At 29.9% G+C, this 72089-nt stretch overlaps 1 protein-coding gene across 1 annotated transcript; it reads left to right on the forward strand.

The window, feature by feature from the left end:
* Positions 1-12666: 12666 nt before the first annotated feature.
* Positions 12667-59288, forward strand: LOC121120963 (FMRFamide receptor). The gene is made up of 6 exons (XM_040715835.2): positions 12667-12785; positions 30485-30696; positions 39908-40409; positions 50453-50549; positions 50678-50861; positions 58769-59288. The coding sequence occupies exons 2-6, from the start codon at positions 30485-30487 to the stop codon at positions 59010-59012; spliced, it is 1239 nt and encodes a 412-aa protein (XP_040571769.2). The 5' UTR covers positions 12667-12785; the 3' UTR covers positions 59013-59288.
* The last annotated feature ends 12801 nt before the right edge of the window (positions 59289-72089 follow it).

A 72089-nucleotide genomic window follows, 5' to 3' on the forward strand; every position in this document is an offset into this window, starting at 1 on the left:
TTAAATTAAGCCACTTTTTGCAAATTTTGAAATCTACCTAACCAAAAGTTTGGAGTAATTGAAATATGCTTTCTTAATAATTTCCGGTGTGGTTGCAGTTTTAGCAGTCCTTCACTTGGGGCTCATGACATAGAAAAAGAAGAGTGGATTTTTTTAACATGGCAGTCAACTGTTCCATTAATGTAAAAGTCTATGTATGTTACAAAAAATTTCAAATCCCAATATTTTACTTATAAAACTGTTTTATATAGTGGTAAAAAGACATTTTGATAACAAAATTATGTATCTAGATTCAATATTAAAGAAGTTATAATCAATTTATTATCGGAAGTTCGTTCTGTTTTTCCTAGTGTTTATATATTATCACGTACACCAAAATCTGTGAGCTAATATGATACTTTAATAAAACATCACAACTTTCTTTACCTCCGTCAGTGAAAATCCTTTTTTTGACTTTGTGTTAAATATATGTTGTGTCTGTTTTTGTTTTTAAGATACATCTTACCGAGTGGGGTTTACCTAGGTAGAAGTATCTCGTATTTATTCTGTGATTATTCTAAAATGTACCATGATAGGATCGGATAACATATGGTGCAGTCGATAGTTCAAGAAGAAAAGATCTGACACCGTGATACCATAGTTACTGAAAACTACTGGGCTTACAAATTGATCCAGCCACTGACTCTGAGATAAGCAAAGGGATACCAGATGAAGAGAAGACCACCAAGTTAGCCACTGTGAGGAGATATACAGGTGCCCAGAGAAGAACCTTTAACACACTATCTGAAATTACTGCAAGAAGATAACTAATGTCCGTTTAAAGTCAGTCGGACACTTGAAGCTGTGAAGAAAGCAATTAAAATTTATAATGAAAAACCAAATCGAAGATGCCTCAAATATTCAGAGTTCTTAAAATTGATTAAAACAAAGGGGTAATAATGTCAAGTTAACCTATTTGAAAGAAAAAACAAGAGAAAAGCATTTCTTTTTTGTTTGACCTTTTGCTCAGCACATTGTTGAAGTTCCATTGGACACTTTTAAATACGTAGAGGATGTTATTGAAGACATTAGTAAATATTTGAAAGCTAAGAAACAGATTGCATCAGTATGATACAAATTGATGCAATGTTAAAAAACAAATTTTGAAACATTTGATGAATTTTATTGCAATTTAAAAATCTTAGCAGAAAAGGCCAAATTCTATGAGATGAAATCAGGGATTGATTGGCCACTCTGATCATTAGAAGAGTCAAAGATGAAGATGTTCCTCACATGCTTTTAGAAAAAAAAACACCAAATCAATCTGAAGGACACCATTGATTTGTGTAGGACTGATGAAACAGCCAAGAGCAATTGAAACAGTTTAAATGATCTAGTTTCGAAGGGTATAAATCGAATTTCGAGAACTGATGATAATAGTAGAGGTCGTGGTAGAAGGAGGAATCAAAGTCGTGGGAGATTATGAACGAGGGGTGAAGAAAACCTTAGAAGAAAGTGTGATTTTAAGGACTACATAATTTGGAGGTCCATACCCTGCAAAGGATACCAAATGCCGGAACTATAAGAAAAAAAAAACATTATTCTAAATTTTGTAGAGCTAAAAATATAGGTTTAGTCGTAATAATCCATTCTGTTAGTGATTGTGAGCTGAACAAACTCCCAATTGGTATATTTGACGACAGCGGAGAGTTCGTCGGAAACAAAATTGCAGTATGTGATAGTGGTGCAATGGCTTTTATTGCAAGGCTACGAAAATATAAAGGCTGAGAAAGCAAAAATCATCAGCTACTCCCAAAACTTTTGCTGTAAACAGCTTCGAGATTGGAAATAGTAAGAGGTGTTGAATTGATATTTTGACTCGGAAATCGTCAAGACAAGGAGATCGTGTATTTAGTCATAGATGATGACCAAAATGAAATGCTTATCTCTCAACATACATGCATGGCCTTGGGAATTTGCTCCCAGATTTTCCCCCACATATGAAACAGGAGTGGATTGATCAACCATTTGGCATCAAAAGTGTAGGAACAATAATACAAAGTAAAACTAAAGATGTGGAAAATAAGTTAATGGAGGAATTTTTAAGTGTGTTCTAATGCGAACATAAATTAAAAGAAATGAATTTCCCACTTATGAAAGTAGAATTATTGGAAAATACGAAGCTGTCAAAATGACCCATCGCATAGTTTAACTAACAATAAAAACAAATAAAATAGCGTTTTTTCGGTCTGATTTTTTTTTTACTTTTCCTAACTTGTCCCGAATATTTAAAAAATTAAAAAACAGTTTGCAGAAACATTTCTGTATAAGCAGTACAAAAAAATGCCAAAGATTGTCTTCCGGGTCAAAAGGATCCATGATAAAATTTTAACAGAATTGAAACTTACAAAAGTAGTTACCTAATAAAAAATGTTGCTTTGTTTGATCAGTCTCTCTAATATGCAATTTCTTATGCGTAATAGCATAATGACAATGGAATATTTGTTCTTTGTCTGTGCATTTCAAGGGGGCATAAAGGTGGTTGGTTTCTTAGAATTCACTGCATTTACATTTTTTCAATATGAGTTAGAGTGATATTTCTGAAAAAGCTTTCGATCTCATGCTTGAGGAAAACTCTGATTCCTAACTGAAAGGAGAGGACGTGTCGGAAGAAGAAGATGAGAAGGAATACAACCCAGACTCCAACGAATCTTCATTAGACGAAGAAACCTGAAATGTGGAAAGAGAGACTTTTATCCCAAAAAATAGTTCTCTAACGTGGTCCTCAAAATCCTATGACCACCATGGAAGGCATGCCGAATAGAATGTGATAAAAATGGCTCCAGGACCAACGAGATATGCCGTTTCTCGTGCCAATGATATTGTTTCGACCTTCAACCTCTTTCTGACACCCAAAATAGAAAAAAATACCCTGGAGATGACTAATAGAGAAGGTTTTCTAAAGTATAGAGACGACTGGGAAAAAATGGACTCGACAGACCTGCGGGCTTATCTAGGACTGCTAATCTTTGCAGGAGTCTATAGATCTCAAGTTTAGGCAGCTACTAGTCTTTGGGATGGAGATAGTGCCAGACCAATTTTTAGAGCTACAATGACCCTAAAAGTATTTCGCCTCTATTCGAGACTACTTCGATTTGACGACCGATTTATTCTTCAGGTCCCCCGAAAAATCAGAATCTTTTTTCGAGTTGTGTCCACCACTTCCTTCTTTCCTTAAGAGGTATTTCCATCATTTTTTATATACGGAACACTTTACAATGTCAATAATCTCTGCCACCTAAATTTTGGAATCAAGAAGGTCTGAAATCCTTTGCCTTTTTCTTCTTGCTCACTCATGATGAAAGATTTGAAAAATGTTTATTATTGTTTACATATGCAGAAAGGACAGGGAATTACGAATATGCAGAAAAACATCACAAAACTACTCTATTTTAATTACACAATTAGCATTTATAAACAGTCTACGTTTTGATTCCAAACCCTGTAAAATTCGTGGAATGGGGGCTGCAAGAAAAATGAAGAGTAGAAAATCATTATGTATGATTATTTATGATCATGAACAAAGACTTAGCTGTTAAGGACGACAGTCTTGCTAAACCACATTGGTCATTGACATGATTATTGAGAACTGTGAAACTTATGACAGAAAATCACCTTTCCAATGGCAAGAGAATTTAAAGCCTGACGACATACCGCAACTAATATTTGAATCCATATCTACAGATTTGTTTATGTTGAACGGAAAATCTTACCTTTGCATTATTGCAATATCAGGATACACTGTCATTGAAGAATATAAAAAAATATCGAAAAACGGAGAAAATTATTAAGACATTTTCAACAAAGGTTTACTATCTTTGGATATCAGAAGAATCTGAGATCTCATCAAGGTACAGTCATCTCATCCTATATATTACAAGAATTTCTTTAAGAAAATTGGTATCGTTTGGTCTCCATCACTTACAATCCACAAAGTAACCGAATAGCCGTGGCAGCTGTAAAAAATATGAAGAACCTCCTTCATAAATATGGAACAAAAAAAATCGATTCGGAAGAGTTTAGAACCGGGCTATTAGAGTACAGTAATCCACCCAACAGTGCGCATACTCTCCCAATCTTGTAGATCATGGACAAAACCTAAGATCAAAAATTCAAGCACACAGTAATACACTGAAGAGATCAGTTAATGACAATTCAAATATATTACAAAAGATCCGTCATTAATCCAGATGTAATTACGACACCAGTACTAGGGATTTATGTATATTAGATATTGGAAGTCGAGTTCGGAGACATATTCCAGTAAAAAAAATATGGGATAAAGTTGGAAGGATTATTCAAAGACAAATTCGAACTCCCCAAATACGTCTAGAAAATGGTAGTATTTATGTAAGGAACAGGAATTTCCTAAAAATCACAATAAAGATGAAATATCGCCAAATCATATCGAATCCTACAAAAAAGAAAGACTCCAAGAGAACCCGAAAGAGAAAGGCATGCTCCAACTTAGTTAATTTACTATGAGTATGTTGTTTGTTTGTATAATGAATTAAAAGTAAGTGCGTGAAACAGGGGGAAGAAGAAAAAAAACCGAATGATATAGGATTGTACATACTAACGTGTTAATATTTGTTTGTGATTTGAAGAGAAGAGGGATTGTTATATACATATGTATGTGTATATATATGATATTGTTAGACACTTTTTACTGAGTTTAGATATGTGTGATACGCGTGTACCTACGTAGAAGTGTCTCGTATTTATTCCGTCATAACTTTGAAAATATATCAGCGATAGGATCGTATAACACACTTACTTATGCAACTTGGGTTAAACGTCAAATATTAAGTGAATTTTTTTCTTGATACATAAATGATACACAATTTATGTACTTGCCATGAAAAGATTGGTGAAAAACGTTAGAAAATACCATCAAAATAAATGTTGATAGTCCATTTGTTTTTTAATTTGATCAGTTACGCTCTATTTTTGATCTTTAAACGCAATTTCAAATGTCTTACCTTCTAGCTAATAGTGCAGCTAAACGAGTTCTTTCATTGTTTGTGTAGACTTATTGGAAGACAGGGAGTTTATCTACATTTAATATAAATGACATCAAATTGATTTCTCCCATTTAAGTATTGACAATCCAGCACTTTTATGGGGATTCCACAAAAACTTATCCCACACTTCCACAGGCGCCTCTTGGAAGTTTTTTCGAACCGTAAATTGTCATTTTTTAACATATCTACAATATCACTGATAAGTGATAAAAGTGTGAATATTTGGGTGGTTGGGTTGTTTCTGTAACATAAGATCCTCTTAGAAATTTATTTCGTTCTAAAGACAAAACTTAAATGCCTTTGATTATGTCCACTGACAAAATTTCAGAACACTTCAAGAGTACAACTCACATTCAAAATACAAAACACGAATTTTATAACAGTAAATGATGGCAAGACAATTATATACAGACAGGATTGCTAAATTTAGAGGACTAGCCAAGAACTGCGTTTTTGAGTCCAGTAATGTTTTATGTAAGTGGTTTAGATGTTCATTACGTTATGTTAAAGTTGAAAATTCATTATGATGATCGACTTCAATGTTTCCTTTCTACTAATCCATATCTCAGGGGCGTACAAAAGACAAGATATACCTATACTGGCTCTGAAAAGATAATACGTGGAAATTCGAAGCAAATATCCTCTGCTCTGGTAAATGAAGATGACTGAAAATGTTAAACAAAGTAGGAATGAAACAGTTTGAACATTTTTTCATGCAAGAGAAATATAAATATTGTCGAAGGAGAATGTCAAACACGATCACCAAATAACTCTCCTTGCCATTATTTTGTTATTAAGACTTAGAAAAAAAAGCTTATAACTTCTGATTGCGATTTCCGCAAGATATCAAATAGAAAATAATATATAAGTAGTGTAAATCATCTCAATTTATAGAATCATTTAATATAAATTATAGGCGGGTTACCAAATCGATCGTGTGTGTACACTTATATATATACCTTTAAGTACATGATATTTTTGTAAGTGCAATTTTTCTCTTAATATCATATATATATACACTTAGACGTGTGCACGCACGATAGATGTACTAACTTGTCTGGGAACGTTAATCAATAACCTGTCAAACCACTTTACCGGTTGCGTACTAAAAGGATTGCCAGATTTCTATGACAGCTCCAAACATCAATGCAAGCAGATTACCATGTCTTCAAAACAATAACGTCATAGTTAAGGCGGGTTACCACATCTGTCGTGCTTATGTAAGTCAAAGTGTCTATATATAAATGATATCGGGAGAAGAGTTGCTCTCACAAAAAACTTCCTTTAATCATTTTTATGTTTGTGTTGATGATAATGATAATGCAAAAGAAATAAATGGAAAGGAGAAAATTTTATTTTTTATTTTTTTACCTTTTATTGTTCTATAAGAAAGAAAAGAATATTCTTATAAGTTTAAAGTTTACCACTCAAATTTAAAAAAAAAAAAATCACAAAACAGGACATTTTATTATTGCTTAGAATATGTAGTTTAATTTAAATGTATATTTAATAAGGATTAATAGATTTGTGAAGCCGGTATAACCTCTCAAATATGACAAAGGATGAAGTTGTATGTTCATGTTGGTATGATTAGGTTCTTAACCAGCTTTTCTTAAATGAAATTCTTACCTTATAATACTATTCAAATCTTTGACACCATCATTCTATTGATTAGTTATATTAATATTATCATGAGTTCCCCGATTCGTTCTTCACCTATTTGTGATTTATCAGATATTCGACCTTCATAACATGGAAACGTCTTATTTAGCGATGTGGATATGGATGACAAACAAGTAATTAAATGGTTTGTTCTTGTTTGCTAGGACCTTTGGATACTTTTGGGAAATTAAAGTTCTTTGTTTAATTAGTTAAACACGAAGACATTTCTTGTTGGCGAGAAATAAATATAAATAATACATTTCTTCTATATCTCCATTGAATCATGAAGTTTATATGTTTGGACATTGTGCTGCCCAGTATTAGGAAGATCAAATCCCAAATTAGTGGACGGAGAGTTGGTTGGACAACTTTTTCTTTCTTCCTTGCTATGGGAAGATCTACAATTCATAGACTATTTACTCTCTAATTAAAGAATGGGTTGAAACATAAACCTAATAAATTGAAGAGAAATCCATCTAATAACCCGTACAATTGAAATATAAATGAAAGGAGATGAGGTATTAAAAATTTTCTGGGGAACCCAATGATGGATCATAGTATTTTTTTACCAGGAAGAGTTGCATCTTGTTCGGATCTCAAAGTCATACGTTTCCCGAGTCATTTCAAAAGTGGAACATTTATATTTAGATCAAAGATATGTTAAATATTGTAGTAGACAAACTTTCAATCTATGAATTTGAAATCTATGTATTTTGTGAGTTGAATATAATGTTTATCATATTTATTATGATCATTCTCAAGAATTGTCCTTGTTGTTTGTAGAATATCTACAAACTAAGACTTTGGTTGATTGGACATTGCATATCAATGAGAATATTATGGAGCACTTGCACCATATCCAAAATGAACGAAGAGATTACAATTCGAGGCCTGGATACGTCAAAAATAATCGAGAATCTATTTCACTATTAACTATGGACTTTATTAACACTAAATTAATTATTTAAGCGTCAACACATTTGGGAAGGACTCATTTTATTTCTCTGTATAAGGTTAGCCTTTTTACTATTGAGAATGAAGTATTAGAAATGTCCAATATATATATATATATATATATACTAGGACTACATTAAAAAAGGACAAAGCAATTTTCTTTTATTTCGCGTGAGGCATACATGAGCCAGCATGAACGTAGTAACTATGGAAGTTTAATTTCCCTTCTCTTTTCTCTCCTCTTATTTTTCACTACAGTTTAAAGAGTTATATTTGCGAATCATCTTCCTCTCTGCGTTACTCGGACAATGCCTGATTACTGTACTGTCCTTTGTTGCACTTGAAGTAACCTCAATTATGAAAAAACAAAGTGTCTAACTTTTCACAGTTAACTAATTACTAAAAATTATCATGTATTTTAATTATCAACGCCCTCATTACATATTTCCACATGATTCATATATGAGAAAAAGTTGGATTACAGCAATCGAAAAAGTGAGAAAAAGTTAGAAACATCCTTTGAATTTAAAAAAGTCACCGTCATTTTTCTACTTTTATTTTATTTCAAATTGTTTCATAGCCGAGAGTTTGGATTTGTTGACTCGGAGGAAGAAGAAAAGGGACTCTCAAGTTCTTTAACGGCGCAGATTGAAAAAGAAGGTAAATTCATAATGTATTCCCAAATGCAGTTTTCTACCTCAGCTAACCTCTTCTTGCCATTGCGAGAATAAATAGTATCTCGCAAAATGGAAATAAAACTCTTCAAGTTAGGCAAGAGGTTTAGGTGGAGAGATATTTTAATGCTGCCAAATATGACTCGATTTTTTACCAAAAAAGATTTATTGTGAGATCCATTTTAATGAAAAAAGTGTAAGTATGCCATTTTTTATGTTCATTACAGATGAGAGAGAACTCGTCAATGGATTTAACGTTTTGATGACAATATGCTTAGAAGATTATTTTCCTCAAAAGAAAAGACCAAAATATATCGAAACTCACCCAAACCGATCTGATGACAAAACTTTGTTGGAGAAGGCTGATATTTAAAACTTGGAAATTATTGAGAAGAAAAAATGTGAGCAAATCCTTTACGCTTTATCTTAAAAAAAAACCAGTATGCAATAGGACACTATCAATTGCAACTTGCTTAAAAAGTACAAATTTGCAGCATATATATTTCTTCGAAAGGAAATTTTTTGACGTTACCCCATCCTAACTACATCAGTAAAATGACAAAAACAATAAATGTGTCTCCAGGATTTAGGAAGTTACATGAACTTACCCATCCAAAAGAATTGACTCTCTATCTAGTAGAGAAAATATTTTTATGCTCATAACGGATGAAGTTTATACTACAATGCAAGTACAACTTCACCGTGGGAAGCTGAGTGGTCTTGAAAATAGTATAGTAACTTATACTTGTAGTATGCTCATGCTTTCTAGTTTTGATGGATCATATGCAGAGTAATTCAGATACTACCAAAGATTTAAACTTTTTAACTAAAAAAGTCACCAAATTTTGATTCGAAGTAATAGGTTTTGGAGCAGACAATCGTACTTTGAATAGACGGGTTAAATTATTTTCTTATTTTTGTCTTGATATATTTTTATTTGCTCAAAAAGTAACACCACTGCCTTTGTCGTTTTATGTATCGAACTATTATTGTTTATTTATAATACACAATTCTTTATATTCTCCTCTACTTATTTAAGTACGTTCCTTTTTATTATGACGGCTCTTGTACGCCACCTCTTTTCACGCGTAGTCCTTTTATTCATGAAGTCCTATTATATATTTATGTTTGATTTTTTGAAACTGAAACGGTACACTTTGATTTCTAACGTTCTCATTCTTTATAATAAAATATAAATAGGAAATTTGTAAGAAAGGGTCAAATTGTTTGATATCTCTCTTAGATCACAAACTACAGTGTATAATTTCAATTCTGCATATTGACATTCAATGTGATAATCATGAAAAAATAGCTTTTATAGGTTTTTAAGTTTTTTCTATTTTCCACATTTAATTTTAGTTTACAGAGGTCAGAATAAAAATTTCATATTAATGGTGTTTGTGGCGTACATGGTTATTTGTTTTGCATTTAATTAAATTTATATACACTTTCTTCCTGAAAATCATTCAAAGTTTTGCCGGACCACTGACTCATCCAACTGTTGCAAGCAAACTGGTTAACAGATCGCTCTCAAATTTGGCATCATAATGCAAAACAGGGCTGCCAACATAAACAACAAAAAAATATTATAAAATCCCTTCAGCGTAGGCAATTTAAATTATCGATTCCTAGTACTTTTTTGACAGAATGTAGTTCATTTGTAAATAAGAGTTGGACATCATTTTTTAAAATTATTTGTTCATTCTTTTTTTAAACCTGGAACTGTTGTCTTGTCGGTGCTTACACAAATAACATAGGTATTTGGATCTTAACAAATATAGCCTACAGGAAACCCTGCTGGACTAATTTTGAAATATGAAAAGGTTTGACATTCAGTACCACGACATTTATTTTGGGAGGTCTTAAATATGTTTTTTTTTTCAAATTTTCCAACTAACATTATTTCATTTTCGCATTTCCGATATGAAGTAAGCTTTTTATAAACAAAAGTAGTCATTTTCGTAAAAAATAAAATGCCTTCTTGATAAAAAAATTAGGTTATTTTAAATTTTCGGAGAAATGGTTTTCTTTAATTGTTTTTGATCAAAGCCTTTATGTCATTCAATTTATTTTATAACTTTTTTTGCATGAACTAAATTATTTAAAAAGAAAAAATTCATATAACTTGTTTCTTAAGTTATTATCTTCCATTAAAAAGGACATATGAATGTATAAAAAAGTCCTACTATTCATAGCCCACATGATCTAAATATATGCTTTCCTTTAATTAAACATCAGTGTTGCCAAATATTTATGATAAAAAGATTTACTAGTATTAGATGGGCTTTCATTAAGGTTGGTATTAGTATATTAAAACCTGTTATAACTACAAAAAGATGAGAAAATTATCTTAAGAGGTAAATGGATTACTTATCATGATAGTAATGAAGAATAGTGAAGAAAGTGGTATGATCAATGACGTATATACATTTATTCAGTCAAAATTGAAAGAAAAAATACCATATGGTTAACTCTTAAACATTATTAGTTAAATTGGTTTTAGGCAGTTTAATCTCAATTTGTATGGGTATCATAACTTAAAAGTCACATTTTTTAAAGGTTTTTGTAAAAGAAGGAAAAAATCCATAAAACATTATATAAATCCATCATGATCAATGATTTCAAAGTTATTTATCTTATAAAGAATTATTGATTTTATAAGAAGATAATTTGTTATGAAAAGCTTAACATTAGTATTTGTTAAAAATAATTTGCAACTGAAAAAAAATATTATCAAATATACATTTTTTTGATAGGGCATTGTTGGGTAGTTAATTAATAAAGAAGATAATTTTTTTTTTTTGAAAAAAATAGCCAATTTTCGAAAATTCAAGGACGACCTCTTAAACTAATACCAAAATATAAATTATTATTCGATGAGAACTCAATATTTCTATATTAAAAAATGAGAGTTAAAAATGGACCAGTCTATTACGTAAAGCAAGAAATAATTAATTATTTTGTATTTTTCTCCAAATATCTATATTTGTCGAATTTGATAAAATAAGAAATTACATGATTTTTTAAAGCAGGGCATGCGGGATTTAAAAAAAATCCAACCCTAGCATCAATGCTATAGTAGTTACAAAAAAATGAAGAGATAGGTTGACTTAAGGCCATAGTGCTTATTCAAAAACCTAGTAATCAATATTTTTCCTCAGAAGGACAATTTTTTTTGTCTGCTAAGGGAGTCAATAATTTTTGACTATGGTGCCTCCATGAATTAACCCTCTTAACTGAATTAACAAGGTTAATTCTGGGAAGCAGTAAGTGATGGAGGACAATAATAGAATATGATAAAGTGATGTAATATGTTGTATAATAAAAAGCCACATCTTACGTGAGAAAAAATATATATAAAATATAAATGTGAAAATCTCCTCATTTCTAGATATTGAAGGATATAATAACTTGTACAAGCGTATCCTAGAAAGCTTAAAAAACGTGTGTTTTTTTTACATTTCTACAAATAAGACAATAAATCTACTTACGCAAGCAAGTGAGTTTTAGCAACTATGTTTTGTAGTTTTGGGATGACTTTATAATAGGTATAATAAACAGGAATTCGTTTTTTTTCAATAGGCGGCTTTAATAATGTGTATCTCAGGATGTATCAAGGCTGTCAGTGTACGCTCGATGGTGTTATAAAGACAATGGGTCTTACTAAAAATAATTTAAACTATTTTAATGCTTGACTTAGTCTTGTTTATGCATGCGTCAAAGATGGATACTAGTAAAAACAAAATACTCCATATTTTACAATTTTGCTTCGATAAAGGCAAATAACACCATCCAGCCAGCTACACTACAATTCATTTTTTACAGTTATATTCCATTTTAAAATTAGACAGTTAGGATAATAACTCTATCAGTAACATTTAAAAGGAGGATAGTGCAGTTTTATTTTTAATAACTCCGACAAAAGGACATTGCTGTCCATTGTTGTTTTGGTAACTTGTGACTATTACCAGTAACGAATAAACAATTATATAGCAAAAATATGATTTTTGAATCAATAAATTATTAACAACCATATATTAATTTTATATAAAAATGTCGACATATCCCTAATATCTTCTACATCCTTCTTCAAAGTACAAATACCAATATTATTTAAAAATTTCATACGAGGTTATTGTAACAAATGCCTAATTTACTTAATATATAATATATTTACGCTGATTTTTTCGTGCAGTTTGAATGTAACAACATATATAAGCCCAATAGAAACTACAAACACGGTGAAAAAAAGGTATGGGGGGGGGGAGGTTATCGAGAAAAGAGAAAATGCTTTTTTCTCCTTTTTCCTCTTAGAACCATTATCTTTCATATTTGAGCTACATGTATTCAGTTATGTCTCGTTACTTGATGTGATTTGTCTTTTATTTGTATGTGACTTTGGACTACTTAGCATACGTATTATCATTTTAAGGTAATTTATTTGAAATTTATTTAAAATTAATTAAATTCTGAATTGTTTTATCAAAATATATATGTTGAATGTTAGGACAAAATCAATAATCTTTAATATTTAAAAAAAAAAAATTCATATTGGTAAATATTTTATCGATATATTTTGGTCAATTAAAAAAAAAGTTAAAAATGTGAACTTTATCTTAATTTATTTAATAAGGTACTTATTTATATTGCTCATAATGCACGTACAGAATTAAAACCATATAAAATTTTGTGAAGAATTGCGTTATAAAAACATATAAATAAGCATTATAGCTTAAAATTAGACTACCTAACCAATATCTAACAACAGTTCAAGTATTGACTAACTAATTAACAATAAGAAAGATAAAATAACGTTAAACTGATGAAAGAGTCCTCGTTTTAAAATGTTGATCTCTTATTAAAATGTACATACACTCGGTCTTCAACGTCAAATAGTATCCGAGGGAATCAGGAATACGATACTGAATCACTTCAAGGGAGTAGACCCAGGAACTACAATCAAAGTTTGGGAATTTGATATAAAAAAACAGAATATTTCGCGGAGGCACATATTATTATTAACCTTAAATCTAACCTGCAAATATTTTAACGTTAGTTAGCTTGGACACGATAAGAGCCTTGGCAATTAACAAAGCAAAATTTATAGCTTACTTTTGTGTGACAATTTTCTGGATGAAAGACCGAAGAAAATTAACACTTTAATTTCCGCTATGCTGTGGGCTGTCATTTCCATGTTCAATGATAAGAACTCTTTAACCCTCTAAGGGTGAACTTTTTTGCTTTGTCCAAAAAAAATTTTGTTTTATTTTTCTCCATTTATAACATGAAAGTAACAATTTACTCTTTAGCCATTATTTTGTAAATGTTATGGCTATTGGTTTTTTTTAAACGTAAAGAATTCTGTACACTTGTCGTAACAGGGAAAAAACAATTATTCTTATTTATTTTCTATCAGCACATAAATTATAATTTTCAAATAATTGAAAGAGTAAAAATATATTTTCTCATGAAAAAATCAGAAACAATTTCTCTTTTTTTAGTAAGACATAGAATAATTTTGCATTTTTCACAAAAAATTATTGTAATACCTTTACAGGACGGGCTTTTACATTGTCCACTTTTTTCTAAAACTTCAAATCTTATTTCGTTTGGAGAGATTTTTTTGTGTTTTTTCTAATTTGTGGATTGTGAACGATGGTCGACCCCGTGGTCGAGGTATGGATGGTCCTTGCTCGATAAGTGCATTTGCAATTGCCATTTTAAATGTCTGTAAATTCATTACTTTTTTGGAACCAATTCCATTTTCACTACAGTCTTTTCTGTACATTATCCATGAATACAGATACATCAATAAAATGGAATAACAAAAGGTGACAAATTTTTTTGAATATCGTTCCAATTAAATATAGAGCAGTTAAGGAATCCATTCAATCGAAACCGCCCATAAATTTGTTATAGGTTGGAACAATATTTGGACAAGGAATTTGAATCATTTTTTATTATTCTTTTTGTCAAAACGACGTCAAAGTTGTGTGGGTTGAGCGAAAGTAAATGTTGAAACAAAGACCACACATTTATTTCACACTCATTTTACTAATCTAATTTCCATTTCATCATCAATCAATTGAGCTTTTTTAAAATAATCAGTGTTGTTCGTTGTCTTTATATTATTTATTCATATCTTTATTTAGAAAATGAATGTTTATAAGTTGTGAAGTCGATAAAAAAATATCCCAAATGAACGAACATAAAGAATTCTTTACAATTGAAACTCTATTTTAAAAATGCTAGTAAAGGAGGAATAGATGAAATTATCAATAATATTATTTAAAGATTAGGTAATAACAAACAACTCAATATTTAAAAAAAATAAAAAAATTAGCAAATAATTACAATCATAAAAGTCACTGAGTAAGGAAGCACACTTGTATACAAAATAACTTATTTATGGTCAATAAATTTCAATTAGAAAAAGAAAATAAAGGATAAAAAAAGATTCAAAGTACTCCTAGATGTTAGATTAACAATATTATAGCCATATTGAAATTTGTGAGATTCCTTTTTGGAGAAAAGAATGGACAATTTCAAGCGTAAAGAATTCTTTACATTCGTTCTTATAGGGTTAAGTATTCCCATAAAGGGGCAATCAATAAAATAATACCGAATAGTATTAAAGAGCTTCCTGCAGTCCTTACAAGGACTATTGAAAAAGAGACAATTTGTGGATATCTAGAATTGTGAAGTAAATTTATTTATTTCCACTACTACACGCAGGGATGTCTGGTAATTTTAACGTTATTACAAATTTTTTGCCCACTCCGGAAGCTCCTTACTATTCATGTTCAGGTACCAGGGACTAGGATGTTGAATTTTTCTTCCAGATCTCATCAGGGAAAAAAATAACTTTGCTTGGTTTAAAATTGATTCTGAGTTTTCATGGAGGTCATGGACCCTAAGAATATTACACTGCATTGCTTCTATCTCTAAACTTTAGAAATTTTCAAGATTTTTGAAAGAAGCTCTGTTCCATGAATTCTGCCTAATTATATCAACCATTGTTTCGAATCATACACAGATTTAGCATACCATACAATCCTTTGAACAACAACCCATGAGGGAGAGAGTGAGCTCAAGTACTGAGCATTAACCACGAATAGACGCAACGATTTAGATATTACAGATCTCCGTTCGAGCTCGGGTCTAGTCGACAGGTCAATAACACCCTTGATATCAATCTTAAGCAAAACACTACTCAAGAATTTTGAACCTCTACCTACATCTTTCCTCGACCTTTTTAAATTGATTTATGAAACCATATTTGGCTCCAATATTTCCTTTCAAATAATATCATCACTGCCTGTCAATATATTTTTTACTTCTTCATCTGCAATTTGTGATATCCGGAACAAGTTTATACCTCAATATATTATCGATCCTGATATATATATTTCTATGAAAGTGTATTTATTTTTTTTTTTTTTTTATTTTTTATTAAGGTCTTAATTTTACAATATATAATATTAAAAAAATAAAAACAATATACATCATAATAAATTGGGAAATTACATTTAGTAAAAATATAAATAAACATTGTAGTTTAAAATTAGTTCCCAAAAACAAAGACCACTTTAGTTACACTAAAAATCTATACAATAAATGAGATTAACAAAAAATCCCAACAACAAATAAAAACACAATATAACCAAAAAAAGTCATAAATCTAAAACTAAGTATCTAGGATTTGCCTATTTTTATGTTTATTAAATATCTTGATAATGTGATTTAAAATTTTTATGTATTTAATTGAGTTCTCCGGAAAATACCGAATAATATCCAGCGCTAAATCGAACGTCAATGTATCGTCCTTGGGTATTTTCAATTCAAAAGCCAAGTATCGTGACGCAGCCGCAATTAGTATGCCTCTTAACTCCCTTCCATCTGTTGGTTCCTTCAATGTCAACTTTTTTGCAATCTAAGCCTTAGAGTTAAGTAAGCCAAACCCGATTGCTTTAGCCTTCTTCGAAGGAATTAACTTATTTTTTGGAAGCCCAAAAAGAATTATGGCCGAGATATGGTTTGGTGCGGTGTTTATATGACCTTCCAAGTTCCATTGAATGGAACTTATTATATTCAACTGACAACACTGGTTAAGAAAATACGAAGTCATGGAATATCAATGGCATACAGAAATGTGTGCTTCTGTGCCAAACACATGTCCAAAGAGATAATTGAGTTTAAAAAACTTCCCATATCAACCATTTACTATGTTGCCAAGGCTTATAAGATGTTTTTTGGGTTGAGAAGACCTTCAAGGAAGACTCATGATCGTTTTGGGATAATTACAAATAATGAATTAATGGAATATATGATTAAAATAAATGGAGATGCTCACCGTATCGGAACTTTTTGGACCTTGGAAAAAAGTCCGATATACGTCCACATATCACTGTTGACTCTTGACAGCTTCAATTCTCGAGGACGTGGACAACATGGACAGGAGTTTTTCATGAAGGAATGTGTAAGATTCTCCAGATTCAAGGCTTTAATTGAAGCTGGAGGTGATTTTTTTGAGTGGTTGACTTTACTATGGAGCCTTACATGTTTTAGAAAAAGATTTGTGACTTGCTGAACTAATTTTGAGAAAATAATAGCTTTTATGTATCATCTGTAAATTTCCCTGATTTAAAATTCCCAACCAGTATATGTTATCCAGACACCATTTTGATGTGATATTTTGCTTTTGTGTTGATTGGCCATATATATATCAAAACTTATTGAATGTATATGATATGTGTACATTGCGAGAAAAAGATCACAAAAAAATATTTTCATGATTTTTTAACGTATTTTTTAAAAATAGAATAAATTTAAAAACTGGTTTTTTTACATGAATGTAGGTGCATATAATTAAGATACAAATCCTTCCATAAAACTGAAATATATTTAAAAAAAGGAGTTTATTACATTTCAATTCCCCAACAGTACATTGGTGTTTTATCCACCCAAGAGAATTAAATATCCGTCGAAATATTTAGTCTGTATCAGTGATGTAACACCATAAGGTGGCCAACATAACCCTTTGTAATAGTCATAGATAAAATATAATAAAAGTCGTCCTCCCTTCTTGAATAAATATGTAAATAGAATATAGTTGTGTCATCTGTTGTAGATATATCCCAAGTAAATGAAATAATACTAAAGTCAACATTGTAAAATATTTTCGCTCTATCTACTATGTAAATTTTTACTTTATTATAGACTTCCTGTATTTGATATTTTGGGATGATTGTTCAATAATAGGCTGAGAAAATGCTGAAAATATTTATGGAAGTTTCAAGGATTGCTTTCAAAGTATTCTTTTTATTTATTCATTCCTTTGATTAATATAAAAAAGTGAGATATAATCAGAGTAAGAGACGTCTTATTCTTGTTAGAACGTGCCTTGTTTGGTAATAACATATTATAATATATTATTTTATAAAAATATAGTAAAAAATCCATTATTTGCATGCCTTTGGGGTGTTATATCGTTGAGAAAAATTGGGGATGCTAAGGAATAACTAAAGTTTTGTATAAATCAGCACCTATTTAAAAAAATTAATGGCCATCAAAATTTCTGAAAGATCATCAACTAATATTATAATGGAAAAATAAAAATACAATTCCTCGAATAGCCTATTATTATTTTTAAATCATTACACCATGCAACAAAACTAAATTCTTGGAACACTTGCTTGCTGAGATCCAAATTTATAATTGTTATTTATGGCGTTTAACACAAAAATGCCCTTTTAAATTTTTAGAACCTCTGGAGTTTGTATTTTTTTTTTTTTTTGCATAACTTTTTAAATGGATAATTTCTAATCCAACCCATTTTTCGTAGTTAAAAAATATGAAGATAGATACATATGGACATTAAGGATCTATTATTTTATCTTAATTTAATTTCTTAAAAAATGTGTCTAATTATACAAAAATCAAATATTAAAAGTTAAATCTTTTTGTTTATTTTTTTCAATCGCTTTATATTATTGCTAAGGCTAAAGAATAAACTTTAACTTACAACTTAAAAAAGTTCGATTTTGTTTGATTTATTCTGTTTAACTTTAAATTTTCTTATAGAATATTTAATACAAAAGAAATGCAGGGTAGATCATAAAAGTTTTAAAATTATATATAAATTATTCCCTCGGTGCAATTTCTCAGGATTGGGTTTCTGCATTTAGACTCATTTAAAAAAGAAAATCTGCACGTTTGGGATGCTCATTATTACATATAATCCCCCAATAAATTTTGGGATATGTTTTTGTTTTTTTAAATAACCTCAGAGATCCAGAATATCTGAAGGAATATGCAATCAATTATGGATTTCTTACCATTCCTGATATTGATAATTGTGTACGATTTAGAGACAGAAGAAAAAGAAAGATGATGACTACATGCTTACAAAATATTACTTCTGATAGATTGTTATTTATTATTAATTATATGTACCACAACTCTAATATCTATGTTTGTAAGTATTAATCACCTTAGGTAATATAGGTTAAAATATGGAACTGTTACCCTAAAAGTGTTCATGATATTTTATTTAAAATCTTATAGCACAGTTATTGTTATTCCATCTCTCAAACATTACTTAAAGAAAGAAAGCAATAAAACAAAGTCTTGAAATAATTTGTAGTTAGTTGATTTTATATGAGGATGGGCGGTGTAAGTAATTTCGTATTTCCTTCTTTCTTAAAAACTAAGAATAAAGTATTGTACTTGACCAGTTCAGTCGTTACTTATTGTGTTCCGAGTATGGAAGTACCAAAAGAATAAATTTCTCCATATTTTATACTTTTACACTTTTTTATACTTGAAAGACTAAAACGGGTCGAAACCGATCAAGAAAAATTGCGATGTGTATAAGGCCCGAACAAAACCATACCTTTGGGTCACAGCAGTATTGGCATTTTCGAATCTTTTATTATTTTTCTTTACCAAACATTTTCAAATAGCCAGAGTGGACAATCAACAAAGGCATAAATACTGTCATTAAAATATTAACCTCAATTCTGGCAATGCATTAAAAACTTAATTATGCTAGAGGGGCTTTGAAATTGAGCAGTAAACTGTTTACCATCCTTTTTCCTCTCAGAGAATTAAATAATATCCTTATTCTCCGATATCTTGCATATGATAGATATGATCCTCACAAATCCCCCTTCCCCCTCCCATATCCAATGAGTTAGAAGTTTCCATTTTAAGAACATGGTATGATGTGGGAGTTAGCTACTCTTGTGAGGTGAAGCTTAAACCTTCTATCCCCAATTGGTACAAAATTATCATTATTAGGAAAGGTAAGAATTCCATTATTGGTTGAAGTACCGTGCCTCAAGGGAGTTAAAACTGCTCTGCTACTCCATTTTAAGCACCTAAAATCCCTTCAAATATGCTAAAATACACACCTGACCTAGGGTGTTGGCTGCTTGTCCCTGAGGTAGGGCAATTTCTTCCTCCACCGCTTCTCTGAGCATATAAAAACCTGTCTCATATCCAAAATATCTCTCAGGTTTTACAGAATAAGTGATAAAAATACTATTTAAAGGATGCCATAGCCCCGATGACTAAACAAAGTGTTACCTGAACCATTTTTGGAGCCATAAAGTCCTACATGAAAAATTTCAGTCAAATCTATCAATTGGGTTGGCCGTGATTGAAGGACATACACACACAGACATTTTTAATTAATTAAATATAGATATTATAGATTAATTTAAAAAACAGATAAATACTTTTTTTAATAAACCATTAATTTAAATATATGTGAACTGTTTAATTATGTATGTTGTATTTTATAAAATAGTAATCATCCTAGCTTATATTGTACTTAATTTAATGAATATTATCGTTCAAAAAATCAAGAGATATCTTCAGAATGTATTTATATAATTAAGTATACTTACTGAAGACTTCTTAAAATTTTTTTAAGTTGTACCCTATCTATGTAAATTTTTTTTTTAAACAAAACGAAACAAAACATTTAAAAATGTACCAATAAAATCTAATTTATGTATATTCTAAGAACTAATTAATGAAGAGGAATCTTTTTATGAATAGACTAATAAATCTATTTATCGGTCCATCATGTTTCTAAGAACTTTTTATTGTAAGATAAGTTCCTCTAAAGAAAATTAAGTATCTAGTAAAAAAGTATATTAACAAGAGATGTTTAAAACTTACCGGGTTTATATTTAAGCATCAAGGAATCGTTTAGAAAATATATTTCAACTGTTCATTATCATGAAAAAAACAAAGTACATTTAAGTCTTTTTATTATTATATTAGAAATTATCAAATAGAAATGTGATATTGACGTAATATACCTGTAAAAATCATAATATCATCAGTTTGAATATTTTTTTAAAGATTTAGTATTTTTTTCAGATATAATTTACAGGATTTCTAAGATAAATCATGACTTAATTAAAACGTTTGTAGCTCGTTTATTTGAAAAGCTTGAAGGAAAGATCAATTATATTTTTGGATTACTTAAAGCCTTTGATAAAGGCCAAAAATGACACTTCAATGATTGTGCTGGCCAAAAGAGGAATATCGGCATTCAGACTATGAATAATGTCGTAAGCAAACAAAAGATACATCTTCTAACTGTGTGTATGTCAACCTAACATGCACTGCATTGTCACTGTCTGGAAAATAGTTTGAAATCAACTTCAAACTGTATCACCAGTGAGGGTGATGCAGTTGTTTCTGAAATTAGAAATGATTTTTAGAATCAGATGAGCCTAATTTTGTTAGTAGGGCTAGGTAAGTAGATATCAATTACAAAATTTTAGCAAATTTGGTTAAAGTTTATCTCTAGCACAATTGCAATTTCTATATACGTATGACGCAGTTTTTTCTTTGTTTAGCTTTTTTTTGAAAATAAAATACTTAAATGAACAAAAAAATATTATAGTTTCTTATCATTTTTTTGTGACTTTAGTTTCCTTGATTGTATAGAGTAATTAGTTATCGCGCATACACTATTTATTAAAGAAAGATATTTAACTTCAGTATAGAAAATAAAGAAAGGACAACTTGTCTTCCTTTCTTTCTGACTATTTACCACAAATGCAGCAATCAAGGCATTCTTGACACATTTGAGGTACCTAACTGAACAACTGGAACAAATAGTATTGTTTCGTGATCAAGTTGCAAACGACATCAATACCAAGATGGCTTCAAAATTTCTGTCTTTAGAACAAAGACTCCTCTCCAAAAGACCGGGTTCAAAATATGGGAAACCAACGTTCCCAGAAATTCTAAAAGATATTGGAGATTATCTACATTTATCACGGTTTGTGGGCGAAGTTTCCTGGGTTTTTTTAAAGATTGTGTGGCTAGGCAAAAGCTTCTTGCAGAAACCAGGTGAAAAAGTAGGAATCCGATCTTGACTTTTAGGGGTAAAGATAGTGCAAAACTTATTGGGCAAAGCTAGAAAAGAAGAAAACTTACTGAAAATACTTCAAGAATATCCATCGTTCCCTTCCAAATCAAATAAAGAAAGAAACAAATAATTGGAATTGAAAAATTGACAAATTATCTATTTATATGTGTAAAGTAGTTAATAATTTAATTATAAATTTATATTTTCATATGAAGTTGATAATTAGTGAGAGAAAAAAGGAAAAACTTTGTTTTTCTTCTTTTCTCAACTGAAATTTAATAATGTGTTCTTAATTTAATAAACGGTTTATGGACAATAACTTATTACTATTTACAATCAAGGAAACCAGAGTCACAAAAAATAAATATAACACACAATAATGTTTCATCGTTTATAGCAATATTTTATTTAAAAATAAAGCACACCTATTTCTTTTTTATTTCATTCGTGTTTAGAAATTGAAATTGTGCTTGAGGTAAATACTAACCAAATTTGCTGAAACTTTGTATTTGTGTTTACTTAGGAGCTGCAGTACCAATATTAGGTTTTGTGGAATCTGTTGACGTCGGGGTAACTTAATCACTCTAGTGGACACTAAACTAGCCATATTTCTGCTTCTATGACTTTTTTTGAGTGGATTCTAGGAGACAAACGTTTGCAAGGTCACCAATGTGTTCCATCTGAGGGCCTTCAACAGATGTGAGATGGATTACCTTTACCCTGCACTTTTCCTATTCAGACGTTGTGTGAAAGCTGCTATGTAGACGGAAGGCAACCTCATTAAGCTATAAATATAAGATATATTTACATTTTGTTTGGCAATAGTAAATGTCTATAGCCCTACATTTAAACAAGATTTAGACATTTAAACTAAGTCTCAATTTATTTTAAAAACCTTAAAGATGCGTTTAATATAAAAAAATATATTTTCCTTTGTTATTTTTTAAATTGTTAAAGAATATCTCATATTCATAATAAGAAATTTTGGTTTTTTTTTCTTTTTTTTTTTCTGTATAAAGTAGTAAACAATAAAGCTAAATTCATTATTATCCTGGATGCCAATGTTAATCATGATCCTACATCAGCATTATAAAAAATACCTTGGTCACATTTTAATGTAAGCAAGAGTACAATAAGGGGAAAAAGATTATCTTCGTCTAAAGTCTTTAGTCAGGTTTAAAAAAACAAAAAGATGTCCTAAGAACTCAATGAGGGGGAAAAAGTATGAGAGGTGCTATAAACAACTGATATATGTATAAAATGCAAGCTGTTAAAATCTCTTACTTAGATTGGTGCCATCGAAGCCAATTCTAATGCCATATCATATATAAATAATCAAAACTGGTGAAGAATATATACGGGGTATTGCAATCAAATCAGCAATTGCGTGCACATGCGGTTATGTTATGATCCAGCTGTATAATGGCGTCCTTTTTTCCAGCACAAAAATTGAGGTATCAAAAAACTTAAGTGAAGTTTTGAACATTATGGCGACAGTTGATCTAGATATACAGAATATTGAGTTCAAAGAATCTATAAGTGTTATGTAGGATATTGTGCTCCCTTTGATCCAGAAAATCGCTGGAGATCGGCCTTGGATCTGACATCATAACTCAGCATCATGTCATATTTCAGAAAACTCGCTAAAGTGGCTGAGTGATACTTCTATGACTTCATTCGAAATGAAATATGCCCCCAGGAGTAAGGATCTTAATTCGAGGGATTATTTTGACTCGGGATTTATTTATTCCAAAAACAAATCCAACAGCTCATGTTATCAAGCACACTCTGATTGCCTCCATCAATGAGACAATGACCAATTTGAGGAACTATTTCATGAACGCCTGCTTCTCTTTCAGGGACCAGCTCTAGGCCATGGTGAATCGTGCAGTATCAAATTAGCTTGTTCTAAACATTCATATGTAAAAATCAAGCTAATTTTCATGTTAATCTGGAAAGAAATGTGACCTCAGTTTTAATATAAAGATTTTAAAAAAACCGATTTGATCTTAATACACTGTACTTACAAAATTTAATATAGAAATAGAGTTGGTAATTGGATTTACTAAAGTATGTTTAAGCAAATTAAATAAAATTTAATTTATTATGAATTTTACTTTATTTGTACCAAATGCACTCAATAAAAAAGTGTGAAAAATAAACATGTTTTTAAATAAAACAATGATTTTCCTTATATCTTTTCCTATTACTCAAATAATTTGAATTAGCTACAATATAAAATGTACTAAAAGAATTTTTGTGTGTAATATATTAAACATATGCATATAAAAGTCTCTGACTATATATTAATTAACTATTTACTAATATCTCATTTGCATCACTGCCGTCCTTGTAAGCCTAGAGTTAATATAATACAAATCTTATGTTATTAAATAAAACGGACAAATTCCCCAAATATCTTGAAAAAAACTTCATCAAATTTATAAAAAAATACATCAATACTCTTATCATTGATTTTCGTTTCTCATAATATCAAATTAATTATTTATGTAATTATTGATATTAATATATTGATAAAAATTGATTTACGAAAAAAACACAAGGAAATATATAAAATATATTGTTAAAATAATGAACATGCCGTGGATTTTATTTTATGAGGATGTTATTTATAAATTTTCAAACAGACAATGTCTCAAAACTATTGTATTGTTAGATATTCCGCTTGATCATTTCAGAGTTAGGTCCCAAAACACACTCAAACTTTCCATGAACAAGTTTGACTAACTTTAGAGGTCCCTTAGGTGAACAGTACTGCACATGGACGACCTAATAGGAGAATAATTTCTCCAAAGTAGTCGAATTGACCCAAGAGACCTACTTCAACAGGTTCTTCTCCAGCGCTTGGAACTTGGGTAACAACTGCCTGTCCCTCTATTATGATGAAAAAGTCCTTTTCAGGATACTTTTGCGACACATCATGGGTTTTACTCAACTGAGAAGGGTTTCTTACCATCTGCAGCACTTAAACGTTCTTATTTATCTAGTATAGAAACCTCAGACAAAAATTCCTTATACATTTTTTCTTAGACGTCAAATAATCCAAATAGTGAAAGATTATATTTTTCATATGAATGTCTTTATTCGGAGATATAAAATTTTTTTCTTCCTAATAATAGCCCTAGAGGAGAATGGGAAATCGAAAATCCCAAAGCAATCAATTATATGAATTCTTAATTTTGATCGAATACAAAAAAAGTTTCCAATAATTTGAAGATTTGTTGGCATCCAAGCAAACTGTGAAAGGCAATCAAAAATACAAAAATCTACATAAACTAACTAAAAAACATACATATATCATTTGCAAGTTGTTGCAATAGTTTTTAATTTAGTATTACGTAAAGGAGCAAACAACCATCCCTTTGACATTCATCAATATAAAATTGAAAAATAGATTTGAAAGGAAATGAGATATTGCAGGAATCTAAGGGATGATGAAATTTATTCTTTATATTTTATTTTCTATTATTATAACATAACGGGGGGAATAATTCATATTTGAATGTTGAAGGTGTGGTTGTCAAGCTACAAGGAACTAATTAAAGAAATTAATCCAATGAACTAATATCACTCTTGGAGGCACATTATTTTGCAGCAACACGGCACAAGTCTCTGTCACCTTGTTATCAAACTAATATAAATAAACAACGCTCATCCCCTATTGAAAAGTTATTCCACATTCTATTTATGACATATTTATAAATAATGCAGACATTTTTTTTTCATTAGTCTCCCGCATTGGGAATTACAAGTTACTCGGATAGAAGGTGTACATACATACCTAATCATGAATAATCTAAATCCCAAAGGACGAAATCAACATCGATTTTCTACCATTTCATAATTACTATTCTTTATCCATTATTGTCTATTTTTTACATTTTTTTACATTAGTATTGTCTGCAATATCAAAATATAGTACAATTTTTTTATTTGAGAGGGTTCACATTAAAAAAATACACACAAATGCAACACTCGTCATTATAAAAAGGTTTCTCCTTCTAATTTGTCTCTAGCAGTCATCCAATTTTATGATATAATATTGGTGTTTTAGTTTTAAATGGATTGTTACAAAGATTTTAGTTTTAACAAATATAGCCGTTGTTTAAAATGAAATTATTAATAGCATACCCATGAATCATCATCCATCCTTAATATTTTCAAGACTTTTTTGTTCAAATTCATTTATAGATTGGCTCTCCTCATGTCAAAGTATTAGTAATTCAAGTATTGCCAATTTACCGTTTATAATCCTCCCCCTTTAAAAACACAATAATATAGCTGATTATAAAATGAACTTTTTTGTAATGTAATCGATTGATATCCATAGTTGATCAGAGCTAAAAATTGATTAGATAAGTGAATAGTGAAATGCTAGAAAATTTTCAACCAATTCATTAAATATCTTTTCTTTTTTTTAAAAATTATATTCATTTTTGGGAACTAAAGGTCATAAAATACAAGTGGAAATACAATAAAATTTTTACTGACAATACTTTAGAACTTGATAAACACTATGAAATTAATGGAAAAATATTTGGATTATTCCTGTAAAATCATACAGTTTTCGATTATTAAATTGAAAAAATAGCAAGTAGACAACATGACTTTTAATTGTTTATTTTTCCTCCTTCTTCATTTTGATTGCTTGGGAGGCCTCCCGGATTTGATCAGAGCATGACACTTTAGTATATGAATACCCAGTGATCCATTCAAACCTTTGAATTATAAAATTTAAGAAGATATAATTTATGAATTCACTATAGAATTCCGACACCATTAATGTATTAGATGGATAAGTGTTTTAACTCTGTTAATAATTTGTTAAGCTCTCCTTAGCGGCATTTATGGCTTCCAGACAGCAGTGGAAGGCCTGACCTCCTCTACCATGGCGTCCCATTTCCAACTGACATTGGCTTTGATGGCCTTGATGCTTGTATGATGGGAACTGCAGTTATTCCCCTCTAAATTGACAAAAAACGTGTGATTGAGGGGGTTGGCAACAGTGTTGTAGGGAGCCAAATGTCTCAAATAGAGTTCTAAGGAACTCAAAAGAGAATTGCAAAGGGGGACATGGGGTATTTCATTGCTGGTGTCAAAAGTAGCCTCTCCACCCTCATAAGGCACTTTCCACCCACTTTTTGATAGTGCTCCGGCAGTCTGGTGTAAAACCCTAAAATATCTTGCTATGCCCTCATAGACTTGAGGGGATTGGCCTGGGCTATTTTATTTAACTCTTCTGGGTCCAGTTTAGGCTTTTTGACGGAGCCCTCTTTTCTTTCCAACATTTTGGATTTGTTGACAGCGTTGACACTTAACTGCTTGGAGTGCATGAATGAACATTCGTTGATCTCGTTCAAGTATCATTTTCTTGACTTGCAACTAAAGCTAAAACTATCAGATTTGTTTTTGTTCTGTAAATAGTTGTTTATGTTCAATATAACTAAATATGAATTAATTTCAATCTCACTGGCCTATTGAATTAGTAAGTGTTTAGATTTAAATTTGCCACCCGGTATCTCCTAGATACAAACTCAAAAATACATAAAAAAAAGCGTACGTATAATTGTCGGAACGCATTATAGAAAGGCTTATTATTCATTGCCATAGGTATATTAATAAAATAATCTAATTCCTGATGCATTCTCCTCTCAAAGCCTTCCATATCTGTGTGGGAATAGCTTTAACATGCCTTGCAGGGAATATGAATAGAAGGTAGTCTTAATTATCTTTTTCGTCAGACTTTTTCTACTCACAAAATGTTCAGAGGAAAGTTTTGAGCCTGAAAGAACCATCAGGAATATTATTATTATCTGATTGTTTCAATATGAGGTTCAATGTTACTGTTTTCAGGGTGCCACGGTTTTCCATCAGAACATTTTTTTAGAAAATTTGGTTCTTCTGTCATTTCTCTTATAGAAAGCTGTAAGATTTCACATATCTGGATACATCTTTGAATACGCTATTGTAACAGCCCACTGCTGCAGATTACTTTGGACGTCTACAATGAACAAAGCAAGTTTCATTTCTAGAATTTAAAAAAATTATTAGTATTTATTTAGATGTATCGAAGCCACAGCCACCGTCGTTTATTAACTAATTACTCTAATGATTTATTCCTACATTTAAGTTTGTTTACCTTCTTTCTTAATGGTTTTTTAATAAAAACAATCTTTTTTTCTCCTGCGCTTCCCTTTAAAAAAATTATAGTTTTGCTTACGATAGTCTCACATTGTTCATTTTTCATTTTTGAAAACTATGCTTATCTTTATCCATAATTAAGTTATATAATGAAGGGTCAATAAACTACAAATGAAATACAAAAATAAGTGGCTTGTCAAAACAAAAGTAGGCTGGAATTACTTTTCATAATAATGAGTCTAAATTAATTTGCATTTATTTACAAATTATCAACAATTTCTATTAACAGATTAAATTTAGTTAATTATTTAGAATGACAGCCCATTGGACTTAATGTAGTAAAAATGCATCGTCACAGTGAAAGAGTTAAATATTGACAGATTATATTTGAAATAATATGTCAGCACCAAATTAAGTCTTGTAAATCAACTATAATTTACATTTTTTGATGTCTCATATTTTCCAAAAAAAAATAATACAGGACCTATAATTGATCAAAATATATTCATGAGTTACTGAAATTTATGTATACATGATTTCAAAAAATAATCCATGGTTCCTTTTTTTAATTGAGATAATGTAAATACTTTTTATAAGTATTTTTATCGAAATTTTGTAGAGGGGGGTATATTTAGTGTTACTTGAAACTAACTAAACAATGTATAGTGTCTAGTACAGCTCTGAAACGTAAAAATGAAGAAAAAAACAAAAAAACTCTTATTTGTCGCAGTCAACAGAGTGGTAAATAATTAGAGTTTTAAAAACTTTTACTTAATTAAATGATCAATGTTAGCTCAATGGAAAACAGGATGGGGAGAAATTATTCTCTTGAACTCAATGTGTAGAGGGTTGTGTCTCAGTAACTCCTAGATAAAGGAATATATTTTATGTATATGAAATTAATAATACAGCAAGATAGGGTCCGGCTAAAAGTACAGATGAAGTGAAGTTTGGCACAAATGCAACTTTGAGTAATTTGTGTAAAAAAAAAACCCGTCATGGCCTATGTCTTTCCTGTCCTTAACTCCCTTGATGTAAGGTATGCTCAAGGAAGAAGGCCTACGTAGTTTCAAGGCTCAGAATTTAGTAAGATTATTTGATGACATCTGCATAGACTATGTTTGCAAAATTTTCCAGAAGAAGTTGTGTGTACTAGCTACAAGTCAATTACGAGGCATCTCCGCCATGGTGTTCTGAACTAGGAGAAACAACTCGAATACAATGTTGGTCCATTTTAGGACAATATAAATCCTATACAAAAGTATTAATATCACATATTACACAAAATAATTTGTGATTTCATTTTTTTTTTTTTTTTTTTTTTTGGTGTGAATCAAATTATGGACCAACCACCATAGGCTCATCCATCATTAAATATATAAAAACTTCGAGATCCTTGTTGTCCAATATTTAAAAAAAATATAACCTACAAGCCATTTTCGTTTTTTTAACTATAGAAATATATTAGTAAGCTATTGAAGGATTATAGTTTATATATTTATTTATGTCTGCAAATATGTTGTCCCTCAAAACTTCCAGCATATACCATTTCTTTAATTTTCTATTTTGAGAGTTACAACAATTTTCAAATATTTATCTATCATATATTCAATCATTTTCCGTAAATATATACTGCTTAATTTTTAGGCCCAGTTGTACTAATGATATAATTTATATTCATGGTGTCTTAAATCTTATCTTTCTTAATAGAATGAATCCCGTTTATTTAATTTATCTATACAAATCACATCCCAGAAATATGAAAAACAATAAATACTTATAATTTGTGCAAATCCTTTGTATAAAAGTATATATTTGTCAATTTTATGAATGAATAAAAAATTACTTTTTTTAATCCGTAATTTATAAGATTATCTATTAAAAAAATACTTCAAAAATATTGTACAAAATTGTCATGCAAGAGCGAGTAAATTAGAGAATACTACATTTAATCAGGTACTGAAACATAAAGCCTTTTGCGTTATAGTTGTATAAGTTATATTTCACTTATTTGCAAAAGGAGATGAAAATGCGAGAAAAAACCGTGATTCTTTTCCTACTTAACTTTGGATATAATTCCTTGAAAGATGTCGGAGCAGATTTTTGGAAGAATCAAAATATTTTTCTGCAATAACTTACTATTCTTTTTATTCAAGTATCACATATTCATTTATCATTTAGATTTCATTATTTTTGAAATATTTTTTGTAACTTTGTCCTTAACCTGTTTTTCCCACACAACTAACTCTTGACCATACTATTATCAAAATGAGTCTACAAAAACTAAATTTCTCAAGCAATCCAAAAATATGCTATTATATACAGACATTGTTGCTAATACGTACGTTGTTTGAAAATATGTTTGTTTATTATTAAGAATAAAACTTATCCAAAGAAACAAAAATCAGAAAAAACTGCTAATAATTTAGAAAATGTCATACTATTCAAGAAATTATTTGTTTTTCACGAATATAATATTTATTTAATATTCAATGTGTTGATCAATTTATAAATTTTACAGACTTCAACCATTATATTTGAGTTACTTTTTTATAAAACTATTTTATCTTTAGATGATACCTACATTTGAATACGTTGTTGATGGGTTTGTGTTGACTATTGTGTCATTGTTTGGTCTTATTGGAACATTAATGGCCGTAAGAGTACTTCTAAAGACCAATTTACGAAATTCCTTCTCTGTACTTCTAATTGGATTGGCATTATGTGATGCACATTTTCTGGCATTAGCTATTCTTATCTTTGGACTACCAAAAGCTTCAGATTGGTAAGTTAGGTTCAACATTAACAATATTATATAATAATGATTGTTTATTTATTTTTCATTTAATTTAGTTTATTGTACTGTGATATTTTACAACACGATATTAATAAAAATACTACTTATTCCTTTTAATCAAAATTTTGTAGCCAATACTTTTTAGTATATTCCTAAAATATTCGATCATATTATATCTAATTCATAATTTAAATTGATTTATTTGTATATTTAGCAATTTTTTATTATAGTTTAGTTAATTGAATTAACTGTCTTGATTAAAAGTTGATTTGTGTTTCCTTTAATTTCGTGGAAGTTTCCTTTTTATATTGTGGAAACTCAGCCTAGAGGTATAATACAATGAGACTCAGACGTACAAAGGTAGCAAGGAAAATTTAATATTGTATCTATTATTTTATATAATATATACAACCTTATCAAAAATGAGGGGTACTAATTTGATTCTCAAATTCTCATACAAAAATGAATATTTCATAGAAACTTTTATAAAAATTCAAAATTTAATGTTTTATTATAAGAATAACAAATAATATCTTGTTAACTTGTTATTAAGATATATTTTTCCTCGATATTTTATATTCATATATACACTTTTAGCTTTTAATTGATATTTAAGGGTGCATATTGCATAATGAATTGAATATCCCTCAATTACCACTACCATCAATTAAAATAAATATATAATTTGCATAGAAAATGTGCATTCAACTTGTGTGGTTCATTTTTACTCCACTTATAAATCATCTAGTCGAAATATTAACGATAATCAAATAAGAACTTCTTTTCATAAATTTCCAACATCAAGCATGGAAGTTCTTAATAAATGGAAAAATTTATTTATTACCAATCTATTAGATTTAGTAAATAATACTATATATTTATTTTTATTAGTATTTACATAGAATTTTTGTTGTTTATATAGATAGGATATCCGCAGATAGATCTAAAGAAGATGTATACTTGCATCATTTTCACGAAAAATTCTATATCATCTTTTGGATAAAAAACAGAAATGAGAATTAAAGAAAGGACTAGTATATTGTCAATGGCTGAGGTGAAGTGTAAATGGAAAAGCGATGAGATATAATTAAGAGAGGCAAAAGTTTTTGAGAAAAGGTGACTTTTGAAATTTGTCGGACAAAAAAAAAAAATTAAAATATAAATTGTGTACGAAAAAAGTTTCAAAATACATCGCACAAAAATAAAAGTAGATTTGGCGGAATATGAAGCTTGTAAGTATGTAGCTTCAGAATAAAATATTTGTGCAAAAATTTAAGGCATTATAACTATTATCAATGTATTATTTTTCCTCATTGCCATTTTTGTAAATTTTTTGACTCAATTATAATGTATAGCCCTACATCTTGACGAATACTTTCAATCTCCCCTGTAAATAAGACCTTTTTTTTTTGTTCATAATATCCAATAAATTTTTCAATGTCATGATGAAAAAATTTATAGTAGCCCGCAATTAAGAGATTTCTGTTCAATTTAAAAAAAATATAAAAACTCAATTTCCCAGTGAAAATTAATTAAGTTAAAATCTATGAACTGATTTACCATAATGTATCTCCATTAATAATAAATAAGATCATCAATTACACTACACTGATGTTGACTAATACATGATAGGAATTTCAAAGATAAATAATAAGCATATAGCTGAAAAAAGGAAAAGATTACACGCTTAATATTCAGAATACTTACCACTTACATAGGTTCTTAATCTATAAGTTTAAAATTCATAATCTTAATGATACATTTAAGTAGTTATCTACTGTCTATGTATGTATAGAATAGAATTAGCATCCTTGTTGATAAACACCTCAAAAATAAACCACAGAAACATAATTTCCAACACTTCTAATCAATTAGAAAAATAGGGTGTAATCAATATTACGTTAGGTGTGAAGACTATAAAATACCAATGCAATTCAATTTTTTTTTGATTTCTATAGCTTAAATAACAATAATTAATTTATATTTTAGCGAGTGGGCAAAAATGCGGTGGCATAGTGTTATTATTGATATAATAGTATTATTTGTTCGAAAATACAAGGTGATTCTAGAATATTAGTTTTTGATTTACCCCACATTATTTTCTGAGACACTTTATTTGAATTTAAAAGTTTGTATTTCCTTGTTAACCACTCTGCTTTTGCCTTTCCTGCACTGTAATTTTATGATTTATTCATTCTAGTTTTTCAGATTATTTTAGACTATTCAGTGTCATAAACGATTACACAAGTCAATAAAACTTCAACTTTTTTATCTCAGATTGAAATGGTGTGTTGCTGATTTCTTTTACCTCAGGAAACATAAAAATGACCTGTAAAATTCGAAATTTAGTTTTTTTTTTCAATATTATTTACAGCGTCTCTATGATTTAGTGCTATTAGTCATAAAACAAAGAAACATAACATAAAGTTTGTAGGTACATATTTTCAATTTCGAAAAATATCTTTATTATTTATGTCTTGTGAACACAAAGTATGACCCTGTTCTTTTTAAGTCTAATAAATTGTTAACTTTTCATCACTTGGGAACAAATCAAAAGTTTATTGTGAAATGAAAACATACAAATTCAAATTATAAAAAGGAAACAACAAAAAAGGAAATTTTTCAAGAATTGTTCAATATTTTATTTATTCAACTATTCAGTTATATTATTAGTATTTCAAATGTTGATATTAATAGGTCACAAAAGCAGATATTTCCAAATATAAATGTCGTTTAATATTTATCGAGATAAAATCAATCATTAACACTTTGTCTCTATTCAATGGAGAAATTGTTGAGGAGTGCATTTAATGTTTTAGTTCTTTCTGATTAATGTTTTGAGAGAAAATAATTAACGGGTAAAACTGTCTTACTACATGTAGAGGCTAGAGCATGCCGTACAAAGGCACGGAATCTTGAAGCACTCAAGGGTTATGTTGATAAGCATCGGACCTCCATGAGTCCAAATTACATTATTACCACCTATTAGAGCTTCCAGTAGCGCATCAATGCCACTATCAAAGTCGATAGAGCCTACATTGAAGAATAGAAATGACAACACATATGTCAAAATCCTACAAATTTTAGTTAATATAGTGCCCTTAATTTCCTAAATTAAACTTGTTAAAATTCCAAATTCTAAATGTCTCGTTTAAAATTATTGAGCCTCTATTTACTTCGTATTCCAATACAAAAACCCTTTTAATCGAAAAAGAACAGATGCAAAGTAGGAAATTTTTTCAAATGGTTAGTTAATAGACATAAATTCGTATGAAATGTCCAAATAGTTAGATGTGCTCCTTTTAAAAATGATAATATTTATACTTTTTAAGAAAAGAAAGGAAATGTTAACATTTTTGATTATCATGGCTAAATATTAATCCACTTCTTTATATAAAAGGTTCCTACGATTATGAAATTATTTTCTATCAAATTATTTATTAGATATTTTTTTTTTCATATATATTATTTATTAACTGAAAGGTAATAAAATATTTATCAAATAAAAGACATTAACAGTATCTTCGTACTACATATATTCACAGGATATATCAAAAATGAATAAGAACCGTTATGTACAGGTCAAGGCATTGAAAATCTCCTCTTTTCGTTTTTATGTACAAGTCAATATAATTAGTGTATTGAATCAAAGTATTGGAAAAGGGTACTAATTAAATAGACACATATATCAATGAAGGATAATTAGGTATTCGAAATTTGAGCCTTCAGGAATGGTGTATTTCTCTTACCTTCGAGTTAACGTTCGAGTATTATTGGGAAATGTATTTCTGAATAATTAACCCCCCTTAATACTGTATGGAAGCCTTGATGACGGAAATATTAGGATAAATCAATATATCAATTACAACCCAAAAATAATAATCGATGGGATTTAGATTTGAAAATGAGAGTGGCCAATATTTGTTTGCCCATAATTTTTCGAAGTTGTCAAAGGAAAACTCTTACTTGTCTTGGAAGAGTGGGATGTGGCTATCTTACATACTCTCAATTCGAATGATTTTCTTTAATCCAGAGTAGCAAAATTTCCTGAAGGGCCCATAGGTCGAAATCAGAGTTAATTTTTGTCCCCATCTAGCGCTTTCCATATTTATTTTATCCAAAGCGACCCTTCTAAGATATTGTTACCTTTCCTTACACCCAACAACTTCTATTTGATCCTCTTACACCTTTGCCAAGTGCTATCTAATCTTGTGCATTGCTTTAAAGCTTCAACTTCCGTTTGTTCTTTTGAAATGGACAAATGAGAGTGGAAAAAATCAAATATTCTATTTGCTTACGTTTTTATCTCCGTTTTGAATCAAGCAAAATGTATCTAATGCAAAAACAAAGCTTTACATTTATGTATGATTATTAAAAAAGGTCTAAAAATAACCAAACCCCCTGGTGAAAATTCAAAGTGTCAAGCTGTTTTTGATTAGCCTGAAATTTGGCAAGTAAATACTAAAAATGCTCTTATGAAAATGGTCTACTATAAATTGGAAATTTTTTGTAATAAATCCTTAAGCATATTTGTATACTACCCAGTTAATTTTTTTTTATAAATAATGAATCAAAAAGGCAAATATTATGAGTCTAAATAAGTTAGGCAACAGGAAAACTAAGTCAACTTTAAGACACACCTTTGAGTTTTTGTTGAAAGCTGAATAATATCCCATACAAGTGGGAAAAAGTCATTATTCTGTAAGTCCAAGTCAAGTCTAAAGTCTGTGTTCAAAGGTCTAAGTAAATTAAAAAGTTTATAAAATACAATACAAATATTCATTGAATGATCTTTTTTCATTAAATGCAGTTGTTCCATAATATTTAAAAAAAAGGCAAAGACATAATCTATTGATACCCTTAACTTTATCAATTACATTATTTAACAAACATTTATTTAATTAATGTAGTTATTTTAGAAAATATGCTTTTAGTTTTGACGACAAAATTTCCTTACAGATCAAATTGTGCTTAATTGAAATATTTTATGTAAATATTTGGACTGACGTTATTTTAAAAGAGTATATTTTAAGGTTCTAAGTCACAAAATAGCTTTTTTGTTAATTGTTTTAAGAATAATACAATTATTTTATTTCTGGTTTCTGAAAACAAGTTACCACATATATTGTACGCGTACAAAAAAAAAACGTGTATATACGTATTAACTCTTGTTTTTGATTAAAGGAAGTCTTCGTGGGAGCAGTTCGTCTCCTGATATCAAATATTTTTACAAATATACGGGTATGGGTTCAAGCACAATAGATGTGGTAACCTGCCTTTTTCATAAAGCCAATAAATAGACAATTTACGTTGAACTTATAAAAAGATGGTATAACATAAATTAAATTCATAAACTCTATGATAACTTTCGAAGCATTACATTTTCTATGATAAAACATTATGTCAAAGCAAATGAGCATATCAAGTAAATCAATTTATTATTCGGTTAGTTATAAATAAATTACCTTTTTTATACCTAGTATCTTTTAAAACTATAAGAATATAAGAAAAAAAAATCAATTTAAAAACTTTGAAATATAAACAAATTGCTATTAACGCTCCTCAAAAAATAAAAAGCCTTAAATTACACTAATCACATCTACAAACTTCAGATAAGAAGGTGTTGTTTTGTTATTTACATATAACAATCTTCCATCCAAAAAGAAAAAAAAAATCTATTAACCAACTTTTCCCAATTATTGAACTATTATGATATATTTTGGCACTACATTATATTTAAGTATAACAGTACACTTTAGTAGGAAATTTAGACACAAAAAGGTTCAATATACGATAATAAGGAATAAAATAGACTAAGTTTCTTCCAAATTTAAAACGTTCAATATTAAGAGTAGTTATCTTGAATGCTCAATTTTTTTTTGGGCCTCATCCCATGTCCCTACAAATTTGTTTTAGTACAAGCACACAAGTCCAGTACAAATGTAACTCTACTTCTGTCTTCTCATAGTCAGAAACAAAAACATTGTGAACTTTTGTGTATTTTGTGCAATTTAAATGCTAAAATAGAAATCGCAATTTTAGCTAAAGCGGTTGGATACACTACTCAATTCGTCAAAAATACAGAAAAAGTGTCGAACAGGTTTGTGAGGAACAACGGACAATGTTTTCTCAGAATCAGGGAAAATTGTTACAAGTCATGCTTTTGTTGAGGAAATAAAAAAAAACAATGTAGAAAAATCACGTCTAATCGATGAGTGCCATTGCTAACACCATCAATGTAGAGTTCAATTGTCCATTGTTTCATCAATGAAGAATTACTTTACCCCAGTTATGCATGTCTCAAGGTAAAGCTTCTAAACAATTTAACAGGGTAACCCAAACAAAGGTTTTGATCAAGCTAAATCAAAAGCCTCTCTTGAAAATCTTGTTCTGATCCTTCTCAGATGAGAATTTTTTTTGCCAAACCAAGTAGCATAACTCAAAGAATAATGGATGGTTAGCAATAAGTCCTTATAACTTCCCTTAAACCATGTAGCCATGTACCCATAGCAAGTTATGGTACTTGGCGTTGTCTGTAGCGAGGGTCACATTTTGACACCCTTCATGTACAAGCAGGGTAAGGAGGTCAACACGAAAGGTCTACATTCATGTTCTATGCACTAAATTCTTCTGCAACATCATTAAAAACGTACCTTGGATCTGGCAGCAAGATATTTTAATCCTGTCACAACAGCTAAATAACACATAATTTTCTTAATCCTGAGAATTTGATAAGTTAATGGCCTCCTTACACTGGAATTGAGTCATTCAGACTTTTTTGTCTAGGACATTATTGAAGAAATTTCCAATGAAGGTTCCAGATAGACAACAAGATCCTTCAGAACTTGATACGTATCAGTTATCCAATTGAAGATGGATTAGCTGTAAAGTGTTATTTTGGCTATACTATATACACATTTTAAGTCATTCATGGATAATTTAAAAAATCCGATAAAAAAAGTAAACATACGTTTTTTTATCTACATCAACAAAGATTCACCTTCTCCGATTACTTAAATTTTCAAAAAATTCCCGCAATAGTTCCCAAAATAATAGTCTCACCCTTCTAAGGCATAGCTGACGATTAAAACTAATTCCCCCATTCTATAATGTTTCCGATGGTGTAAAAATTTCTGCAATAAACAAAACAAAATAGATCCAGAACAAGGATGACACTTCCTCACTTACATAAAACAATAAATAAATGTATTGACAAATCCACAGCAAATTTCTATTATTTTCGGAAAGTTTCGGAAATTTATTGTTGTAAATCATTAAAATAAGTAAACCTAATTTATTTCTGAGACAACTCCCGAAACCATCAAAAATTATATTAAATATAAGATATCGACCCTATCATTTCAAATATAAAATAAACTTTTGACAATATTATAAGGGGAGGGAAGTATTGAGACGTTTAAAAAATATGAGGAGCAAAGCCGGAGTTCAAAGTTTTGGATACAGTATCAAGTCTTTGTTAACAAGTTCAGTCCTTAAAAAAATTAAATTTATTTCAAATCAATAATTATTTTAATCTTCATCTTCTATAAAATAATATAGCAATTGACAATTTGCTTTTTTTATTCTTTATGATTTTCATGAGCTCATTATAGATTAGTTATTATAAATCAAAAGTTGCAATTTAATAACACAATTTACTTATAAAATACTAGCTGTAGTGCCCGGCGTTGTCCGGAGTTATTAAGTGTCGAAAATTGATTTACATTTTGCATTAATTATTAAAGAAGATAACACCCTAACACATTTAACTACTCATTAAATACATAATCATTTTTTCTTCAAGAATAATAAAATTAGTATGATTTGATGAGCAAGGAAGTCTTTTATTTCGTTGTTAAATGCCATTTAAAGTCACATTTTTATAAAATGAATCTGAAAGTATTCCCTTTTTTTCTTTTTAAACGGTATTGGTATATGAATCAGGGAGTACAATATTATCTAATCATTAGATCTATTTACTAGGGTCAAATAAATGTTCATAAAATATAATAATTCCACCCTCGGCTCCTGTAGAACAAGCATTTTGTATTTTTTGGGGCCATAGAAACTCCAAAAGGAATAGTTTCAATCCCACATTTTTTGAAAATCTATAATTTTTGAAATGAAATATGTTATTACGGTAAATTATACAGAATTATAAATATTTTGGTGCTGTTTCTTTTCTCTTTTATTCCTTATGTGTTCTCCAAAAGGAAATTTTGAGTCATATGTGTACATGGACCGTTAATTTTCTTATCGCATATAATCTAACCTTTGCGGCAAAAGGAGTAAAACTAAACTTAAACTTTTAATCTTTGCATTCACTTTATGAATTAATATTGACAAGTTTTTTAGCCTCTACTGTTAGTAATCTAAACAAAAACTGTCGGAGTCAGTATTTTTTTCTTGTCTGTTCAATTAGAAGTGGAGAAACTCCGAGCCAGGCAAACCGACAGAATTATCTTTATTATATAGCCTTGATAAATTTCTCAATCGACTTTAACAAAAGTTGTTATTTTTTTATATCAATATTAATTTTAACTTAACCAAGGTTTTTTAATGTGATATGCTGTGTTGTGAGTGACCAGTCCTCTGAATTTTCCATTGTGGTGGAACTTTAGTTATTATAGATCAAGTCCAACTATACTTGACTTAAATGGAAAATAATGATCAACTCACTGGTCCAGAGATATAAGAGGTTGGTGTATTTGGTTAAAAAGTGTATGGTCATTTACATACACAGTGTAGAATGGAAAAAACAATTTTAACTTTAAAATACGAAAAAGACTGCTCCAAAAATAATTTTTAGTAAAATGTTCTTCATTTCTAACTAACATTTGCTGTTTTATTAAATCGAGTTTGACTTTTAAAATAATAAAATTAGAATGAACAATTAAATAATATTTTAGATATGTTTCTCTTTTAGTTTATCTATATACCGTGGCTTCCACTTTGAAAAACGCTGCACTATTGGTATTTGTAGAAAACAGTTTTGAAAATATTTTAGTTAAATTGTTAGTAAAACATTTGATATAGAGTTTTCCTTACACATATACAAATTTATATACTAATACTTGCCTGTAATGATTGATTGTCCATTAGGATGCATTTTTTTATAAAATGTTTGTAATATGTTTCCATTTGAAATAAAATAAAATATAATATAAATGGGTAATTTAGTGCTTATTTTTTGTTATAGGTTCTCCACAATAAGCATCTACATGAGCCCATTTTGTAATGGTTTAATTGGAATAGCACGAACTGGCTCTGTATATCTTACCATGTCTGTCACTCTAGAGCGCTACTTTGCCATCGTTCGTCCTCTTCATCATTTTTATGCAAAAAAATATTTGCTTCCAGCATCGCTCACCTTTGCTATCCTTTACAATATACCAAAGTTCCTCGAGTTGAAGCAAGCAGTGTTTCCATTCACAAATGAAACTATGATTGTGGCGACCAGTCTCAGAGAGAATCGAATTTATCAGACGGTCTATGTTTTTTGGTTAAAGGTCATATTTATGGAACTCATTCCCTATTTAGTTATCATTATCTTGAATACTTTAATCGTCACCAAGATTCGAAAGTCTAAAAAATTTAGAAAATCTATTCGTCAACAACAAGTGAGCAATAATTCAAATAGTCTACGATTTCACAGACCGAAAAAAATGGAGGAATTACAAATGGACGAAACCCAATCTTCAGTAAGTCATTATTTATTATCAATAATTGTTAGTCTACAGCAAGGCTAATTTCTAATATTATGCAATTCGAGTAAGACAAGTTCCATTGTATGCAATGCATAGGTTCATAATTTATGTACATGAAACTACTAATTGGATGCTCTATAGCAGGCTTTCCCCATGTTTTTCAAGCAGATTCCACCTTGGCTGCAATATACACTTCTAGCACACACATCCTATATGTGGTCCCCTATATTTAAGTGGTAAGTATTACTACTGATGTTGAAACCTATGTGATCCATGAAAGCTAAAACAATGAATCCATAAAACCATGAAACAAATTATTCATAATTCATTCGTCATACAATGCATTACACACTAATCCATCATGAAGCATAGAGACAAAGGCCCAGTTCCCATCTATTTTTAAGAGAAACAGCTAGTGAAAGTTTACAGAAAGCAACAATGGTATCCGCTTTATCAGGTCTATCTCTTAGTTAAGACGTTGCAAATATCAAATGTGTAACGAAATTGCAAAATTTGATTGTCCCAGATGTAACATTGTGCTAAATCTACTTTGCATCTATGATTGTCTCAAATAAAAATTAATATATTATCAATTAATTTTTTTTCATAAAATTTCATTTTTTAAATTTTAATTTTGCATGTATAAATTTAAATACTACAGATTCTAGTGATAGTTTTATTAATTGACCAGCCAATATTGGAGCCCCATGATATTTATATATTAAAAAAAGGATAACTCTCTCATTTGAATAATAGATATATAAACTTTACTAACGAGTTCTATCCAATCCTAAAAAAATATCAACTTTAATGCGTTAATAACCAGTAATAATTATTGGAGGTCCTTTAAGTACATGTTTCAAGTTTTAGGGTACGACATTTGGGTTTTAGTATGGTTTTTAACCAAATTATAAATATTTATTCAGTGTAGTCTATTTGTATTTTAGAGAAATAGTAAACTGAGTATAGGATAAAATATAAATGTACCAAAAATGAAGTACATTAATACAATCTTGATTTAACCTACTTATATCTTATTAACCAGATGACATTCAACATATTCATTGCTGGTCCCTTGTAGTAACATTTTATTAGTTTTGTAGTTAAAATTGCTTGTTTTATTTAATAATATATAATCACCGTTTTTTTCTCCCCCCATCACCTCTTTTTGCATTACCACCCCTAGATAAAAGCAATGCTTTTAGGTGGGCCGTATTGCCCACTTTATGAAACGCTGCTTCATAGTAACCAAAATTATTTTTTTACATAGCTTAAAAAAATAATAGAAAATAGCAAAGCTGTGTTTTGGTTTTTCCAAACCCTAATTGTAAAGAGTAATTGAAATTCAGACTCGTGTAAAACCGTATATTTAAAGGGGAATTAATAAACCTGAAAGTAATGTTGTATAAAATTATTGTCCTTAATAGAAAATAATTTTTAAAAGTACATAATCACGCATAAACTAAATCAAGTAATATACCAAGGATACTGATATATGATAAGTATATTTATCAGAACATGGGAGCTAAGAGCTAAGCTAAGGGAGAAAGCCCCCATTTTTCCACTTTGATCTGGTTTTAGCCAAAAGCTTGATTAAAAAGTGGTGATACACGCCTATTAACTTAAATAAATCTTTTTTTTGGTTTTAGAAAACCCATTGTAACTAAACAATAAGTCAATATTTGAATTATGATCAATCGTTCAATCATAATCTTAATAATATTTTATTCTTCCAAAACCTTAAATCTAACTAAAATTCCAGAAGGTACAGTTTTGAACAACGAACTGGCAGTTGAGTAGCCTTGGTCTATTATATAAGGCCAGTTGAAAAATATTTTGAAAGTTAATGACTCAATGCTTTATTTTATAGAAAAATTAATTAATTTTAACTCAAGAAACATAATTTTTTATAACTAAAATATGCATATTTTAAAATCCATGGATCGCTCTAGAGAAGGAGTATGCACTTATTTTGATGTTTTACAAGTTGTGATTAAAAAATTATTATTCCAGCTCATTAAATATATTTCAATTATATCAGATTGAATAAAAGTAAATAATATTATATCTTTTTATGTTTGATTATAGGGTAAGTTACGCATGGTCGGACGTTTCAAATTGTCGAACCCTTAACGGTTATGTCGCAACAATTCTTTAGTACTTCTACCAAAATATCAAAAGAGGCTGATATATAATTATCAAACATTTTTAAATCATCCTGTAAAATTTCAAATCGATTATATTTTCTATATTTCTATATTTTTTGAGAAAAAAAAAGTTTAAACTTCGAGGATCTAATTATTTGTAGTTAAACTTCAACACCTCTATATTTTATGGTGTGTGATAATATGAAGATAGTTCCTCGCCATTTGGTTCTAGAAAAACAAAATTCCCATGTTCAAGTTCAATAGGAGTTTTGAAATTAGTATTTTATTTCTTTGCTGGATTTTTGTCATATTACTTGCGAAATAATCGCTGTCTGAAAATACGAACCAAATAATTGACAAATTCATATTATCGGACAGTGTTTTTAATTGATTAAAATAACAAATAGCTTGATTGACGTTTAAATCTCTCTCCGTATTAGGAATGTTCAAGTATCGTATGGAGTCTCAGAGTTAGAGTCGCTTCACTGCTACTCATCACCTTGGGAAATTATCAACACTTCGTTTTCAATCATAAATAATTGTTAGGGGTCCCCTATGAGGTGCCGATACCGACATTAAGTTTAACTAGGTTAATACGACTATTCCCCTCAATCATTCAATCCATGAGAAACTGAATTTGGCAATAACGGAGTGGCAAATTGTAATGTATTAGTTCCTGAATCCTGTAGGAGCTCAACTTCGTTTTGTATTATTAAATACATTAGAGTTATCGAGGTGCGAGGTAGTCTATTGGCTTCCTTGCTTATTAATAAATTAAACATGAATCTTCTAAGTTAGTGAATGAAGCCTTTCTGAACAAAGAGGATAACTTGGATTTTGTAACACGGTAAAGCAAAATGTCTATGCAGATAATGATGTAATTAATAATTAATATTGATAAATGAAACTACAGAATGTAAAAGGCTATAACATCAACATCATCTATCGGAATATAAATAATAACTCTTGATTGTTCAAGTAAATGAAGGATTTGGAGTTTAGACAATTCCTCTTCAGAATTGATCCAACATATTGTCAGTGGTATAATTATAATACATTATGACATGGAAGAGTCTTAATTAAATATGGGATCGTATTGGAAATGAGGATTTAACTTTCTAGAGTGGACGATAGTAGCAGACAAGATACGAGAATTGTAGTACATCTTTGCAAAGTTGATTATTTCTCGAGGTTCCATGAGTCGGATTGAAGCAAATTGGACTCCAAAAGACTTCATAGATACTTGGGTAGAGTTAGAATCCGAGTAGAAATTTAAAAGTGAATCGGATAATGGAGGTATCCATGGAATACCTGGTATCATATCGCAGAACTGGGTCAATTATATTCTTTCCTGAGACGAAGTTGGAAACACAGACGTGATCCTTTATAAATTATATTAATTATTATTAAAAAAAAAGGAGAAGTGATGATTCTTCTTTTTCTTTATATATTCTCTTCTTCTAATTTATGTACCAAGTATTTGTTCCTCCCTCTATTCGTTCTCATAAAATATTATGCAATTCCTCAGTGCAAGGATTGCCAAATAATTACAGATTACCCTGTAGTAGGTAGGTTGTATTTTGACTTTTATCCACCCAGGAGATAAATATTCAAACAGCATTTGCACTCTTATGTATATTTATCTCCTATATTTTTGCTATTTCGTCGTGTATGAAATTTAAAAAAACAGGTTTTGAATATCGTCCACAATTAAAAAATTTTGATTCGAAAATTGTCCGAATTTATTAATTTTTAGCATTTTTTGATAGTATTTTTAAATCTTTAATAACCACTTTATTCGATACTTTAATGAAAATATTTTGATACAAAACTTCTAAATAACATATTTATCAATGTGTTTATTTAAAAAATGTTAAATATAACGCACGATAATATTTAAAGTATATGAACATAAACACTTCTTCAATTTGTTTGACGATGTGTAACTTACTCTCATTATACTAATATAAATTATGAATAAGGCGCCTTTTATAAAAAATCATTTAGAAAATAATGAGGAGGAAAAATATTCGTATTTGACCCCGTGTATATCTCAAAAATTTATATTATAAAATAAAAATTTCATCTTCCAATCCATTGAAAATGACATTTTTTTTTAAATTGGGTTTTTCCTAAAATATAATACAACAATATAAAAATTAATATAATAATAAAATACATCAAGAGGGATTGCAATAAAATTAATCATTAATAAACATTATATTTTAAAATTAACCGTTAAGATCAAAGCAATATCCTTCAATATTAAAAATTTATGTTTTCTATAGACTTTATAAAAATATAGTAATGTCTACGAATACAAAATATGAGTACATAAAATATAAAAATGATAAAATTAAAATACACATACAAGCAACAACCATGTCTTCGATGTTCTTGTTCTCATCATCAGGTATATTCTTACTAAACATTTAGGGGTTGATTAGAACTTACGTGACCATTGTGGGAAGAATCAAAGAATGCCTGAAGTGTATTTCTATTCTCTATCCTCGTAACAGGAGATCCTTAAGGAAAAGGCTGCGTATCTTTCTGCAGATGCAATGAAAATTTTCCTGATAAAGTGTAAACTTATTGGACAACCAAGTATGAGCCACCAAGCAATGTATATTTTTGTGCTAACTAGAGCGAAACAGACAGCCCTATTTTCTGGGGTCGACTTTTCCTGCTCTTGGTGCATTCCAAAGAGAATATAGGTCAACGTGTATTGGGGAAGGTAGTCACTCAAATGAAAAAATCCATATTTAAGTGAAAGAAATATCGAAGACCAGATAATACTGGGCATCTTGCAAATGTACAGATGACTTAGTTAAAATTATTTCCAATGGCCTTACAGGGAGAGTTGAAGTAAATAAATATACTTTTACTGGGAAATTAGACAGTATTAAACATATTTTTAAAAGCATGGGCATCAAATAATCGCATAAATTAAAAAATCAAGTAATTCATCCACATCCTATAGAAAAAAGAAGAAGTTAACTTATCACTTAAAAATCTATGAATCAACGATAGAGGGTTTAAATTATTATGATAAAGTTAACGGAGAATGCAAAGTTACATCGAAAAATTTCATATAAAAGTAAGGGATGTCTGTAAAAAAAAACAATATCTACGATCAAAGAACACAAATACATGTGTGTGCGTCTAAAACTGAACAATCTGAAATTTTTAAAAATAGTCAAATAATTATGTAGTTTTTAAAGTGGTCGATGAATTAATTTATTAAACATGCAAGATGACAGTCTTAGACACATGTCTATTCAATATGGACGCCCATGTTCTCCACTACCAACTCCAGCCTGGACCGGAACTTGCTGCATGACTTGGCGATAAAGCTCTGGTCGAGGTTGGTTCAGGCATTCTTGAAGGGCAGACTTCAGCTGGTCCTTAGACTTGTATTGAACTCCCGACAGCATCCCCTTTAATTGACCAATACTGCAAAGTCAAGCGGTGAACAATCAGGCGAGTAAGGCCTTTTTCTTAAGCTTGTTGAGAAGAATCTTCGACCTTGCGAGGCGTTTTTCCTTGTATACAGGCTTGAGGACTAGACGATGGATTCTCTTATAGACCTTAAGGCTAAGATCTTTCTTAACTAGCAGGTCCATGGTCCTTCTGCTAACATTGAACTCCCTGGAGAGGCCTCTGACGGTGACCTTGTCTCTCATGTCCTCGATAGACTTTTTCACGGTAGGAACCATTTCGTCCGACCTTCGAGGCCTTGACTTCGATCTTGTGGTCGCCTCAGGAGTCCCTTTAGCTACCACGCTGTAAACGGTGGTGCAGTTGCAGTTCAGAGCCTTGGCAGTTTCAGTGGGAGTTTTTCTCTGCGCGGAAAGTTACAAAATTACGACTCGACGTCTCTCCATATTATCGACTGTTGTTTCACTTTTTCTGTTTAGATTTTGCTGGCGTTTTGTATATAACTCGTCAAGGCTCTTGTTTTGAAGTATGAAGCGGTTTCAACTCAATAAAATTACGAGTATTTGCATGACGTAAAATTTAAAGGAGTGTTCAGTTTAGACGCACACACCTGTATATTATCCAATTTTATTCAGAGAATAGTTATTAAAAAGGAAAACAATATAAGGTGAACGCAGCAATATATTGAATAAAACATTTAAAACTGCTATTTACGCAGTTAAAAGATTGGCCTAGGACTTATGACCTTCATATAAAACACATTATGTTTATATTACTCAGAAAAATTAATTATAACCCCATTGAAAGGAGATTCGGATGGTATTATCAACTTGGTGGTCGTAATTACTTTTTCAGTTGCAGAAATTTTTAGAGGGTAAAATAAAAATGGTATTAGGTGCTTCAGTTAATTAAAATAAACTTTCCTATTCAACTCTACTATACAAAACGTTGAATATGATTCATAAATATTTTTGTGAATGATTTCTCATATATAAATTATAATTTATTACGTCAGCAGATTTATAGCCTTTAGAATAATGAAATGTTTAAAAAAATGTTGTGTTGAATTGGTCAGAAAATGATCCTATTCATGTAAATGAAACTGGTACGCATTATATCTTAAATTCAATTTTGGATACCATGGATTGAGGTTGGTTCAAAAGACCCACAGATGGCATGTACTTGACATAATTGATCTTCATAAAATATTACAGAATATTTTATAGTAGATATTATAAGAATCATCAAAACACGGACCTAATATTAAACCAAGAATAGTTCTTTTTTCACCTGATGAGAGCTGGAACTAAACATCAACAACCTAGCCCCTGGCACCTGAAAATGAAGAGTTCACCAAAATATAGTGGGGAGTGATAAAGTGTGCAACAAATTTGTACGAACGTTAAAACCAACAGATACTTGGCTAATAAGAATTAGGAATTCCTGCTTAGAGAAGTGGAAATAAATAAATTTACTACACAATTCCAAGTATTCAAAAATTGCCTCTTTTTCAATAGTCTTTCTAAGGACTGCCGGAAGCTCTTTAATAGAGTGTTTGCTGTTAGAATAGAGTTGACCAAATTAAAAAAAATTACAAATGATCATGAAATGTGTTTAGATGAAGGTAATGACTTCCTAATTTTTTTTTCCGTGCCATCAAAAACTGTTACCCTCCATCCGGTCAAAATTCCAGCGTTCCGGAAGTACTTCAAATTGAACTCAAATAAAAAAATAAAATATTTATGATTGAGGTATACGAAAAGAAAAACTTATTTTATAATGTTTTTGAACTTGTTTGTAATTTTTTGACTTTATTATGTAGTCGGTTTTGTAGGTAAAAACTCATGAAGGAACTATTCACAACATGAAAATCGTCACAGGAAAGTCAAGCCCTGTATTTTGCTTTGTTAAGTACCCGAGCTCTCATCGCATATTTAAATTGTGTACAATATGTAATTCATAAACTAAGGGCCATGGGGGAACTTTATAAAGTCGTTTTGAAATTAAAAGCCAAGAACTTTCATAACTAACAGGTTTACCAATTTATACCAAATACCAAAATATAAAAATATATACTATACAAGGAATTAATTTATTTTTGGGAAAGATATATTATATATATAAGATAAATGCTTATTTTTTAAATTATTGCATGGTTTTGAATAAAAAATACTGTCAAATAATATGATTATATTACGAAATAAGACTGAAATTAAAACTTGAACTTATCTGAAGAATATATTTTTTTCCCATATATTTTCTTCTTTTTTTTCAACGAAGAAGCTATTTCAAAAACGTTATTGATCTATTAACTAATAGCTCATCACCTTATATTGCAAAAGATGAACAATGCTCATATATTTAATAAAAAATGACTAAATGACTCCTGATTTAGTTTAGGAAATAGCTTGAGTAAATACATTTTAGTGTGTCATATTAAAAAAGAAAAAAAAGGAAGTATGTATATTTAGAAATGTAAATCCTAAGCATTGTTCTTGCCAACTTGGAAAATGTAATCGTTTTTCTTGAGAAGAGAGCATTAAAATATTGAGTAGTTAGGTTTTAGTGTACTCAGGCAAAACGTACAGTAACACTGATTATTTCTAGGGAAGTTATTTTCTTAGTTAATGAAGCAAATGATGTATGTTCCTCGACTTCTAATAACTCTGAGCAATGGCAGATACAAGCGCTAATTAACAATAGCATATCATTTTTTGTTTGTTTTTGTATTTGAATATAGTATATTTATGAAAATAAATAAATTTATGAATTGATAGGAATATATTTTTAGCGTTTTTGGGAATGCCTATAAATTAAATTTAAGGGTACTTGAAACAACTATAATTGTGGGGGAAAAAAGTATAAAAAAAGAGCGTTAACATAAAAAAAAAATTATGAAAATAACCAAAAAATGAAAATATTCCAATTCATGCGTTTACTTCATATATCCATACATAAAAAACATATTTCTGTGGACATCTTTGAATTATTTAAAGATACTGTTCTCAAATTTTTAGGATGAGTTATGATACCTAAGATTTTGTACAATAGTTTTGAACAGAGGTCTGGTAAATTTTTTTAGCGTAATTCTAAAAGAACTTATAACAAAATTATTTCACCTCAAACTAGCCGGATATTATTTTGAGGGGGTAGGGGTTGATTTTTGACTCTTTTTAGAAAAAAAATCAAACAAGCCATAGCTATTTATAAAAAATTAAACTATTACCTCTAATTTCGCAATTTTTTTTTATCTTGACCATAATATTTCTAGTAAAAGAAGAAACTTCTTATTTTTGAAGGGGTTATAGCCCTTAGAGCCCAACTTCAGTGAACGCCCCTATAGTGACATTTTGTTTATTTTATTTAACACTAGGAAGTAGTACTCGCATTACCCCAAAATTTTCTAAATTACGCCAATTTGGGTAATCTCCTCCATCACAAGTTTACAACCTATATTTGATTTAAGGATTAATATGAATAATTTTGTGATGGGAAATTATTCAAACTGCATTTGTGTTGACGGGCCACATATGTATCCTCTGCAGTGTCATGTACATTTTGTAGACGTGACTAAATATTGTTGATTTAAAAAAATGAATTCTTATTTTCTAAAAGTGTAGTCTATGAGTATTTCTATGCAAACATTTTCTATATAGATTTGAAAAGGCAACCACTTTTAACAAGATTGTATTATATTGAAAGATGTCTGGGAATATTTTCAACTTAAATTCTAATTATTTTATATGATTGGATTTTTATTGAGTACAAGTACCATTTTTTTGTTAGATGTACCAAGTGCAAAAAGTTTTTGTAATTTTAATTTCTTCGTTTAACAACTTTAAAATGTTATTTTCATTTTGATCTATTAAAATTAATTATATCTCTGTAAGATACCTAAACATAGTAATCAAAAAGGCTCCAATTCGGTGGGCTAAGAGACCACATTTTCTTATTTCAAAACATGAAGGTCTTATATATATAAATTTAAGGAATAAATTCGATTTGAATTACCCGATCTGTATAAACTACAACAAGTTAAATTTATTGCATAACGCTAGATCTGTTAACACCCACTTAAGCTCCTTAAAATAATTATTTATGAAGTTATTTGCGTCATTGGGCGTGTGTCCGTCAAGGAGGCACGGAATAATAGCCACACGGCGTTCGTATTCGGAGGTCATCGAACAGATTTTGTATTTTTTACTTTGCGCTATTGTCCATTGAATCTGATGAGCACACTTTCATAAACATAGCTTTCAGGGTTGCCAAGATATTAAGGTGTAAACTTGTTCCAGATTTAAGATGACCACCCTTTATATGTAGTAAAAATAAATGCAGTTTTCTTCTTTTTCTTTAACATTGTTTAAAATTATGTATATGATGATAAACCACATATATATCTAATCATGTACCATAAATACATTTGTACTAAAATATTATCCATTTTTTTAGATCCCAAAACCCAAACAGTTATTATCTAAAAGAGTGGAATCATCTCCAAATTCGAGGAATTTTCTAAGAATGGCCTCACAAAATCCTGCACCTACAGGTAATACATTTACTAAACAGTTGGTCTGACATCAATTTTTTTATCATAAACAATTAACCCATTCGTATTTTTTATGCTTTTTAAATGCGTATATTATTCCAAATTCAAATTTTACTTCTCTTTTTTAGCACAACCCTACTCAAGACAAGAACAAGAAATCAGTTTAGCAATTACTCTCGTATTTGTTTCAATACTATTTATATCATGTCAGTCGCTCAAAATAATTCCGGATCTCTATGAACTTTTTTGCCAGAAGGATGACTCATCAAATATGAAATGTTATAGCACTCCGTTTATTGATACTATTGTTAGGTAAGATTTAAAATTTTGATTTTTAAAAGGCTTTCATAGTTTAAGGAATTCCCAACCTTGTTTATTCTATCATAAACACCTTTCTCCTTATTTCCTCTTTAATATATAAATGTGTATTCAAACTTTTATTACTGTTATTTCCTTGATTAATGATTTTTTTGTTGAGGCCTTTTTCATTGTTTGTTCATGAGTTTGTAATAATTTATAAAGATAGAATTTTATAATAATTCCTCACAAAAATTTCAATTTTGTTTTCATTTGGTTTGAGATGGCACGCACTTAATTTGTATTTACCTCGATCAACATAAAACTGACATTTATAATCTCTAAATTTCTGCTTTTGTACATAAAATATTTTTGGTAGGACAGTTACATGATTTAGCGTTTTTTTGCACTTGAATGAACAAAATAAAAGACAGTTGAAGATTTTTAAAAAAGTATTTGTATTATTTATGCATTTTTTTTCTTTTGTGCCGGAGGAAATACCTTGCGAACACAAAAAAATTACAAAAAATTGTCTTCTTTTTAAAGTCTAATAAATTCATCATTTTTGATCACAATTACAATATCATTATTTATTAAATAATTCTTTAAAAAAAATTGATTCTCACCTCGTAGTAAACAACAAAGTTTCTGTTAATGCTACAAATATTTTAATTTGATGCGGTTAGCCCATTGTTTAAAATATATTTAATTTCATTAATCTTTCAAAGCATCTAATTGGTTTTTAATCCTCAAAGCAACATTTCAACCAAGCAATGCTATCCTTTCACTTGTAAAATGAAAGAAATATTAAAGTTGAGTTATAGATGGATTAAAACATATAATGAGCAAAAAATACCTTATTTTAAAGAAGTACAAGTATTAAAATTTTAAAAGTCTCTAAAGATTTGGGCCTTGAAAAATTATTTCTAATAAATATTAAACCCACGACTTTGTCAACAGAATATGAAATGTTGCAATAAATAGGTAATAAAAGCAAAAATTCGAATTATAAAGATGATTGTCATGATTTGGAAAATAAAAACAAGCAGGTGTTCAACTTTTTACTATAAAATCAAAAGTTTCTTAAGTAATGTCATTTATAAATCTTTTATTTTTAACCTCATTTTCTAATGCGGTAAATGAACTAGGTCAAAGACACGCACCAAAATAAAACGTGTTTTATTTCATAAAAAACAGTCGAATGATTATAATAAATTAAGTGAAATAAATTTTGTACCTTTTTTTAACTACGACATCCAATTTGCACTCATTAATAACTACTGTAATTTACATAAGTATTATTATGATCCTAATATATAAGAAAAAAATCCATTATATTAAAATGATCTTAACAATATGAGCTTTGTGTTTCAACCATGTTTCTAATTTGTTATTAATTTGCCCGACGTTGCTTGGGAAATTTAGAAAATTAGTATTATTTAACAAATATATATTTCTAAATATAAAGAATAAAAACATAGACTGTAATATGTTGATAATTATTATAATTTTGGTGGTTTGAGTGGTTAGGTGGTTTGATAGGCACTCTTCTTTCACGTGATGAGGAAGTTGTTGATACACTCCAGCTCTCAGGGTGTAATGGTAAAGTACTGGGACAAAATACCGTTTAAACTCTACTGCAGCCGCGTTTCTTGCACCAAGGAACCCTTTTTATTTGATTTAATACACCCCAGCTCACAAGTTGTCCATGTGAACTGGCGGATCTGAAGCAAATTAAATTTTTCTTCCGCCCTTTCCCTGAGCACAAAAGACACTTCTTAATATCTCAAAATACAACCCACCTCAGGTTGTACAGATGAAGTACTGGGCCTCAAGGCAGTTTAAACTGCACTGCCACTTCATTTCTAAGCACCCAGAACCTCTTTCAGTATGATATAATACACCACAGCCTTCGTGTTCCTAGATAAGGTAAATCTGTTCACTGCCCTTTCCTTGAGCATAAATGAACCTCCCAATATCCGAAAATACACCCAAGATCTCATGTTGTACAGGTGAAGTACCGCCCCTCTAGCAAGCTTAAACTGACTTGAGGCAAATAGAATTTCTAAGCACCAAGAACCCCTTCAAATATGCCAGAATACACACCATCCCACTGATTGTGGGCTGTTGGTCCATGAGGTAGGTTAAATTTTTCCATCTACGCTTCCATGAACATCAATGAACCCGTCTATTATCCAAAATACACCCCGGCCATCAGGTTGTTAAGGCAAATTACTAAAAATGTTATTTAAAGACCACATGGGCCGAAGACACCAAAAAATATTAACAGAACCTACATAAAAAAATTTACCAAAATCCATCCATTGGTTGGGACATAATTGAAGGACATACACACACATAGAAGCATTAACATTTATTATATAGATGGTTCAACATACAAATAAATCCTAAACATTGAAAAATCAAGCTAAATGTAGAAATGAAAATGATCTGATTTAATGTATCAGGAGCATATTGAAAAGTATTGGAGATAAAATGTGGATTTAAAGGAACAAGAATTATTTTTATGTCTAGAGATGTGTAATATCTGCGTTCACTAAGGGAGGATTAAATATTCAATTTGTCCTCCATGCACCTTAGTTTTAGATTATTTGAACTAATAATATAAGAACTAAAAAAAATCAATAAAAGAGATTTTTTTTTTTTTTTTTTAAAGTCGATTGATAAACATTGACTTTAAAGTAAAATAACTCCCAACTAGAGCTTTTGATAAGTTTTAATATGTAGCTCAAACTTGTTCCTAAAATAATTTTCCATACCTCAAACTCAATGTTCATACACTTTTATTAATAATTATAAAACAATATTTCTAGATAACGAGCACAGTAATGTTTTGAAAATCAGTGTGGTCTACTCTAAAAATATTGGAAACTGTAATTTTTTCCAAAAATCCATCTAATAAAAAAATTTTCAGGTTATTTTGTATTTATATAATAATGGAAATTTTTAATAGAAGAATAAAGTTTGCAAACGTTTGTACAAAAACAATTTTTCAAAACACTTTCGCCAAAAATATTATTCAAGAATCAAAATTTTTTTACTCTTGAATTAAGTTGGGGGATTTCTGATTACTTTTACATTTAGAAACATAAAAAGATATTAAAATGTTGTTAATATATCTTGAGAGCCTTATAAAACAATTCCGACAATAATTTTATAAACCATTATTAATAATAAATTTTTTTTAGGTGCACATTTTTTACCATGAAGCTGTATGTCTTCAATTTATAATGACATTTTTTTTAAATTTTTGATGAAAAACGAGAAATTTATTTTAAAAAAAATTCATTCTCTTGTACTTACAAGGCATTTTTGTAGGATGTGGAAAAGCTACAGAAAAACTTTAACTTTGTTTTTGGATGAAAATATGTTTTTACAACATATTTTATATTTTTTTCTTTTGTTTAGATCTTTCAGGCAACAAAAATTGTATTAAATTATGCAGATGTTATAAAAATAATTTTCAAAAAGCACAATCTATGCTAAATAACCAAAATATTAAGGTCCTGAATGTCAATACGATGTTTTGCAAAATAAAAGCAATCAGAAACATACCAAATGAGTCCAAAAGCAAAATAAAAACTAAAAAAATTATTGACATATGTAATAATTTGTGAAGCATGACTTTTAGTAGAACTCACATAAATAATTAAACACGATTAATAACTTTCATTTTTTTGCAAAATATAGCTTTTTATAGATAAACAATATTTTCTATATACGTCAAATCAATAAAAATTTTAATTTTTAATTAATATTAATTATTATTCAATTCAAATTGTAATTATAGCTGAATGGACATAAATAAATGATTGAAATCAAGAAAGCTCAGTTTAAAATAAAAACTAGGAAAGCACTTTTAGTGATTATACAGGGAGCAGGGATCAAATTGTTGCATAATTTAAACCTTGATAACTTGAAGACAACATTATCAAATAAAACACCGGTTACCAAATAGGAAAGCTATTCTCGTCAGCTGACGATACGTAGTTCAGTTAGCATCATGCCGTCATCATATGAGGAGATAAAGAGCCATAAGTGAAACAAGGAGCTTTCGAGGTCCGCTGTAGCCATGGCATTGGTTCACAATGGAGGTGAAATCTCCAATTCAACGATTGCTTCAACCTTAGGAGTGAATTTACGGACTGTTCAGTGTATCTGTAAGAAGCTAGAGGACACCTGGGATGTTGATGCCACCATAAAGAGGACACCCAAGGAGGAGGGGGCCGACAGGTAGGTCAGTGACACCGACTTTGTCGACAAGTGAAGAAGATGGTTGAGGATGACCCTACCAGGTCCATGAAGGCTAAGGGGGGCCGGAGACAGGCCCTGGGTGTGGCAACAGGACTCAGCACCGTGCCATGTGTCCAAAATCTCCTTGCAGTGGTTAACCGAGAACTGTTATGACGTCGTAACCAAGGATTTGTGGCCTCCTAACTCTCCCGACCTTAATCCTTTGGACTATTTTGTCTGGGGCTATGTCGAGAGACATACCAACAGACATCCCCAGAGCACCAAGGCCAGCCTGATGGACTCCATCAAGGAGATATTCGGAAACATGGACAATGAGATGGTCAGAAGAGCCTGCAGCCGGTTCAGAGGCCGTATTGAGGCGGGTATTGATGCCAACGATGATTATATCGAATGAATGGATACTCTATACCTATATGCTCGTCATAGTTTTGATTTTCAATAAAAAAGTTAAAAAATGTATATCTTGTGTTGTTTTTTGGAGAAAAATATTTTGGCGACAATTTGATCCCCGCTCCCTGTACCAGTAGGGTGCCTTAAGGTAAAATTTTCATCAGTGATGCAGCAAATTTAGTGCTATAGTGGTTTAAAACTCACCCATACAAGGACAAGCTGCATTGACACTACACAGGATATCTTGTACCGATTTTGATAGTAATTTTAGGATCTGAGAACATGTAGGGGATAAGAAAGATGAGATGACACATTAAGAGGAGGAAGAATTGAATTTTGATCCCCTTTTTGGGCATTAATTAAATGTAGAAAAGGCTTTGCCGGAAGATGAAACAATAAACAAGGTTACCCAACCCACTTACAGTATTGGAAAATCGAATAATCATTCTAATTTGTTGATATCCAAAACCACTATCCTTGGGAACAATGAGAAAGTTGTTTCCCCATTTGACCCATCAAAAATGGGTCAAATGGTTATAAATAGGCCCTACCTATAGGATAAAAACTGGACAAGGGAAATTTACCCACAAGTTCGCCGAAGTCCTTCCCTTTTCGCTGTGTAATAAAACCAACTCCCAACCATGAAATGGTCAGTTCTATAATATAAAGGAAACTACATTGCCTCTTCATAGATAGAACTGATATTTTTCAATTATTTGAAATTGAGAGGGTTGCTGAATATTGTAATTTTAGTGGATACATGCCTTATAGATCACATCAATCCTTGCATTCCTTGCATCAAACACTATTTCTGTGCAGTCATGTCCTTCAAAAGTAGTCCTATGGCATAGTTATGACATCCTCAGCTTATGGCCTCTGATCCCAAAAGAACATTTTATTATCATTGATGTCTACTTTTTAGGAATAAGATTAGAATTACGTCATGACTGCCGGTGAATTTTTCAACAAAACACCAGACGCAGCTATATATAGGTCAATATTTAAAAAAATCCTGAAGCTACAAGAATATTAATAGAACAGTTTTTTTTCTTTCCTTTATTCAAAAGTTATAGCTACTGAGCCTCTGCACTCTCCTACGTCACCATTCCAATCTTCATTAAATCATTAATATATTTATTCTTATTTATTATCTCTGGACAACATTTATATATTACTAGAAAGGTGTTAAAGATTCATATTAAGCCTTCATTTTTGAATGCAAAGGTATATTTTAAGCATCCTAGAAAAAAAAAATTATATTGCCTGTCAAACCTCCACTCCTTACCCAAAAATTACATTTTCTTCTAAATGCTTATTTAGTCACATTTGACTGTAATTTTGTTGGTAATTTACAATACTCATTTAAAATAAGGTAACGATAATATAAAAAATAAATAAATAATATTATTACAGAAACTATATTAAGGCTCAAACGTTGGTTCCTAGAAAAAGAATAATTATCATCTTCCTGACAAATCCTACGTGTCAACCCATTAGTATTAAAAAACAGTTAAACTATTAATTACCCAATATCTGAGTCCAGATTTCACCTTTAAATAATGGAATCAATTCATACAAAATTGAACAACTATATAATGACATACTGTCAATTGGTTCTGATAAAATATTAAACGAAATAACAGCGTTCTACTCAAGTCTGTATATATGTCAAAATGTTACAGTGGAAGAAAAAAATATTTTTTGTCTAGGAAATTAGATGAAAAAAAAGAGCCATCTTATGTAAAAATATCTATATATCCCCGGGAATATCGGGCTTGCCGTATAAACTAAATAAGACCTTTGTTAGAAAAATTGATCCAATTCTGAAAATAGTGTTGAACCAATCGTCAAATCACGAAATTACTGGATTTTATTAATACGGTATTACTAACTTTAATTTCACAAAAAATAAAAGATTATCTTAATATATATTAAACTATAGGGCATTACATCGCCCAGCACAGCTTCTTAAACTATTAATATTATCCTAACAAAAATCAATTTGAGAAAACGTAAGAAATCAGCAAACCAATGAAACATTAATGATTTTTAATGGGTAAAAAAAAATGGGTACTTAAAAGGGTCATTCTGTGGAATCAAAATATGCTTCCTAAAACTTTCCACTTGATATAGTATCTTTGTTTTAGAAGTACAAATGATACATGATGAGCTAAATAGCGTTTAGAAGCCTTAAGTTCCAAAGTTGTATATCTAACTTTGATGAAGACTTCAAGAGTATCTTCTCTAAATATTTTTTTGAGAAAACGCTATTAAAGGCTTGAACTCTTAGCCAAAGAAGACATGATAAATAGTTCCAAAGTCATTATAATAAACCTCTTGATGAAACTGAAGGAAAATTGGTTTCAGTACCGGATGGCAACGTCGTTCCTATTTGTGAATAAACCAAGAGGAACTGCGGAAGAAAGACTTTCCTCCTTAAGAAATAATAAGAAAACTCGAAAAATATATTCTGCTTTGCCGATTTAAGATTCATGTAAAGAATACAAGTAATATAACACAACAGGATTAAGCCAATAACGTCCGATTGTCTCGTGGTCATCAATCCAAGAGCCAAAGACTGATTTAACATCAAGGTAATAATTTCGAGGGTGCTCAAGATAATATATGGTGATGATTCTTCCGGGTCAGCCGGGTATAGAAGAGCTAGTGAAGAAGTGTATTTGAATTATTTGTGTTTTTGACAACCGAGACTATGGATTTGCAATAGTGAAAGGGCAGAAAAAGGAATAACAAGGAGAACTGGGTGGAGATCCACTCTGTGTCCTCCAGGGGTTTTTCCCCCTCATCTTTTTTATTTTCACTCTCTTCCCTTATTTTTGAATAACGGATTGTTATGATTAATTAATATTGCATAAAATGTTGGGATAATTATATATACATATGTATCTTAATAATTTACAGAAATGTACAAAAATAATAAAATTATTAAAAAAAAATGATTCATTAATCACAATAAAGTTTATGAAATATTTTTCGTGATTATTTATTTTTGCTGAACGTTATTTTATAGAGATTGTTTTAGGCAAATAGTCATGGAATTAACAGTTTGTAAGCTATAAAGAAATAAAAATATTGTTACATTTTGATGTCAATTTTTGTATACTATTCAAATATAAGGAAAAGAAAAAGAGCCCTAAAAAAGTTACCCACCATATATAAATGTAATCGAGTGTCCTATATATATGTTTAATCAATGCCATACACAAAATTAATTCTCATTAAACTCTTTTTTACAGTCTATCTAACGTTTTAACATGTTTTAACTCGGCGGCAAACTTTTTGGTATACATGCTTCGAGGGAAAAAGTTTCGTGACGCGTTTTTAGAAACTTATGGATGCCGTGGAAAGCCCACAAATGATCACTTGGCAACAGCTTCAAGCTTAACAGCCATAACAGTAGTACAAAAGAATAGGCTATCGAAAAAATATAGCAATGACACACTTAGTTCATCTTCAAATGAACCAGAGATGTCTAATTGAAATATATTCCTAAAACATTTTTTTAATTTATGTATAATATTTCATGTCTCAAAATGAGATCATCATGTACATTAAATAAATTTTTATTTATTTTAAGAACTGTTTATGAATATATTTATGTATTTGTTTTAAATTGTATTTTCTCCCATTAGATGGAATTTAATAATGTATAAAGAATTATGGTATTATTTATTTTTTGATGTTAATTTGAGTAATAATTTTTAATGTGTAATCAACAAGTTAAATAAATGTTATTTTTAAAGTAAACGTATAAAATAAGGCTTTCTAAATTTGATTAAGATTAAGGGCAATTCAACACAACTTTAGTTTTTGCTCAATCCTCGGAGCTAGATAATTTAGGGGAGCAAAATATCTAAATCTATTTATAGATTATAGAAGTGAGCATTTGATTAAATAATGCCCTTGTATAAAACACATTCTTTCTTGTTTATTGGAATATAAAACTTATATTTATTTTCAAATCACAAAGTAGACCAAATGCATAAAACTATGCAGCTTTTTAAAATTAAAAAAATAAGTTTATAAAAAATGAAGTTTTTCTCCAGTTACCATGTGCGGGGAAAAAATATTTAAACTTCCAATGATATGATGTCTTGGCAACCCTAATCATCAATGTAGCCTCCTTGGCAGCAATGATGGCTCCCCGGTTCCCACGGAAGGACTTGCACACATTGCAGATGTAGTCCTCAGATATGGCATACCAGTGCTGGTTGACAGTGTCCTTGCGGTTGTTGAAATTTGGGTGAGGGAGAGTGGAGCCTTTGGAATCAAGGTGTACCCAAAAAGTGAAGTCCAATGGAATGACACCAGATGAGTAGGAGGGGGCACATTTTCTTTGGTCAGAATGGCAAGTTGTCCTCCAACCACTTCTGGGTCTTTTTGCATGTATGTGCAGGTGCACCATCCTGCTGGAACACCACGTGCATCTCTGCATTCATGTTGGAGATCCCCAACTGTTTTTCCACCTCCATTCAGTTCACGTTCAGATGGTATTTTCTCGGTTTCTTAGACACATAGGAAGATCTATTTTTTTTTGTATTTGACCGGAATAATTTGACTGCATTCACAAAAACCTTAATTTATGTAGCATGTAGGTGTAAAGATTACTTCCCCGAGCCCGGTATTGAAAAACCCATAAAATTTTAAAAGTTGTTTTGAAATGGTGTAAAGTTCCCTATATACGCAGAAAAAAGGAATTGTTATATTGTTTAAAAGTTCATTGACTCCATATATCTCACGTTATTTTTGTTCAGACCTACAGGAACAGGAGTCCTTTTGATTTGCATGCATATATTACCATGAGAGTATTTGCTATTATCGCTTATCTAGTAGATCGATCAAAAAGTTAATTTTATTCTTTTTGCCCAAACTTCTTCACTTTTCATGAGTCATTTAAGCCAAATAAGGTTTAGATTTGTGCGAAATAATACTTCTGTGTTGACTGAACCTAGTCCAAAGCCATTGATAGAGGTAATACGGCGGTAGTTTGGAAATAAACTGCCCATTATCTCCCAGACAAGGTATTTCTTGAAACAGTCTATTTACAACTCTGACTACACATTTTCAAATAATATAACTGAACTTGTATCCAGGTGTGGTAGCAAAAGTTTTAAGAAATCGAGTTTGAGCTATAAATTGAGAACAATAGAGTAAAGTAAATAGTGGTTTGTCTGTTAGGAAAAAATAACTTAAATACTCTGGTATTGAATAATTAATTATAAATGTATTAACGTAGATTCAGATTTAATAAAATCTCACAACCCTCTTCGAATCTTTTTCCATGCTAAAAAACATGTTTGATGGGAAGTGTAAATTGTAAAATAATAAAAAAAGAGTGAACACCACGAGGGAAACTATATTAATAACTAAATTACTAGTTACCACTAACAAGACTCTACGGAATGTAACAATATTTCTTTTTTTTCCTCATTGAGTAACCTTTCCATTTTGATAATCAACTTATAGCAAAATATACAAAAACAATGAAAAACTGTTTGTATAGGCATTTTTTTGATATTCATATATTTTCTCACTTTAACAAATAAACAAAAAGACAGAACCTGAAACGAAATGAAACACGCAGAAACAATAATAAACAAGTGATGATAATAAAGTGCTTTTATAAATAGTTTAAAATACTTGCGGACAGCTTTATCATGTAAAAAAAACTTCTATTGTGTTTTTTTCCATCCTTCACAATGGAAATCTGTGAGCTTAAAAAAGGGAAATAAATTCTGTTTCTACCCTAAGAGACAAATATTAGATAAACCTTTGTTTTAAATAATTATCTCCCACAATTTCTTTTGATGGTTTACTGAGATAATATCCTACTAAATCTTCAATTTCCGAAAGTGATAAGAATTTTTGTACTAATGATTGTTAGCAGTCTATTTTGAAGGAATCCATATTTTCCAATAATTTTTTAATTTTTTGAAACTTGTTGTTATATTTTTGATTTTCGCTTCGATTATACTTTTTAAAGTCAGTTAATGAAGATGATGACAACAAGTAAATAAAAGCATTTCTCTTTAATTTTTTTTGCTCCAGTAGCATAATAGTACCATTAAAACGACCAGTATTTGAAGCTTTAGTGTCACAGCATATAACTTGCACATTTTCCTTGAGTTACAAGTTCTTTCTTAATCATTTTTCGGATTATTCAATATGAAATTAATTTGACCTTGTTTTGATATAAATCGGGAAAAAAATCAAACAGATTGTACATTATCTTGGAACTCCTAGTCTGCCTTTGAAATTAAAATCAAACAAGGTCACAACATTTCCCAATTTCAAATGTAAAACCTCACTGTCTTCAAAATATACTACGACTTAATAGAATGCTATTATAATGAATATAGAAGGTATTATTTATCAATTCTAAAAAAACAACTTAACATAATTACTTTATATAGAGTAGGGTGGACCCGATAAATGTTATACACGTCTTACTCTATTACTTGCAAATACTTCACATTATACAGACCTAAGTTTTACAGAACAGACTTACATCTTTAGTTTGAGTGTAAATTTCGGTCCACCATGAAATCAAGTCATCGAATTAACTTTCAGCTCTCGTTGGTACCTGTTACCGTTATCTTGGAGATTTTTTTTTTTTTTTTTTTTTTCATATTTGAGTAGCTGAGATCAAATACAAAAAATATGGGGTTTGCATTTCAAATTTTTGGGAAAAAAAAATTATTTTATATGTCTTAGGATACCCTACCGTTCATGACCCATCAGTTTTATATATATTTTGTCTCTATAAGGTTTCCGTCTTTGCACCAAAGTTATACACCCAGCGACATTCTATTTTTGATCAAGATAGTAACTCCTCTTTTCGGATTCACTAAATTACAATTAAAAGAATAACAAACATCTGGTAGAGAAAAGTTATTTGCAAAGTAACATAGCGTATCACACAATACAATTATTTCAGGGTGGTTAGCGAAGCTACAACTTTAGCATATATATTGATATTCCCTGTTTATTGTGTTCCTACATACTGTTTTTTTTTCTTATTATTATTTTCTTTGTATGTACGAGCAGGTTGCCTCTTTCTTAACTACAATCCACTAATTATTTGTATTATGGAAAGGCACTGTGAAGCACTGACTCCCCCCTTTAATTAGAATTGATTGATACTCCACTCTTTTGAGTCTTTGCTTGCACAATTTTTTCTAGTGTGACCGAATTAGAAACATCCCTGACATTGTTATCGTACCCCCTTTAATTCACAACATTATCATCTACTGGAATTATTTGATGAGCTTGTGATAATTCAGCCAACACTTTGAAAGTATATTTTGAAGTTCTTTAAATTAAGTAATAATTTTTAAACATCCTTCCGGAATTGTTGTCTTCATGATTATGTTTAGGGTAGGATTCAATTACAATTGTAAACTTTTCAGTCCATGTCCCTAACTTTCCTACTATTATCCTTTTAAAAATATTTACAGATGTTATTTTGATTTTTTTCTTATTATACAATTCAAGGCCTGAAATATCTTTAATTATATTGTATATAAATTGTTTTTTCCCCATTCCCTCCTTCAGCCTGAGTGAAAAAGATTTGTTTTCAAATGTTGAAGTTTATGACGTACATCAACGGGAACGTTTGTAAAGAAAGTTGCATACCTGAAGCTATATCGAGAGTAGGCGTCAACAATTTCATCTTCAGTGACAATTAAGTGTAAATGAGTATCATAAGCTGTAATTTGTGTTAAATTTTCGTTATTTAATACACAATTACAATTTGACTGTGTAATGACAATGACTAATTTTTTCCATTTGAAAATTTAATTCCAATTAATTTTTTGAATTGCCTCCTTCATATTTTTTTCTCTTCTTAAGAGAGTTTTTTCATAAGTTATCTTAGCCTTATTAGTTATTTACTCTTGTAAAGGAGTCAAGAAGCCAATTTTAGTATTAGGGTTTTTTTATCTATCAATAAATTGAATAAATAAATCAGGAAAAAAAAGAAGGACTGTCGAGCCTAAGTGTGTTACAAACATTCAATATTACTTATACAATCTGGAGCTTGATGAATGAAGAAAAAGATCAATTAAAGATGTACAAAGGATTCCCACTCAGACAAATGAAAGAATATTATGATACATAAAGATATTTATAATTTCTTTTTTTTGTTGTTACGACGGATGGGATCCAAAAATTTGGAACAGATCAGTGTTAAAGTTAACAAGTAAACGTATAAAATAACCAAAAATCTTATCTGACATTTGTGGGGGGCTTCAATTTTCATTATTTTAACAACATTTTTGAGAATCGGCCTTTCAGAGTGTGGTGCATCTCTGACATCAAAATTACCAGAACGGATTCGACAAATCCAAGATTGTGTGTGCTTGGCTGTTACAGTATCAAGAACATAAATATTCTTCACATTTTCAACTCTCTGGCTTGCATTTTCGACTTTATCGAAGAAAATATGTAAAATGCAGCCTATTTTCTCTTGGCTAGGACTCATCTTGGATGTACGCTCAAATAATACTGAGTCAAACCATCACAAAACAGTTCTTTTAGTACAAAATTTTATCATTCGTCTAGCACAAACCGATGGTAAATATATCCAAAATATACATTACATACGACAACTGTTGGAAAAAAAATGGAATTTTGTATTACACATATAATTTGAAAGGCCATATTAGGGGCGATTTAAGTCTTTTAAATTAAATAAAGGTTTTAAGTAAGGATTAGTTTTTTAAAAGATATGTATTCACCCCCAAATTTGAAATATTGGATTATATGAGTATGTGAAGTAAAAATTATATTGCTATTTTCTCTTTGTCTTGATTTTTGTTCTAATGTTGACACCATCGGGGTCACCAACGTAAAGTATTTAAAGTTCAAATATCAACTGATTATATTCTAGATAAATAATAATAAGAAAACGAAGATGTGCTCAACTTGATCAAGTCAAACACAACATAGTTATCATGCAAGCACGTTAGCATTAATACAAAATTGGATTCATACGTTTAATTGATAAAAATGGGTTTGTCTTTTTTTATTAAAAAAATGTTAAGTTAAAGTACAGAAATTTGGATAAATACTTTCATAATTAGTTTAGTCCTGATCAAAACTGAAGGAAGGATGTCTCAATTCAAAATCTGTATCTGAGAAATAATTATGGTCTCCCGTACAATGATGTCTACCAGACACTGTGGCGTGTTCTCCAACTGCAAAAGGGATTTTCTTAGATTTTTTGCCTAGATATACCGTTGATATTTTAGATCAAGTCAATCGAGAGGGTGACAGGCTTTTTTTGATAAGGAATTTTTGGCTCCAATTATCAGGAGACTGACAGGCAGTGCTAAGAAAAAGACATCTTTCACGCCCTGTTTTTCCTATTCATAACTTTGCATGTGTTCCTTTGGTGATTGAGACACGGTAATTATCATCATTATTTTTATGTTGAGACGCACAATAGAAAGAATGTCGGATTCTACTGTAGATGACTTATAAATATACCCTGAAAAGTTCATACAGACAGCAAGGACAAGTTAGCAAACGGAGCAGAATAGACAAATTAGATGAAGCTCTTGGCAGGAATCTGTTGTCAGGAGACATGAAATTTCAATGTAACTATATTTTTTTATGACATTCTTTCAGGCTTAGAATGTGGATTTATGCTATATGCAATTTAGTTTAAATGCTTCTTCATAATTTGTATAATCTCTTTGTACAGGTTGTAACTTGAATACGAAAATTGTAGAAGTAACGAGGATAAGTATATATTTACACGCCAAATAAGCTCATTTCCCATTCTTTAAAAATCAGTTAAGCTTTTTGTCGTCTCTTTTTTATTAGTTAAAAAAATGTTTTACTGGACTTGTCATACGAACTCAAGTTATTGTAGAAATAGTAAAAAATAAATCTTACTATGGATCAAACAATAGTGTTTATTCTTTAAAAAAATATAAATTTAAGTAGTTGAAGATAGAACAGCAATGATATATCTGATTATTATTATTTTTTTTTTGTACATTTCATTTCTCGAACCTATTTGACTTGTTCCCTACAACTCAAGTTACTTTTACTGTAAATACTTTTTAATTATTTACCTTTTATTGCATGCAATGAAATTAATTCTCTAAATCCCCTGCATCACTTTATCCTGCATCTTCAGCTGTATTACAGCAGTTATTATTTATACTACTTGGTTGAAGTACCCTTCAGTAAATATAATAGTGAACAAAGTATAACTATATTTTATTCTTGAATCTTTTTAATTAAAAGACTATTGAATTTTGTAACTTCGATTAAATTAAGACACTTGGATCTAATATATACAGAGTGGTCATTTTAATCTTGAAAATTTAAGAATAGTATAGATTACAATTTATTTCCCAAAATTAATGTACCAATTCACAATTTTTTATTTTCTAAAAACATTTATGGATCTATGGTGAAGTCAATCACACAAACCAATTACCCTTAGCTTCAACCAGAGCCTCTAACCTATCATAGGCCTTCACAAGGAACTCCAAGTCCATTTTATCTACTTTTTCGAGAATAGAAGTCAACAGTGGTATGTGCACGCTTATTGGGCTCTGTAAAAATGTTGATTTTTCTGCGATAAATCCTGTTCCAATTACCCAATTTTGACAAACTATATATATATATATTTCAAAAATAGTATGAAAGTTATGTTTACTACAGGACAATATCTTACACCCTTACTCTCTGAAATGTTACTTGACTCTATTGACGTCATCAAGACCTCCATTGTCCATGCTATGGGTTAACAAACCTGAAAGTTATTCTTTGGTTATGTCTTCTACTCTGGATGAGAAAATGATTTCATTTTGAGAAATTTCAAAATGAAAATCATTTTATTTATTACAGAAACGGCATATCTAGTGCGTGTGCTAATGAAAGACAAAGAGTTTTTTTGGGAAGTTAGATGTGTAAATCCTTGTTGGACTCCAAGTATAATTGAATATCGACATGTGTGTAAATTCTGCCTTTGATCTTGCTAGATACAGCGATGGATTTGAGTGTAATTCCTACATTTTTCTCTCTTAGCAGTTCTTTTCAATCAAATTGCCAAGGGTAACAAGTCAATTACCGGTTTGCTTGTATTAACATTCTGACAAGGGATATCTTTGAAAACTTTTACTTATCACAAAATGATTAATTAAAAAATAAATAAAAGGACATTTGAGCTTCAGTAAGGAATTAATAAGAACTTCATCATGCATGCTATTATATTCTTTTAGGTTACCTACTTTATAAATATAGATATTTAAAGGTATAAATTATAATTCAAGTTATTTATTAAAATAACATTCTTTTAGATTAATTCGTCATATACAATACTCAACAGTGTAGAGGTAGATAGGCCTTATTTGTACTTTCATCACGTAAATTTATTGATGACAGGTTGTACCTATTCGATCTACAACCTTTGTTTTTCACTGCAGCAAAGTTTATATTTAATATTATTGGATTTATAAAAATAAATAAGTAATTGGAAAACTATGTTTGTATTAAAACATCATTCAACATTATTCTTAAAAAATTAATTTCCTTTAAAAGAGCTAAAATTCAAAAACAATCAAACTATCACAAGCTAATACATAAAAGCTCCAAATATTTACAAACACATACACTGTAAGAATAAAGCACGAACTAAAAAAAAACGACTTAAAAATTAGAAAAATTTAAAAGTAGTTTTTGCTTCTATATTTTTTATTTTGCCTTGATATGCCTGAGGACAGTTTTTCCACTCCTCCGTGATCACAGCCTTCAGGTCATCGATAATTGCGTGAAAAGTCTAGTTAGTCTTGCCCTCCAAGATGCTCCAAACAGAAAAGTCCATGGGTTCTCGTCGATTGAAGACGAAGGCTATAAGTCTACCCGAATTAATTCATAACCCCCCCTCTAAAATCATATAACAGGCAGCTGACATAAGCAATATTAATATTAAAAATGTATAATGTATCCCTCCCGCCTTCTCCTCACGCTCTAATAGAAATCCCATCTCTATAACTTAGGACTACTAGAAAAAAGACTACAAGCAGAAATAAATGAGCAGGCAGGTGCAGTTCCATTTAAATATTTCATACCTGTACATTTATATTTTACTGTCGAAATTGTGTATATGTTATGGACCTCGGAAACTTTTATATTGTTGTTCTGACCCTAAAATATAGAATATGTTTAAATGCTAGAAGACCAGAAAACTTATCTGAGTCCCCTATCTATATTTAATCTTGAAATGATGATTGTGTTCTTTTTCAGAGTTCACATGCAAAGGAGGGATCGAATAATTATCATACCATTTATTTCATAAGTGATGATCCCATTCAATAGGGAGGACCCTTTTATCTTCATATGGCAAGATACGAGGCAAGACACGCCATTTATGAAATGTTACCCACATTCAGTCATTTTGTAGAAACAGCGACAGGATTTGGGATCTCGGTCAAAATCTTCATACGACTAATTGAACAGCCAAAGTGGATTTACAATAAAACAATCAATTTATTTTGTAGCATTATCTACAATGACTCCATCAGAAATATGCCGTCGAAAATAGGTAGTTCCCAGCATCTTACCACGCCTTTTCAAAAATATCACGTTCAGTATCTTATTTGGAAGCTAATACTGGTAGTATGTGTTTCAATGACTATATATTATAATTCAAACTGAAAAAAAAACTTTATAGAAGAACGTAAAAAGATTTTCTAAAAAAAAATTAGTTTGTGACAGATTTTTTTCGGTTTAATTCTGATTTTTCTTATGGAATCTAAAATGAATAAGCAATGTAAGCTTGCATGAAAATATTATGAAATCCAAAATAATGAAGTCAATTATTTGAATATTTGTAATAAATAAATAATATTTAAGAGACAGGCATATTAACTGCAATTTCTCAAATTTATATTGTATTTATTACACAGTAAGTCATCTAATCGACATATTTTTATTTATTTTGAAACATTTCAATATAATTTTCTTTTTTCATTATTTATTAAATATTAGTTTTTTAATACAAAATTTTACGTATTAATAATCTAATCTGTATAATGAAATCTAATAAAATAATTTATTTTAATAGATTATGATTTTTTTTATGATACTATTATTAAAGTTTTATGTTTTTTTCCTTATATTGCAAAACATATGGTTGTAGGCAAAATTTTACATTTTCTACTTTTACATTAATAATTATTGATATTCCTTATATTAGCCTTATGAAACGGCGTTCCCTTTATAATTTTTTTAAGGCACAATTGAATAAAATGAATCATGTAAGCATTAAAATTATATATAGTTGTAATTATCTGATCTTGTATGGTAAAAAAAATCATTATTAGAAAGTACCAGTCTCACAAAATGATTAACTTATTTTATCAGTTAATTAATATACATAAAATTATATCCCAGATTAAAGACCCATTAAAAAATATATAAACTTTTTTTTTCTCGAAAAAATGCTTGCATAATGGAAAAATAAAAAATAATGATTTTACCGATGGTAAAGTATTTTTATATATTTTGTATAAAAATAGGGCCATAACTTTTTGTTAAATGTATACATATAATTATGATCTACAAATTATATATCTTTATTATCAATTTATGTAATTTCCTATAGCAATCATACATATATATATTATATATCATGCTATATGATACATTGGAGGGAAACTGTAGATTACGCGATAGTTTATATTGTTAATACAATAACTTGAATTATAATTTATACCTTTAAATATCTATATTTATAACGTAAGTAACCTAAAAGAATATTATAGCAGGAACGATGAAGTTCTTATTAATTCCTTACTGAAGCTCAAATGTCCTTTTATTTATTTTTTAATTAATCATTTTGTGATAAGTAAAAGTTTTCAAAGATATCCCTTGTCAGAATGTTAATACAAGCAAACCGGTAATTGACTTGTTACCCTTGGCAATTTGATTGAAAAGAACTGCTAAGAGAGAAAAATGTAGGAATTACACTCAAATCCATCGCTGTATCTAGCAAGATCAAAGGCAGAATTTACACACATGTCGATATTCAATTATACTTGGAGTCCAACAAGGATTTACACATCTAACTTCCCAAAAAAACTCTTTGTCTTTCATTAGCACACGCACTAGATATGCCGTTTCTGTAATAAATAAAATGATTTTCATTTTGAAATTTCTCAAAATGAAATCATTTTCTCATCCAGAGTAGAAGACATAACCAAAGAATAACTTTCAGGTTTGTTAACCCATAGCATGGACAATGGAGGTCTTGATGACGTCAATAGAGTCAAGTAACATTTCAGAGAGTAAGGGTGTAAGATATTGTCCTGTAGTAAACATAACTTTCATACTATTTTTGAAATATATATATATATAGTTTGTCAAAATTGGGTAATTGGAACAGGATTTATCGCAGAAAAATCAACATTTTTACAGAGCCCAATAAGCGTGCACATACCACTGTTGACTTCTATTCTCGAAAAAGTAGATAAAATGGACTTGGAGTTCCTTGTGAAGGCCTATGATAGGTTAGAGGCTCTGGTTGAAGCTAAGGGTAATTGGTTTGTGTGATTGACTTCACCATAGATCCATAAATGTTTTTAGAAAATAAAAAATTGTGAATTGGTACATTAATTTTGGGAAATAAATTGTAATCTATACTATTCTTAAATTTTCAAGATTAAAATGACCACTCTGTATATATTAGATCCAAGTGTCTTAATTTAATCGAAGTTACAAAATTCAATAGTCTTTTAATTAAAAAGATTCAAGAATAAAATATAGTTATACTTTGTTCACTATTATATTTACTGAAGGGTACTTCAACCAAGTAGTATAAATAATAACTGCTGTAATACAGCTGAAGATGCAGGATAAAGTGATGCAGGGGATTTAGAGAATTAATTTCATTGCATGCAATAAAAGGTAAATAATTAAAAAGTATTTACAGTAGAAGTAACTTGAGTTGTAGGGAACAAGTCAAATAGATTCGAGAAATGAAATGTACAAAAAAAAAAAAATAATAATAATCAGATATATCATTGCTGTTCTATCTTCAACTACTTAAATTTATATTTTTTTAAAGAATAAACACTATTGTTTGATCCATAGTAAGATTTATTTTGTACTATTTCTACAATAACTTGAGTTCGTATGACAAGTCCAGTAAAACATTTTTTCAACTAATAAAAAAGAGACGACAAAAAGCTTAACTGATTTTTAAAGAATGGGAAATGAACTTATTTGGCGTGTAAATATATACTTATCCTCTTTACTTCTACGATTTTCGTATTCAAGTTACAACTTGTACAAAGAAATTATACAAATTATGAAGAAGCATTTAAACTAAATTGCATATGGCATGAATCCACATTCTAAGCCTGAAAGAATGTCATACAAAATAGTGCATTGAAATTTCATGTCTCCTGACAACAGATTCCTGCCAAGAGCTTCATCTAATTGTCTATTCTGCTCCGTTTTCTAACTTGTCCTTGCTGTCTGTATGAACTTTTCAGGGTATATTTATAAGTAATCTACAGTAGAATCCGTCTCTTCTTTCTATTGTGCATCTCAACATAAAAGTAATGATGATAATTACCGTGTCTGAATCACCAAAGGAGCACATGCTAAGTTATGAATAGGAAAAACAGGGTGTGAAAGATGTCCTTTTCTTAGCACTGCCTGTCAGTCTCCTGATAATTGGAGCCAAAAATTCTTTATCAAAAAATGCCTGTCACCCTCTCGATTGACTTGATCTAAAATATCAACAGTATATCTAGGCAAAAAATCTAAGAAAATCCCTTTTGCAGTTGGAGAACACGCCACAGTGTCTGGTAGACATCATTGTACGGGAGACCATAATTATTTCTCAGATACAGATTTTGAATTGAGACATCCTTCCTTCAGTTTTGATCAGGACTAAACTAATAATGAAAGTATTCATCCAAATTTCTGTACTTTAACTTAACATTTTTTTAATAAAAAAGACAAAGCCATTTTTATCAATTAAACGTATGAATCCAATTTTATATTAATGCTAACGTGCTTGCATGATAACTATGTTGTGTTTGACTTGATCAAGTTGACCACATGTTGTTTTTCTTATTATTATTTATCTAGAATATAATCAGTAGATATTTGAACTTACGTTGGTGACCCCGACCTGATTCGAAAAATACCCCGAAAGCAAACTTCACCTCTTGTGTCTTCCCAAAAACAAGCATCGTTGATTAAAATGGAGGAGGTGAATTTAGCAATGGCCGTTGCAGAACTCTGCCATCCTATGTTCTGTTCTTCGGATGTTGAGATCTGGTTCCGGAGAATTGAACTTGATGTTGTGTTAAGGGGGATTTGTGAGGCCAAAGTTGAATATAGTGTATGGTGTCAGCATTACCGGTTAAGGTTCTCAATATTATTCCTATTAGTGAGGAGAATCTCACTTATGAGGGAGTGAAGAAGTCCATTAAGTCTGATATGGGTTATCATCTTCCACAAGGATAAAAAGAGTAGTTGACATGATGGTTGATACTTCCGGGCTCTCGAGCATGGAGGTAATAG

The sequence above is a fragment of the Lepeophtheirus salmonis genome, chromosome 6, assembly GCF_016086655.4.
Source record: "Lepeophtheirus salmonis chromosome 6, UVic_Lsal_1.4, whole genome shotgun sequence".
Taxonomy (NCBI): Eukaryota; Metazoa; Arthropoda; class Copepoda; order Siphonostomatoida; family Caligidae; genus Lepeophtheirus; species Lepeophtheirus salmonis.

Excerpts from the sequence above, each read along its gene's own strand:
- LOC121120963 (XM_040715835.2), top strand. The coding sequence starts at position 30,485 with ATGATACCTACATTTGAATACGTTGTTGATGGGTTTGTGTTGACTATT. Across the intron at positions 40,410-50,452 it reads TGGACGAAACCCAATCTTCA|ATCCCAAAACCCAAACAGTT; the intron begins GTAAGTCATTAT and ends CCATTTTTTTAG. Across the intron at positions 50,550-50,677 it reads ACAAAATCCTGCACCTACAG|CACAACCCTACTCAAGACAA; the intron begins GTAATACATTTA and ends TCTCTTTTTTAG.